Source organism: Sciurus carolinensis, chromosome 4, assembly GCF_902686445.1.
Source record: "Sciurus carolinensis chromosome 4, mSciCar1.2, whole genome shotgun sequence".
NCBI lineage: Eukaryota > Metazoa > Chordata > Mammalia > Rodentia > Sciuridae > Sciurus > Sciurus carolinensis.
Window position 1 is genome coordinate 63,713,971 of NC_062216.1, and position 72,089 is coordinate 63,786,059.

The 72,089-nt window shown below is 40.6% G+C and overlaps 4 pseudogenes; 3 read left to right on the forward strand and 1 right to left on the reverse strand.

The window, feature by feature from the left end:
• Positions 1 to 2,675: 2,675 nt before the first annotated feature.
• LOC124983287 (tubulin alpha-8 chain-like) lies at positions 2,676 to 7,689 on the reverse strand (annotated as a pseudogene).
• A 21,896-nt stretch (positions 7,690 to 29,585) lies between these two features.
• LOC124983839 (NADH dehydrogenase [ubiquinone] flavoprotein 2, mitochondrial-like) lies at positions 29,586 to 30,328 on the forward strand (annotated as a pseudogene).
• Positions 30,329 to 38,260: 7,932 nt separating this feature from the next.
• Positions 38,261 to 53,308, forward strand: LOC124982723 (protein O-GlcNAcase-like; annotated as a pseudogene).
• Positions 53,309 to 54,895: 1,587 nt separating this feature from the next.
• The window catches only part of LOC124982724 (histone-lysine N-methyltransferase SETMAR-like), a 17,697-nt pseudogene continuing 503 nt past the window's right edge, over positions 54,896 to 72,089 (forward strand).

Genomic DNA, 72,089 nt, shown 5'->3' on the forward strand with positions numbered 1-72,089 from the left:
ATCATGGAAGGATTTTATTTCATCGTCATATCTGAAAGTAAGTTTTGCTGGGTATAAGATTCTTGGTTGGCATCCATTTTCTTTCAGGGCTTGGTAAATGTTGTTCCAGGCCCTTCTAGCTTTTAGGGTCTGGATTGAAAAATCTGCTAATATTCTTATTGGTTTCCGCTGAATGTAATTTGATTCTTTTCTCTCACAGCTTTTAAAATTCTGTCTTTATTTTTATGTTAGGTATTTTCATAATAATGTGCCTTGGTGTGGGTCCATTGTAATTTTGTATATTTGGAGTCCTATAAGCCTCTTGTACCTGGTTTTCCATTTCATTCTTCAGATCTGGGAAATTTTCTGATATTATTTCATTGAATAGATTGTTCATTCCTTTGGTTTGTTTCTCTAAGCCTTCCTCAATCCCAATAATTCTTAAATTTGGCCTTTTCATGATATCCCATAATTCTTTTAGATTCTGTTCATGATTTCTTACCATCTTCTCTGTTTGGTCAATTTTGTTTTCAAGATTAAATATTTTGTCTTCAGTCTGAGATTCTGTCTTCCAGGTGTTCTATCCTATTGGTTATGCTTCCTATGGAGTTTTTAACTTGGTTTATTGTTTCCTTCATTTCAAGGATTTCTGTTTGTGGGTTTTTTTTTTTTTTTTTTTCAGTCTCTCTTTATTGAAATGTTCTCTTGCTTCCCATATTTGGTCTTTTAACTGTTGATTGGTGCGATCATTTAATGCCTGCATTTGCTCTTTCATCTCCTCCTTCAATGCCTGTATTTGCTCTTTCATCTCCCTGTTTGCTTCTCTGATTGTTTTAATTATGTACATTCTGAATGCCCTTTCTGACATTTCTTCTGCTGTGCTGTCATTGGGTTTTATTGATATAGTATCTAGGTTTGTTTGGGACATTTTCTTCCCTTGTTTTCTCATATTGGTCAGATATCAGTGGGACTCTGAGATATTGCAGATTTCCTCTATTGGCTTATAGTGTCCCTGTAGATTTCCAGTATATCACCTCCCAGCCTTCAGTAGCCTGAAGTCTTGGAGGAACTTGATAATGCAGTGCTTCTGAAGAAAGCTGCCCCTAGCCCACAATGTTTCCAGGTTTTGGGGTTGGTTCTGCGTGGAAATTCTCTCACTGGGAGATCCTGCTCCTAGAAGCTGGCTATAGACAGAGCCTGCCCCCACCTGAGGGAGCCAGGCTGCTCAGGGAAAGCCTCTCCCTGACTTGCCTTGGTGTCAGAAGCCCGCCTGCAGGCCGGGGCCCACCACTGGGTTCAGAGCTTGGGGTTGGCTATGTGCAGAAAAGTTCTCACTGGGCAGGCCTATTCCAAGAAGCTGGCTGTGGGCCCCGCCTGCCGCCGGAGGGAGCAGGGCTTCTTGGGGAAGTCTCTCGCTGCCCTTCCCTGGTCCCAGAAGCTGCGTGGGGTCCAGGGCTTGGGGCAGCTCTGTGCAAAAAGCTCTCACTGGGCAGGCCCACTCCTAGAAGCTGGCTGTGGATCAAGCCTGCCGCCGGAGAGAACAGGGCCGCTTGGAGAAGAGTCTAGCTGCCCTGCCCTGCTCCGAGAAGCTGCCCCTGTGGGGGACTGCCACGCAGCCGAGCTTCACCCGGTGGGAGAGACTCACCACACGGCTCTATGTTGGTCCGAGTCTCTCATTACCTCCCCTTATTGAATCCTGAGTTCTGGAGTGTTGGGACTGCAGTCACTCTCTGGTCCAACATGTTGGATCTCCCATGCTATGATATTTTTAGAGATCAATTCACATGACTGTGTGGGTGTGTGTGTGTTGCTGCAGAATGAACCCAGAGCTCCACACATGCTAAGTACACATTGTACCACTAATTTCTATCCCCAGTCCCTCATGTAACTTTGATTACTGTATTTTGTTGCAATTGTTCTGCTTCACTAGTAGTAGTATTCTTTTACTGTGCCTAATTTATAAATCAAACTCTATCATAGGTATGTATGCATAGGAATAATCATATTAACTATAGAGTTTGGTACTCTGAATAGTGTCAGGTATCCAGTGGGGTGCCTTGGAATGTGGACCCTGTGGATAAGGGAGATGACTGTACTCAAATATTTGATGAATGAACGAGTTAATGTGTGGGGAGTTCAGATGATGCCTGGGGATGCTGAAGATCTCTGGTGGATTCCTGTTCCCTCTCTCCCTGGAATCTTCCCAGTGCCCAGATCTTTCCTTTCTCTATCAGCAGGAAATTCCAAGGGGCCCAATTGTGTACTTTGTCTTACTTGTCCTAAGAGCTAGAGTTAGTGATAAACAAGACACCCATTTCCTGCCTTCATAAGTACCTATAAATGAATGAGATCAGGTCAGATGGTGTTAAGTGGGGTGGACCCAGCCTAATCTAGAATTTAAAAACCTGATTAGGCCTCCTCACATGTGTAACTTGGCTTCACCTTCACCCAGAGATAGTAACCTTCATTTTCTTTAGTGACAAAGTTACTCTTGGCTCAAACGAATGTCCGATAGAATTCAGCATCTACTTTTGGCCAGTCACATCGCCCATGAATACTGGAATCTGGTGCCCTCCTCCTATGTAAGACATGAATCACTCTGGGGTTGGGAGAATGGTCTATTATTCTCAACTAGTTAAATGTGCTTCAAGTGGAGCAGCATAAATAAAGAGACCCAGCCACGGGAAGATGTATATTTAAAATTCCTCCCCTTCATTTTCTTCTTCAAATGAATTGGTCCCCACTTCTTCATAATCCTTCTCCAGGGCAGCCAGGTCCTCCCTGGCCTCAGAAAATTCTCCTTCTTCCATTCCTTCTCCAACATACCAATGCACAAAGGCCTGCTTGGCGTACATTAGGTCAAACTTATGGTCAAGTCGGGCCCAGGCCTCCGCAATTGCTGTGGTGTAGCTCAGCATGCTGACAGCCCGCTGGACTTTGGCCAGATCCCCTCCTGGTACCACAGTGGGTGGCTGGTAATTGATGCCTACCTGGGGAACAAAGGAGGAAGACACAGCAGAATATGCAAGTCAGCAAAAAGATAACTCAAGAGGGCATGTCTTGTAACAAGGTGTGTTAGCAAGTCATGGTCATGTGTGTGGGGATGGGACTGCAAGGTGGTGTGCAAGAGGGAGGAATCAGGAGGTTGGGAGAGTGGGCAGGTAGAAAGAAGTGAGCACTGGAGAGAAAAGCACATGGGATTGGTCCAAAAAAATTCAAAAGCAAGGACTAGAGGATTTAAAGTCTGGAAAAGAAGATAGGGCTGGTACTAGGAAGAAATGTTAGTTGAAAATAGCAGAGACAAAGGAAAACAATGAATAAAATTATTATTACATGGGAGATACCCAGTATATGTTTATGTCTAAAAGGGAAATACTTTCCCCTTTTAGAGGCAAATCCGATACTGAAATGAAATTTTTGTGATGGTTATTCTTCCCTAATGATCTCTGAAATTCCTCTTAAGTTAGGTTGCAAGTAAGTTTGTGAAAGTTTCTCTGCCAAGGGTGAAGAGATTATAAGAAGACATAGGGATATTTCCAGAACAATAAATTTAAAAATCCAAAAGGTCCTTGGAGATATCGTTAATACAAACCAGGACTTGTATTTCTGGAAAACAGGAATTCTTGAAAGAAAAGTAAGAGCTCCAAAGACAGTTAAAGTTCTTGCCTGAATAAGACAACTTCCCAAGTTCTGGAGGCGAGTCAGGGTCCTCCCAGCTAACCCAGTCTGATCTTATGGTGCAGCAGCCATCCTAGAAATCTCTCTCCTCCCCACACATATATTCCAAACTAATGCCAATACCAAGAATTGGTAAGAAACTGGAAAAAGTCTAAGGTGACAAATTGTGAAATTTGGGGGACACTGAAAACCAGAACTGTCCAAACTCTTGCTCCTGCCCAGGCTACCATGCCTAAATTGACAATTAAATTCATTGCTTTTAAAGATATATCTTCTTGATTGTAGGGGGTGGAAGTGGTAACAGGAAATAGTAAAGATAGGTAGCCAACCAAATGAATTCACCATGTTTTTCATTCTTCTTAAACTCAAGTGGCATCTTGGTGGTGGAGGGCAAACTAAGATGAGGTAAGGGACCAAAAAGTGAGTAGGAGAAAGATGATGAATATAAACCTTGCTGTATCAAATATTTTGCCACATCTGCTCCTGACCAGCATGACTTGTACCTGGAGCCAACTCTCCCCTTTTCTGAACAGTACCACCCCTTGACCTGAGTCAGGTGGGGACAAATACCCTTGTGAAGAATGTCAGAGGATGAAGTTTAGCTACATTCACTCTCCTGGCATGTGCTTTTCTGTAAACCCGTTATTAGAGTTGTTAATATACCTTATTGATCTCTGTGGATATGAGCTCAAAACATCTGTTTAAAATAAATGAGAGAGAATGAGAGGGCATCTCCTTTATTGTTCATTTTCCCCACCATCCCCACATCTCTGTATTTTCTCTATTTCCCCCTGTATTCTGCTACTAGCTTCTGTTTATTTCCACTTGAAAAAAGGAAAAAGAACACTGTTTTTGAAAGACCTTGGCTATTTTTGCAACAATGACCAGAACTGCCAATAAAAATAGGTATAATCTTGGGGGAGGAAGATGAGAAATGCAGCCAGGAGAAGAGTAGTGAGAAGGAATGCTACATTCCCTTGCTCTGCCAGAGTACGCTTACATGGTTGACAGGAATAGGAAATGTCAGGGCTTTATGACATAAATGATTCATGTAATAAAAAACTGTCCCACTGTTTCTCCAAGTTGATTAAGCCTTACAGGGAAGGTATTTAATTTTTCAAAATAAATTGCAGGAACACATTTTTTGTTAGAAAATTGAACTGTACCTCTCTAGCAACATGAATAATTTATTTTAAAATTAAAATATACCTAGAAGTGTAAAATGTCCATTAAAATTAATTTCATGTAAATTGAACTGAATCATGAACTCCAAAAGCATCATGATTTAGGTCCATTCCAAAATCATTACTTGTTCCTTAGCTCGCAAAAAAAAAGGGGGGGAGGATTTTTTTTTTAATTTAAAATATTCTCAATTAATGTTTTCTAAAAATTTCTTTCTGCATTTTGTTTGTTTGTTTGTTTCTGATAAGGGATTTAACCCAGGGACACTACCACTGAGTTACATCCCCAGCCCTTTTTAAAATTTTATTTTGAGGCATCTTGTTCAATTGCCCATGTTTGCCTCACATATATGATCTTCCATCTTCAGCCACTCAAGTCATTGGGATTACAGGCATGGACCACCATGCCTGACTCTAAAATGGCTTCAGCAGACAAGATATCAACAGCCTTTGTCTCAAACAAAGCTGAATGAAATTAATGTTGCATTTGGTGTAAGTTCCTCTCGCCACATCAACACATACAACCTGAAGCTCCCAAGATTTCACTCTACCATCTTTTGTCATCTGTCTCTGCTTCTCCAGTTATTTATCCCCTCTCTAATTTATCAGCTCTCACCTCGAAACCTGTTGGACACCAGCCGACAAACTGGATAGTCCTGCTGGTCTTAATGGCAGCAATAGCAACAGTCACATCCTTGGGCACCACATCTCCCCGGAACAGCATGCAGCAAGTCACGCCTTGAGTCACATTTTACCATCTGGCTGCTGGGCTCAAAGCAGGAGCTGGTTATCTCAGCCACACACAGCTATTCATGGTAGGCTTTCTCAGAAGACATGATGGGTAACCAGGTGACCAGTGGGGAGGTGAATGTGGGGACAAGGCACCAGGTTAGTCTGGAACTTAGTGAGGTCCACAGTGAGGGTCCTGTCAAAGCAGAGAGAAACTGTGATTGAGGACACAGTCTGGCTGATGAGGCAGCTGAGGTTGGTACAGGTGGGATGCTTGATGTCTAGGTTCCTGCAGCAGATGTCATAGATGACTTCATTATCTACCATGAAAGCATAATCTGAGTGTTCCAGTGTGGTATGGGTTGTCAGGATGGAGTTGTAAGGCTCCACTAGTGCAGTGAGACCTGGGGTGTTGGGTAGATAGCAAACTCTAGCTTGGACTTCTTGCCATAATCAAGGGACAGGTATCCCATCTTCAGAGAAGTGAAGCCAGAGCCAGTGCATTCAGCAAGACTGAATGAAAATTTCAGAACCACAATGAACAGTGACTTTGCCCTTTCAGAATCCCAACATTGCCCACCACCCCTGTCTCTGTCATATGATTTTTTGGAACTATTAACCAATACTTCTCAATCCAACCTTGGAAGGGAGCTCAGAGTACCAATTTAAGAAAGGGAGTTAAGGAACCTGATTCCTTATTTTTTTATTCTATACTGAATATTTATAGCTGTGTATATTTATGGATATGGCAATTTTTATATACATTGTAGATTGACCAAATCAATCCAACCAACCCGTCCATGTGCTTCCCCAGTTGTAAAAACTTGACCAAGTTATTTAACCTCTCCAAACTTCTGTTTGTTCTTGGTTAAAGTGGAAACAATAGAAATATCCTCATCTTGGGACTATTAGAGAAGGGAAAGGGGGAGAGGAAAGGAGAGAGAAAAGGGAGGACAACAGAATAGAAGGGAGGGTGGATGAGATCAAAGCATGATATATGTACATATGGAAATACAGTGAAACCTACTAATTTGTACAATTAATATGTGGTAATGATTTTTAAAATGAATATGATTTCCTGCACCCAAACCTTATCTTACAAGGTTATTGTGATCGCTAAATGAGATAGCACAATGCTGTGAGCAAGAATTGGATACTTATTAAGCATTCAACATTAGCTCCTATCAGAATGAAGAGGAGTCATACAGGCAAGAAGTTTTCCATTGAATTTGATGTATCAAATAATCCAATGGTTCTGAACTTTGGGGCTCTACAGATGGCTTAGAGACTAATGACCCCTATGTGAACCCTCTAAACAGAAAAAAGTAAACATACAAAAATTCATATCCTAAGCACCCAGGTTAAAAAAAGTAAAGATCCCTGGCACCACAAAAAAGAAAAAAAAAAAAAAAGAAAAAACTTTCATCACAGTCATCCTTTTCCATCATACAGATAAGGAAATGGGAACTTAAACAAAGTGACTTTGTTCACAACTCAGAGCTTTGTAGTCAAATCAACCTGATTCAAATCCTAGCTCTGCCAACTTTCTAGCTGTGTAACCCAGGTCAAGTTATTTAACCAACCTAGCCCTAAATTTCTTTATCTGTGAAGTACAGGGGAAAGACCTCTTTTGTATGATTATTAAGAAATAAATGAAGAAATGTACTTGCAAGTCCTCAAATGTATAACAATCTCTTCTTCTCAACTTAATGCTTTGTTAAACTATATTTCCAATAAGCAAAGACATTAGCCTTCCTTACGCTTGGAATCTTTCCCAGATACCAACATAGAGTATTGATAGGTACCCTCAGGCATCAGCCTGTAGGGTAGTCCACAATATCCAGGTAGGGGAAGGGCATCATCCTTGGGAATGTTTTTCACAAAACGTAAAGCCAAGATATAGCTCCATGGTAGAGTGTGCTTAGCATGCCTGAGACCCTGAGTTCAATCCCTAGCACTGGAATACAAACAAACACATTTCCAAACACCCCTAGAACTTCTCAAACATTAATTAGGTGCTCTACCCTGTAGCCAAGATTTCATGTACCTCTACCTAGTCTAATCCAAGAGGCATTAATCCAAGCCTGTTCACTCTAACCTGACTCATCAATCCTCTGCCCTAGATGCTTACCAGCTTTCGTATGCAGTCCAGTAGTAAATTGATGCTCTCCTTGCCCACTGTGTAGTGACCCCAGGCATAATTGTTAGCTGCATCCTCCTTTCCTGGGATCAGCTGCTCTGGATGGAAGAGCTGGCGGTAGGTTCCTGCCCAAAACTCATCTACCAAAAGAGGGGGACCATTAGGTCTTACCACCTGGGTTCCAAAGGAGAAGCCTGCCTCCCTCCCCATTAGACTATCACGTGACACCATTCTGGCTCTGGTGTTGGGGATTAAGCCCAAGGGCCTCATGCATGCTAAGCACACACTCTACCACTGAGCCACACCCCCAGTCCAAGACATGTTTTACAATGACTTTTAAGTAAAATTGTGCTCCAGGTCCTAGAAGAGCAGGAGCCTTTGAGAGGCTTCCAAGGGGGCTCTGCTTACCTCCAAGGGTCCACACAGATTGGGCACAAGGCAGACTAAGATTCATTAGCCCCACCTACATCACCTCTTCTCTGGGATTCCTCTATTCCCCTTTAGGAAAATCATTCAAGTGAGCAGTCACCTGGGAAGGTGACCCCCCGCTTTTCGCATTCATACAAAACATGCAGCAATCCGTCAGGTGGGACCAAATACACACTGGTGGCCTGGTATTTAAATTTGAATGCCATTCTCTCCATCTACATCTCACTTAAAATTTTTAAAAAGTAACGAGCTTTTTAAAAAGAAACTAAAAACACCATCTACAGTTCATCGCCATTTCTCTGCTTTAACCCATTTTGTGTAAACCATAAATTAAATAACACTAACATTAAAAGAACATAAATGTGATTTGTATTCTTGGAAATTCTTTCTCTGCGTTCAGACTCCAGAGAAAAAATAGCCAATATATAGGACTGGCCTATGCCCCCTAATAGGATGAGGTACATAGGCCACGCCTGGGGGAGGGGCTGAAAGACCCCTTCTTCCCAACAAACCTTTATGAAAGAGCTAGATGATGCCACCTTATGCCAGGCTGAGATGCCAGAAACCTGCAACTGGCCTCCTCATCCGGCTTTCTCTTAAAATCACGCAATCACCAGTTCTGTGCAGGGTTCCTCAAGGTGATTTTTAAACCAGGAATTTCCAGTGTGCACTGGAGTCTTTGTGTTAGGTCGGAATTTGGGAGACTATATGATGGAGAGTGGAGCAACTGAGGCAAAGAGCAGCATGCCACACAGCGACCAATCAAACAGGTAGGAAAACTCCACTGACCCTTACCTTCACCTGTCACTCAGCAGGACTCCCGCCCATTCTGGCCTATAAAGACCCTGGGCAGCCGGGGTCATGTGCGATTTTCTCCGACTCCCTACCCTCACCTGTGTGTGTGTGTGGGGGGGGGGGGGGGGGGCGGGATTTCAACTGAGAGTCAAAGTCCAATAAAGTTTAGTTAGGCTGCTTTCTGTCAGATTTTATTTGGCCGCTAGCCAGGCCAAGCTTACACTTTCAATACTGTTAACTACTTTCTAAGGCAGTTAAGGAAAGAGGGCAGCCCTTAAATAAGAGGCCCCAGTGGCTGTCATCAACCCATTCAAGCAATGACCTGAATCCACACAGTTCATGCCAGGCTCCACATCAGGTATAACCAGAGAGGATTTACCCCCTGGAGGCTGGGAAACTTCTCAGAAGCCACAGGGAGATAAGCAGTCCCTTCCCAAACCTCTGGACCCTGCTTAAGATGAATGATCTTTATCCCCACAACCCCTTGCCAAAAGTCTCCCGACACACATCAAATCCAAACCACTCTCCAAAACTCCCGCAACAAGCAGGAAATCTCCCATGTCTTCCCCCAGTGCCCGCCTAACCCAGAACTGTGCGACCTGCACCGCCGAACTTGACCTAACATCCGACTCCTGGAGGTCAAGGGCAGGGGCCGCGAAGGACAGGACCTGTGAAGAGGGTGTTTCCTCGCAACCGCTGCCACCCCGTGAGTAAAAGGGCTGGAAGGGGACGCCAGAAGGAGGCGCCAAGAGCCACCGCGGGGCTGCAACCCTAAGGGCGGCCCAGGTGGAAGGTCTTCAGCCACATGTCGGGTCTCGGCAGTCACTCGCGCCAGAGCAGCCCCACGCGGTGGGCCCCGGGCCCCACAAACCTGAGCTCGGAGCTCGGAGCGCGGGTGGGATACAGCTCCCTGGGACCTTGAAGCCGGTGGTGGAGGACTCAAAGCCGTCCTTACCTCCCTCTCATGCTACTGTGCCACCCCACCTCCCTGCGCCAGCGTCCTCGTGGCCGGCTGACCGGCTGAGAGGCCCAGCCCTGTTGCGACTGGCAGCCCTGCAGCCCAGAGCGCCAGGTGGCAGCGTCTAGCGTGGGCAGCAAAGTAAGCGGCAGGAGCAGTGGCACGCTGCCCTGTGACTAGGCAGGCACAAAGGAGGGCGGGGGATGCAGCCCTCCGGTCCCAACCAAGGGACTTAAGCCCTGGGGGCGACTGTGCTCAGTGAGTTTCTGCAGGTGCCCCGGGATCCAGACCTCTTGCCTCTGTGGGTATCTCCAAGTTCAGGATTTATCAGTCTCGTGGATTTTATACAAAAGGTAAAGGAGTGGAGCTGTTGCTACTCCCTTACTCCTGATTCCTCCCCCACCTCCATGGTCCAAATGGAACATTCCTCAAAGGCCTGCTGAAAGGGAGAGAGGGAAGAGTTGATTGGGAATCTTGGAAGGTGAGAAGCCACACAAAATGGTCAATGGAGAAACAAGAAGGTCATGTGGAGGCCTGCCAGATGGAGAGAGGAGAGGATTTGTTTATGTATGTATTTATTTTTTATTCGTTCATTCATTCAGTCATTCATTTCTGAGAGTGAAGCCAGAATTAAGGACAGGTAGGTAGTGTAGAAATAGGGGATGGGGTCAAATCGAGGAAATGAAGCCATGAAGCCATCTGCCTCTTGAAGTTGGAGACTGCCCTTGGAAGAAAGGAATGTCCAGGATCTCCAGAGCCCATTGATTACCAAATTTACCTGCCTTTATCAAGGACTGCAAGCAAGGAGCTGCTAATTAATGCCCCCTGGGCCCTTACCTGCCTGAATCACCTTGGCCATCCCCCTGCCCATGGCTTTTCACTTAATGCAAAACCAGGCCTAGTCCCTAGGCAGGAAGGAGAGATAAGGGGGGAGAGAACTGGAGAACAAAAGAGACTTTAACCTACAAAAGATGTAGGGTGTGCTCACTTCTTGGGACTTTAGAACATCAGCCATGGCCCCCTTCTTCCTCCCTGGAGAAGTCTGTATTATTACCTTTAAATAAAACCTACTTAATATGCTTGCCTCAGCATGCTTCTCTAGTGTTCAATCTTCAACTTTAGAAGGAGCAGAACTCATCACCGTTAAACGGCGGTGTCAAGAGTACATGATAGGATTGTTTGTTACTAGGCCAAAAATAATAATATAAAGTTTAAATATAATCACAACAGAGCTAATGTTAGAAGGCTTGATGCCCATATCGCTGAATAACAATGATTCATTCCCTTCCTTCCTCCCTTCCCTCCCTTTTATTGTTGTTTTTATATTTTGGTGTTTGTTGTCATTTTTCTGTTTTGTTCTGTTTTGTTTTTTTGGTGCTGGGAATTGAACCTAAGGCTACCACAGGGCTACATCTCCATCCCCAGTGCTTTACCTTGTTTATTCTGAAACTAAGTTGTTAGGGTCTTGCTAAGTTGCCGAGACGGGCCTGGAACATGTGGTCCTCCTGCCTCAGTCTCCCAAATTGTTGGGATTACAAGCATGTGCTCCCATGCCTGGCTTCTCTAATTCTTCCTTAGTCTCATGCATAGTCCAGCTGTGCCAGAGCTGTAGGAAAGCCAAAGAAAGTGCCCAGAGACAACATGGGAGACATGATTTATTGTGGGAAGCTTACAGATTAAAGACTGCTCCAAGAAGAGTTCAGTCATGATAGGCTGACAGAGGGAACCTGTAAGAACCCAGAAACCACTCTGGATACGGGAACTCACATAAAAGAGTTTATTAAGCAAATAGGCAGAGTGTCTCCCTGCAGGGTAAGAGAGAAAATGAGAGGAAAAAAGAGAGAGAGAGTGCGCGCGCAAGAGAGAGTGAAAGCCAGGAGGAGAGAGCATGAAAGTGAGGAGAGGAGAGTGAGAGAGAAAATGGTGGGGGGGAACCATTCTTAAACAGTGGAATTCCACGGGCTAACAAGGGACCAATAACTGAGAAGGATACTTGCAAGCTGACTAATGAACCAATAGCTAGCTACGATGTTCACAGACTGAGAAGCTAAGATGTAGGTTGGGAGGCGGGGAAATAACTGCAGCATAAAGGGTGGGGGAGCAGTTTTATATTATATTATATTCCCCCGTTTTTGTTTTTATAAGAAGATCTTTTGTTCTCCAGTTCTCTCCCCCCTTATCTCTCCTTCCTTCCTAGTGACTAGGCCTGGTTTTGCAGGCGAGATGTAAAAAGTAAGAAGTGGATGGGGCAGGGGGAGAGCTTAATTAATCACCTAGGCAAGGGCCCAGGGGGCATTAATTAGCAAGTTCTTGCTTGCAGTCCTTGATAAGGGCAGGGAAATTTGGTAACCAATGGTCTCTGATGATCCTTGACATTCCATTCTCCCAGGGGCAGTCTCCAACTTCCAGACTTCCAGAGGCAGATGGCTTTCATGGACTTCATTTCTTTGATTTAACTGATCCCCTGTTTCTACACTAACTGCCTGTCCCCAATTCTGGCTTCATTCCCCCCTCTAGTTTTAGGAACTCCTTACAGCTGTAGGGAAAGGGGGCAATGACCTCTCTGGCTGCTTCGAGCAGAAAGGGGCAGCATGGGGTAAGCAGTTTGGAGTTCCCTTTTTAAAAATTGCATCAATCGAGGGGTCCATGGTAAAAGTCTGGGTGGGGAAGAGCAGGTTGTAAAGGCATTTGGCGGTGGGTGCTTCTATGAGACAAGAACAAAAAGATATGAGTACTGAAATGAGATTAATACAAAATAAATGTTGCAGAATCTGGAACATATCAATGAGTATCATGATGATGACTGAATTCAGTAATCCCTCACCAGGTGGTGGAAGAACTGAGAAATTGTTCCCACAACAAGGCCTAACAAAGGCTGGAGAGGATAAGGCCTTTATTTGGGAACTTTAACATTGTCCAGGTTATCAGGAATGGAAAGACAACATTTAACTCTTAATGTCATTGATGTCCCCAGAAAATATAGTGAAGCTACTTAATGTCATCTGATTTTTGTAAAATATCCTTTTATTGGTATAACCTGTGTTTAGTATAGATCTCTATATTTCTGTTACTTAAGGCTAGATAATCTTACTAGTAAACATAGATTAAGCCTACCTGTGTAGCTTAGGAAGGTCTGTAGGCCTTAAATTGACTAAAAATTTCTGACTCTGGCAGTTTCTCTTGATAGTTATCAGGCACATTTGCCTAAGAATCTCTCTTTGTAGCTTCCAGTCTTTATTCTAGTGGGCTAGCACAAGTGTATATTTTAAGTTACATTAAATGCCCAAGAATGGCTATATTATGGTTTTAACTGTTTTGTTAGGTGTCTAATATCAAGCTGGTCAACATGACCTGTTCCTATCTTGTTAAAGAGTCAGCTGAGTTCCTGTAGGAGTCACTCATGGGGATCTTCAAAGCAGCTTCTTAGCTCCTTAGTGCCATTCCCTAGGTAGGGTCTCCTTGGTGAAGTAGCTTCCCTTGGAAGCATCAGGGATGTCTCCCTTTTTCAATGACCCTCCTCCACAGCAGGTGCACTGATTGGCTTTTTATTCTCTAGTGGTCTCATCAACTTCCCTGATCTGGAGGTCGAGTGACCCAGAGTTGCAAAGCTGCATAGAGAAATCCTCTTGTTCCCTGGGTTCAGGCTGACACTGAGAGCAAGATCCAAATACTGGCTTTTCTTGGCCTCTGTATTTAATTTCAATCTCTAAGTTTGATCTTAACCATCCAGCAAGCCAGTCTCACCAGTCATAAAGTAAGAGGACTGGGCTTTAACTTCAATGTCTATAACTTTACACTTATTTACCCTTTTATTTTACTGGAGTCTGTATTAGTACCGGAAGTTACCATTATACACTATCTGTTCTGTAGGTGATGGCTTATTATCACAAGTGACCTAGGTTCTGTGTTCTTGAAGCAGTACCTCTGCAAAACAGGTAACAGTTTTACAAAATGAATTAGCAAGAGTAAAAATATATTCAGCTTGTGTAATAGCTATCTTGAATTTTTGGCCGAGCTCTACATTATATCCCATTTGAGATCACAGTAGTTTTACAACAAGAACCAATCTTTTGAGTATAAGTTTAAAGAAGCTGGAGTCTGGCTTATTTTGGAGTCACTCTAACATGCAGTCAGGTGGGAGGGGAGGCAGAGCCTTATCTCAGGTAAGGCATGGCTCTTTACAAATCTTAAGTGAAGGGTTCTAATTCTGATGTTGATCTTTACTTCTTTCTTAAATGTCATTTTAAAAAGTTTACATATGTTGATTCCTAAGTCTATATGAACATGAGTTAACACAATTTAACTTTATATCTAAAACATGCATTAAAGAAAGGCTGAGAGAGCTTTTAACTTTCCTTTTGTGTGGCAAAGTGGCAAAATGCTTTCATGTTTCACATTATTAACCTTTAAACAAATCAGGCTCTCACTAACTTTTAGAAATACATTTACATTTAAATTTTTTATCTCAGTGTAAAAAGTAACAAATTTTATATATACCCTATTGATAACAGGTCCTAAAATAGAACATTAAGTGATAGGAATAAATCTCCAATAAAATTTACCCTTTATAAATTCAAAATTACCATTATAGACAAGTTTAATTTGGAGAATAGCTGTTTGATAAATTTTCTGCTTTAAAGGCTTGTATACCTGGAAAATATGAACACATTTAATAATACACATTTAATTTAACACATTTAAGTGTGAAATGACCACTCCACAATTACCTTGATTCTTTTATATTACCAAATTCAGTTTTAAAGAAAAATTTAGACTCTGTAGCGTAGTACAATACTCTAAATGTTATTGTTTAACCATAATGGTATAAACCCCAATTTTTAAGACTAATTGTTAAAAAGAAACAAGATAGCAGACAAGTGTACCTACAGTATTTGCCATCTCTTTCCTGTTGAAGAAAAGTCCTAGAAAGTAATTGATGTTAGACATTTTATAAACATCAATATTTTATTAGTTTGACCACCTAGAGACTTGTGGGTTAATTTTAAAGACATTTTACTTTTATTAGTTTACCCAATTTAAGTTGAGCCTTTTTAAATCACGTAAATTAAAAGTATTTGGAATTAGAAGTATGTGAGCTCAAAAAATATAGCATTTTTTAAATTTTAATTTTATGTGCACTTATATTTAGTGGCACACACACAGACAACACATAACACAAAAGCAAAGGCCTTGTAATGTTTATCTCCATTGCAATATAACAGATGTTCAAAAATAACTCTAGAGTTGGATAAAAAGAACTGATCAAAAATCATTAACCTAGGTATGTAGGATTAAAATTGTGAGCTCAAAATATACAGCATTTAAGAAAAACAAGAGTCCTAGAAGAAAAGTGATAATGGCCATTAATTATAGCATGAGAGAGTGAGAAAGAGAAGGGCAGAGAGGGAGAGAGAGAATGTTCTATGTTGCAGCCCAGGAGAAATTTAAAATGGACACTTTTTTTTTCTTCAATCTCAGGTTGGTCCCTTGCTGAGCCAGCTGCAGTGTACATTCCAATGTAGACTCCAGCAAGGCTAGGCTGGGGGAATTGCCTAGGGGTTTTAAACTTTTTTGCCTGGTTGGAATCAGGTCAGGTTTGGATGCAGAAAATTAGGAAACCTGATCTCCCGCTACTTTTGAGGAATGGGGTTGCTGTATCATACTCCTTATTGCGACATACCACTGACTATTGGGCTGGTTAGGGTTACTTCCTCCACACCAGCCACCTCCCATGGGGGGCTAGAATATGTGCGTGGGACCTTGTGGCAGGAAGACTGGGTGGGCTGGACAGGAGAACAGAAGCAGAAACAGAATGGGGCAAAGGAGATGGGGAAGCAGTGGCCGGAGGGGCCTCTGCCACAGCAGACCAGTATGGGGGTGGTTTGTTAGCTGAGTCAAAGTTGGCAAAGGAGGAGGGAATAACAGGGGGAGAAGTAGCCAAAAGGAGGCATTCAAGTTTTCAGGAAGAGCAAAGAAGCACAAGAAAGAAAAGACTTGAAGATAAGGATTCCCTTTCCGTCTGCCTGCTCGCTCACAGAAGCTGTGTGCCATTACGTGGCCATTTTGGATTGATTACCTAGGCCAGGGTCAGATAAAGGGGTTTAAGATTGTCTAGTAGACACCCCAGGGGTGAATATGCCAGAATTGAGAACCCAGATCCCATGTGGAGACTGATATAGCCGAGTCAGTGTCCAGGGCATCCCGAGGTCAGAGTAGTCGGCTGGAGACAAGAAGGCAGTACAGTGATGGGGTCGTCACACAAGCATCAATGTGGGCCAGGCAAAAGCCGAGAGAGTTGAGGACCTGACATCAGGATTTTCGAGAACGAGAGCGAGGGCGAACAGGAGCCTCAACCCTGAGAGAGAATCTCCATCATAAAGATCAGGGCCCCACCGTCAGATAAGGTCAACTAAGAGGGCCAGGTGTAACTGCTAAAGTCGTGGATGGGGGAGTCCCCATTCCTCAACCACCTTGAGGGTACTGGACCATCAGTGATTGCATCTCAGGTCAGCAGAGGAGTGTTTAAGCTGACCTAGGGGAAAACTCACCAATCTGAAGGTCGGTGGTAGATGTGGAGAGCGTCCAGGTGAATGGAAGATGAGACCAGCGTCTGGGGGTCTGGGGCAATGGATGGGATTCCACCCACCTAAGCGGTGGTAGAAGAGCCCATATGAGTCACGGCACCAATGTAAGAACCCAGAAACCACTATGGATGCAGGAACTCACCTAAGAGAGTTTATTAAGAAACAGGCAGAGTGTCTCTCTGCAGGGTAAGAGAGAGAAAATGAAAGGAAAAGAGAGAGAGAGAGACAGAGAGAGAGAGACAGAGAGAGAGAATGCAAGACAGAGTGAAAGCCAGGAGAGAGCATGAAAGTGAGGAGAGGAGAGAGAGAGAGAGAAAATGACAGGGGAGCCATTCTTAAACAGTGGAATTCCACAGGCTAATAAGGGACCGATAATGGAGAAGGATACTTGAAAGCTGACTGATGAAACAGTAGCTAGCTAGGATGTTCACACTGACAAGTTAGGTTGTAGGTTGGGAGGTGGGGAAATAACTGCAGTGTAAAGGGTGGGGGAGCAGCTTTATATTTTATTATAGCACCTCCATCCCCTCCGGTGCTTTGCCAAGTAGCACCTAAGTCCCTCCTGGGGCAGTATTCAGTGGCAGCTGAGTAGACTAACCACTGGTATGTACCCTTCAAAGGTACCCTCAGTTCCCTGCCCATCACCACTCAAAGAGAGCCTTATACCTTTGGATGCAGAAGCAATGACATCTTCAGCATTAGGTTGACTAATTTGCATATGTGGCCAGCTCCCCAAGGGTCAACCGGCTTGGCATACATATAAGAAAATAGCTTGTGACAGCTGACTGTAACTTGCTTCAGACCCGGTGTGAATAAGAGAAAGCCAGTGTCATTCAGGATAATATGCATCTGGATTTTCTGGCCTAGACCTGTTCTTACCTTGGCTAGGTCATTGGGAACATAAAGGGGGAATTCAGGGATATTGTGTTTTATTATCCCACTTGTCTTTAGGGAAGATCCACTCTACACCCCATGTGCCTGAACACCCTTAAAATCTTTTCCTACCCCTCTGCAATATCCCTCAGACAGCACATTAGAATGCACATGGTAACCAAATCCCACAAAAGTAATTCAAAGAGCAGCAGAATGTGATAAGCCTTACTATGAGAGAAGGAAGACTGAACATATCTCCAGATAGCAGTGGAGATTGTAAGCAAGCAGAAAAGGAACCAATATCCAGGTTACCAATAGTCCTAATATGGGCTCACTTATGTAGAGTCAAATACACTTAATGCTAATTATCAGAGACATATACACAGCATATGCCTTAATGAGGGCACAGGTGCTCCCATGCAACAGTGAGCATATTTAGCATTATTCGACTCTGAAGTTCCACTTTCCACATTTAGAGTTTCTTCATTAATCAAAGTCTTGGTTTGGATTATTGGATGCAGCAGCAGGATGTTTAAACACTCATGGAATTCTTTGTCAATCCTTGCTGACTGAGAGAAAAGCATAACAAGTAGGTAAGACACCAGGCAATTCAAGTTACTATGTGCCTAGCTTTTGCCAGGTCGCCAATAGTAGGTGTTGGAGACATAGTGGGGAAGGTGCAGGCACACCTAAGTACTTTGCCAACACATCGGCCACCTCCACAGATACTGTAGTCATTTCATGCTAAATAGGCATGTCTGTGGGAACAGTGGTTAAGTCACAGTGATTGTCAGGGGTCCGGCCAGAGGGTAGAGTGGCGTTAGTGTCATTGTTTCTTTCTATTCAGGGAGGAAATTTCCTTCTCATTTCTTCCAGTGTTGCACCCAGCCACCCCAAGCTGTCAAACAATGTGTACCTCATAGTCATTCATTTCCACATCCAGTGGAAGTCATGATTTTTGGTGTCTTTACATCCAAGTCCATAGAGCACTTGTCCATGGGCAGCAGGTTTTGCTCTAGTTTTAAGATTTGCTTCTTTGCACCAAGATGACTGAATTAAGATGCCACAGATGAGTGATGGAGATCAGAGGCAACTCACTGCATAACCAGGAGAATAGTTTATTCTGCATCTCTGTGAGAGTACTTGTCCATTATGTAAATGCATTACCTCTAAGGGTAAAATGTAATAGAAATTGTTACATGCAAATTTGATTATTAATCCTGATTATTCTGAGCATGAATACTACCAGCCTGTGTCCCATTCCCAGATTTACAATAAGGTATTTCTTGTCTCATGGTCCCTGTGCACTTGGCAAAGAAAAATATGACAACAGTGATGCTGTCACAGACCACAATGAAATGAGACATTCTCACTGAGAGATGGTAAGTCCTGTGTTGGTAAGTTTTTCTATTTTTATGTCTTGGTTTAGTCCCTTTGCACAGGACCTGGGAAAACACACCATTGAGACCATTTTGCCATTCCCATAGCCAATAGTCTCTATGTGTCCACTACGCCAGGTCCTGGAGCAGTGAGTACTGCTTCAGGTTTGGTTCATGAGGTCAGAGCTGCTGACACCATCCCATAATATGTGGTTGGGCTATATAAATAGCCTTGTAAAGAATTAAGTGCTTCTTGACCTTCCCACATAAAAGCACATTGTCCTTGCTTCTCCTCATTGGACCTCTTCTTTTATTGCCTCTGGCACCTTCTAAGATATATTCTGAATACCTCAATTCCTAATCTTTTCAGTTCATACCATACAGCCACATTCTGTGTGGACTGAGAAACAGGAAGTCCAACTTAAGGGCTGAGGATTGGCCTCAGACTTGCATCAAACTGCCCCATAACCAATTGGAGAATGGTCCTTCATTTCTACTATGAATGGTTCATTATCAGGACCAGTGTAGAATGTAGCATGAATGATCTGCTTCCTTCCTTCCCCTAGGGGTCTTGCAGTTCTTCTATGCATTGTCATCATGGGGGTTCCATTGTTGACTCCCCAATATTATGCCAAGCATTGCTACAGGGAGCTATCAGTCAGGAAAATTGTGAGATAGCAGAGCTCATTCACAGCTGAATATAAACATTGCTGTAGGGTAGGGTGTGCAGTGACTGACGTGATCTTACTTATTTCACTCCCTAAGAAGAGTACATCTTCTGCACCAGAGTCCCAAATCGTAATAGCTATTGTATTACACTCCCCATAGTTTTCTGCCTAAACTTATTCCCCAGTTCTTCTGAACAGCACATTTTCATGTGCTGGCAGGGAGGAGGCAGATCCTCAAACTTACTCCCATTGACCTTGGCAAAGCTGTCTTTACCTTTTAAATCATGACCCATCTGGCACTAAATTGGTCCATCCAGTCTGTTTCCACATCTTCAGGGGTTCCAGATTCACAGGATTCCATTCATGGGGGTTGAGTTTTGAACATGTAGCCTCGGCTATGGAGTCTATGACACCTGGTCACCTCCCTTTTCCTTGTCTAAAGAAAAAAGAGGCAAGGGTCCAAGAATAGCTAGAGGAATGACGGTGGGTGAGGAGCAGGAAGAGAGCCAGAGAGAGAGACAGATGAGCAGACAAGCAGTAAAGAGGTGCTGCTAGCTGTAGCAAAGTGGGACCACCCAAGCCTCTGGAGACCCAGGGAGACCTAATCACCATGGAACCAAGTCCTGAGAATTGGGAATGAAATACCTTGCGAGAGAGGACCCAGGCACATTTCATGAACTTCTCTGCTGATGGTCAAGCTGTCCCTAGCTGGCACAGTCCTGATGCAGTGGGTTGACACTGACTCAGGCTGATGCATAGGCAGCAGTGCTCCCTGAGCCAACCCTAGGCTGCTACATGGTGCCATAAAAGTGAACCAAGAAAGGGCTAGAGAGAGAAAATCTTCCCAGTTCTCCAGACTCCCAGGAGTAGGAGAGGAGGTGCAGGGTGAAAATCTTTCTTCTGTCCCACAGGAGAGTTCTCGTTCAGCTCTAGCTACAAGAGGGATACCCACAAAGAGAAAGACGCTCATTCCAATGGAACTACTTTTGCTGCTGTGGCATGCATGAAGGAGAGTTGCAACCACCTCCTAAGCATTGTCTTATTTCTCTGGAGGAAGACTTAGGCACCCTGCAGAAGAACATTCTGGCTCAGAAGTAGAGCAGTGCCTTGGAGGGTAAAACAGAATTGCACCGGCCTACACAACCACTCAGCCTTCCCATTTCCCTCCACACCAGGAGCCCCTTAAGGGACAGCAGACTCACTGACCCTACACACTGACACCTCCTCCCAGGTCACAGCTATTTCTGCTACCACCCAGTTGGTGGACCAGACTGCTGAGTCACTGATTCTGTTTGCCCCTCCAGGAGTGATGAGACAAGTGGGAGGGGGGTTAGGGTAATCCCTTAGATTTTCCCCTGTCTTCTCCTACTTGCCCTCTTCCACCCTTGAGGTTCAATCCCAATGTGGATGTTCTCGCAAGCTAGTATCAATACCCTACTCATTTGGAAAGAGATGCAGCACACCATTTCCCATCCTCTCACACCTCCTATCCCAGATCTTTTCCCCTCCAAGCCTATAACCTTCAGAATAGAATGCCAAATCCCCAAGGGAGAATATTTTCCTCCTCCTTCCCCTTTCCTCTATCCCTAGCCCTCCTCTGGTCACTTCCACCAGCTATTCTGTTAGCATTGGTCAGCCCTTTACTCCCAGAAGGTTCTCTTCCACCACTAGAGCAAATCATCTCCACAACTGACCAGAAAACCAAATGTGCAGCTGATGGCACTGCAGTGGACACTCCTCCCCCTTTTGAGGCTGTGATATTCCAATCCCCCAGGGGTCAAACAGCAGCAACTGCTAATTCTCCCATTCCAGGACCCTAGGCAGCACAGGCAGCCTTCAAAAGGACCAGTCTACACTACCTCCTCACCCCCACCTTGGGTCTCCCACTCCAACCACAATCTGAACCATCACTTAGTCTCACAAACCACTCCTCAGTCAGCATCTGGAGACTTCATGGGCAACAATGGAGAGTCTCTCTTTATAATAACCCCCTGCTTATCATGCTCCTAGTCATGGACTGCACGCTGGTCTGCTCCTTTCAGGCAGAACCTCTGCACCATCATCATCCAAGCTTGCCATATCAATACCACCTATCAATACCACCCCTCCTTCCAAGGCTGTCCTCTTCCAGTATTCTTCTGCTTCACAGAACAAATCTAACCCATGCTACAGAGTACATCATGGGTCTGAGTATCCCCCACCCAGTGCCTCCATTGACTCTACCCTTGTTCTGTTTGTGGTGGGCACAACAGGTGCACAGACCAAGAGCAACTCTCTAGCATCTCAGCAATTCAGCAGGTACCTCCAGCCTGCCAGTAGGGAAACTTGTGGGCAACAACAGCAGAACTCTTTCTCCTTGGGCAACCTGATAACCCTGGTACTATCTATGTGCTTTAACATCCCCACAGCTCAAGTGTTGAGTGACAGCACAATGCATCCAGGATTTGCAGGCATTACTTCATCCCATATCCCATTAGGTACACCACCCAACAGCTGGCCAGCCTTTCCCACAAATCCAGGTGCTGTACATATGGGTGCCTTAGGGTTGCCTTGGGTCTTGCCACCAGGCTGACTATCTCCAGGGACAACTCTTCACTGTTGTCAGCACAATTCCTGACCCTGTACTGCTTCTGGGACCTGTGAATCCTAGGAATAGAGAAAATTTGGGTTTAATAAGCACACCTCAAGCTCAGGTCCATGTCTGGATCCCAGTTTCGTCCATGCTGAATCTGAGGCACCCAGTGTGGAGTGAAGGAGACTTTTATGAATACTCAGCTTGATGGCTAGCCTGGCCAATCCAAGCTCTGAATCATTTTCCCTGGTCTTGAACCTTGTTGTGGGGTCCAGTGCTAGTTGCAGGGCCTTCCTTTCCCCTCACTTCTTTGCCTCAATGACCTTTCTCTTCCCCCATTGATATCCTGTTGTCTCTAGGTCGTCTGTTTTGGTTTGCATGCCTTCCTAACTTTTTGACCAGATGGTGGGAGAACAAATGGCATGTGTGCATGGGGATATGTGGAGTCCAAGCTTACACAAATTCTCTGGGTCTCAGGAAGAAGGTCCCAGGAAAACTGTGATGAAGTAGCCACCTTTAAAACAGCCTAAAGGCTGTAATTCCTACTATCTCCAGGGTCTGTCAGTTATTAAGATAAGATTCTTTGCTACCTATAATTACCATCACATAATTTTGAAAAAAATTACTGAAAAACTGGAAGGATAACACAAATAACTTTCCACCTAGACTGATTGAAAATAGTTGCCAATGTGTTGTTCCATCAATCCCAAATACTTCAACATGGGTCCCTAAAAAAAAAGGATATTCTCCAGGATTGAGACAACACCACCATAAAAGTCAGGAAATAACATTGATGCATTACTACATCATTCAGTCCTCACAATCTAGTTTCTCTAGTGTCTCAGTCATGTCCTTTGTAGAAAAAAGATTTGGTTCTGAATCACCACTTGCATATAGCAGCCATGCACCTTTAACAGTTGCTTTGTGTTTTCTTGACTCTTATGACCCCTCATTTTAAAGAATCCTAGGCAAGTTATTTTGTAGACTATCCCTCAATTTGGATTAGCTATCCCTCATTGGATTCAGGTTGTGCACCTTTGGCAGGGATAACATTAAAGCTATGCTTGTTCTTATTCGTGCATACTTTTAGCCCATTACTAATGATGTTCACTTTGACCACTTGATTATTTTGTGTGTTCCAGGTTTACAATTACTCTTTTCTCCTTTGTAATAAATAAGCATTTTGTGAAATGATATAAATATCTTGATCTATATCTTACTGAAATGTTTTCACCTGCCCCTTTCTGTTCCCTGCCTTCTATCTTTCTCCATGGTACCAACATTATGCATGGTATCAACATCCTTGGCAGGTGCCAATCTGATCAATGTCAGTGAAGGGGAGTACTTCTTTTTCCGAGACATGTAACGTCTTTGACTCCTTTGACCAAGAATAATGATTTTGGGAAGAAACCATGATTTTATGTGTGTCTGCAGCACATTTCTTTCTTCCTTTCTTTTTTTTTTTTTTTTTTTTTTTTTTTTTGCTGATTGTATTCTGTTGTATGGGTGTATCACTGTGAGTTGTTTATCAGGCAGTTGGTTGATCAAAATTTGTTCTAAATAAGCTGATGTGAATATTCTTGTGAAAGACTTCAACTGAACCTAAAAGGAAGAGAATGGTGGTACCCTGTTAGCTGTAGGTTTATCTTTTAAGTGACTATATTTTCTGCTTTCTAAAGGGATGACACCACTAACAGTGCAGAGGAGTTTTAGTTCCTAATTTCCCTTAATGATGAGAGAGTGGAAATACAGTCTGTGACTGGGGTTTTAACAGGATCTCTCTTGATAGTGATTAGTGACTCTGACTTGTGCTACAAGGAAGGCCAAGAATTGGTTCAAAGAAGTGGTGTATTAAAGATGCAACTTCTGCTGCTTGCAGATACACAGCAGAAATAAGCAAGAGAATGGATGTGGTAAAAACATTCAGAACATTGAGAATGTCTTCCCAGTATCTAGAGTGAAACATCTTGGTGGAAGTAGGTCCAGGTGACAGCAAATATGAATGTGTAGCTTCAAGCAGATCCTCCACAGACAAAGCCATTTGCATTGAGCTATTAAAAAATAGAGTCTGGCTTTTCAAATGGTTAGTCACAATTCACATTCTCACTTGAACAATGTACAAAATAACTGTCAGTAGAAGCTGAGGTAGCAAGGAATACATTAATGCAAAACACTTTGTGGTACTGCCTGTAAATATTTCAATTGTTTCTGTCCCATTTGTTCTCTAATCAACCATATTATCTTAGAAGAATCACCTATCACTACTGAAAATTGTTTTACCTTGAAAGAAGAAGTAGGAGAATATCAGATCACAAAAACCATTGTGCCCATCATTTCTCATGTGACAAAAAAGAATCCCCACAGTTGAATTTCTTGGGGATACTCTAACCCAAATTCCCCTAGAGTGTCCTGAAGGAACAACATTTGGAATAGCCCATTTTCATTCTTTTTTAAAATAATGACAATTGTCATGGTAATAGAAGAAGTAGAAATCCTGGAAATAACACAACTCTAATGTATTGTTTTCAAAGAAATATAACATTCAATCATATTTTATAAAGACCCTTAGGAAATGTTTGTCCTCAATTCATGCCAGCTTATGTCCATTCAAAGAAACAAAACAATAAAAATGGTTCCTTATTGAAATCTCTTTGAATGATATCAAGGAACTATGGTTAAAACAAGTACTCAGGCCCCAGGTGTGATGTGGGACCTGGCTGCAGTACCAACAGTCCACACACCTTTGAGGAATGCAGGAGTCCCCAGGAGCTAAGAAGCACAACCCAGCAGTGGACAGTGCACCACACCCTTTGCACTGGGGGCCTTCTATTGACCAACCCAGCTTCCCCATGAGTGCCCTGTGTGCCCTCTCTACTTCACATCTTCCAGACCAACGTCACTACGTTGAACTCCACCGTGGGCATTAGCCTAATGGAAGTTGCCAGTGTCCAAGCCGTGTCCTGCCAGTCTCTTCTTCCTCTCCTTTGGACCCACACCACATGCTCTGAATGTGCAGTCTCCTCAGCATGGGCAGCTGGGGACTCTGTCTGCCAATCGTCTGCCCATTGGCTTGACCTGACATGCTGCAGTAAGTGGTTGGGGATCACCCTGCTGCCCCAGCATCTGCCATCAACCCTATCTGCAGACATTTCCACCATGGTCCCCTTTTCGTGTACATTGCTCAGCTGACTGCTACAGAGGCCATCTCCTGCATGAGGCACACTCCTCTCTGGGGATCCTCCCACGGCTGTTGTGGAGTCACCAAAGGAACAAACCCATGCTCTCCACTAGCAACTCAGGGAGATTCAAACCTTCCAGGACCTATGGATGCCTCCTCCCCAATCTAGACCAAAACTCCAGACCTCACCACTAAAGCAGGTCCTCCAAGCTGGAGACCATAGCACCTGGTTCCTTTTCCTTGGAAAAGCAAACAGAGGTGAGGATCCAAGAGCAGCCACAGGAACTGATGGCAGCAGCAGAGACAGCCATTCTTCTGGGAAAGGAGGCAGAGGTGGAAGAGGAGGAGGATAAAGAGGGTAGCAAAGAGAGATAGAGTGCTATCAGGAAAGGTGTGCTGCTAGTGATGGGGGAAAGCACCCTCAAGCCTCTAGAGATACAGGAAGATCTCACCATGGTGAAGCCCACTTCTTGGCCTCAGGAGGGAAACACCATGCAACAGAAGGACCAGGTGTCACCAGTGAACTTCTCTGCTGGCAGCCATGCTGTCCCCAAGTGGGAAAGTCCTGCTGCAGGTGTGCTGACTTTGGTGCAGCCTAATGCAGACACGTCAGTGCTCTCCAGCCCCAGGGTGCTCCATGGTGCCAGTCAAGTGGGTAAAGCAGGGGTTGGATGAAGGTCATCTGCCCAGTTCTTCACATTCTCAGCAGTTGGGAGATCCAGTGCAGGAGGAAATACTTTCAACTAATGCATCGGGGAACTATCCTCCATCCGTAGCTGCTAGCCAGAGACCCAACAACAGAAAGAGGCTCACGCCAAAGGTAGCCAGTGGATACCTTTGCCACTGCCAATATCATTGAGGTGAGCTGCCTCAGCTTCTAAAAATCCTCATTTCTATGGAGGAAGACTTGGGCACCCAGTGAAGAAGGTTCTGGCTGTGAAGAAGAGTAGTATCACGGAGGATTACATGGAGGCCTTGGAAGGTAAAACAAACAATATAGCACCCTGCAATATTTCACTTTGTTCACTTTGTCTACCCCTTCTTTCTCCCCACCTGTGACTGCAGACCAATGAGTCCATCTGCAGTTACCTTCTCAGATCTCATTTACTCTTGACATCACCCTATTGGCATATCAGGCTGCTTGTCCCTGATCCTGTCTTTTCCTGTATTTTCCCGGACACCAGTTATTGAGCAGGGAATCCTAGTTGTCTTCCCCCCACTAGCCCTCTTCCTTCCTTGAGACCCAGATCCAATGTGGGTATTCTTGCTAGCGAGAATCAATACTCTACCTTCTTGGCAAGAGCTGCACTTCCCAATTCCTGCCTCCCAACACCTCCTATCCTGGAGCCTTTTCCTTCAAGCCTGTCCCCTGCAGAATGGAATCTCCAACCCTCAAGTGTGTGGGTTTTCCTCCTCTTCCTCTTCTTTCTTGCACCAGCTCTCCTTTGGTCCCCAAAGCAACCCTGTTATCATTGGTCCACCCATAACTCTGACAAGGGCCTCTTCTCACCACTAGAGCCAATGCATCTAACCTGGCAGCCAACTGTCCAGCTGAGTTCACTGCCATGGACACTACTTCCTCTTCTATGGCAATGATTTCTGCACACCATGTCACACTCTGCCAGTCCTTCCCAAGATCCCAGGAGCTATACACGTGGGTGTATCCACAAGGTTTCACTTGGGACTTGCCAACAGGATGACCAGACCCTTGGATAGCACTTCAAGCACTCCTACCACCACTTCTGGTCCAGTGGTATTCGTGGGACTTGGGGCTCCTAAGAGTGTAGGGAACTTTGGATTTGGTATACCAAACAAGAGTCTGGAGCCCACTTTCAACCGGGATGGATCTAAGGCAAACCAGTGTGCAGCACAGAGGAGAACTGGCTTGTCAGTTACCCTGGCTGGTTGAAACTCTGAGCCATTTTTCCTGACCTTGTACCTGAGTAATGTGTCAGTTACTCAGACACATTATAGGGCTCCCTTTCCCCTTGGTCTTTGCCTCAGTGGTTTTCTTTCCCAGTGATGCTCATAAAATCCTGTTTTTTCTACTTCATCCGTCACTGTTCATGCATCTTTCCAGTTTTTTGACTACACAGTGGAGAAAGAAGTGTCACGTGTGTGGAGAGATGTGTGGAGGTTGATGTTGCACAGGAGTCTGGGTGCCTGGACAAAGTATGTGTTTCAGTCACCTTTATGACAGCCTGTGGAAAGATATCAAAATATTTTTTTTCTAATAGTTGGGCTTATATATGTTTTTCTTATAGAAAGAAGTCCTTTCTGGGTATGATTCGCAAACATTTTCTACAAGTCTTCATCCTGCTCCTTCATTCTCATGCCAAAATCTCTTGTTTATCTCAGTTGTCATTGTTGCTCCTTTCTTGTTCTTGCTATGACCTTGTCTATAGGTAATCTTCATCTCGCCCAAGGGCAAAAAGACTTTGTCACCTGTCCAAGGCCATAGAAATTTCATAAGTGTACATTTTCCATTTTGGTCCTTGATCTATTTTTATTTCATCTTTACGTACTCTGAAATAGGAGACAAAGTTCCAAGTTTGTGTGTATGATTCTCTACACACCATACCCATAACTTTCATGTATCCAGAACCATTTTCCAAAATGTCTCCCCTACCTCCACTAATCTGCCTTTGTACCTTTCTTGAAAATCAATTGTCCCTATATGTGTAACTCTGGAATTCTCTATTCTGTTCTATGGATCTGGTATGTCTGATCCTTAATTATAATGAATCCTCTCCCTGACTGCTGTTCTGTTACTCATGCAAAATTGGCATGATATATAACTAGATATATCTGAAATGCATCCTATAAAACCATGCAACATGGGTCTAACTGGGATTACTTCCAAACGATACTTTATATATGAACTCCTAAAAGTTGCATATACACAGCCTAATAAGCTCAAATTCACAACAATGTGTCAAAAAAAAATCTGTTTGGTATAGAGAGGGCAGGTGCAGTGTTGGTCAGAAGTAACATATAGAAATGCATTTGAAAACCCCAACAACAGAGTACATCAAGCAGAACAAATAAATATCAGATCTTAAAGGCAGAACTCTTGAGACAAAAATAAAAGAAACAAAATAAGAGAACATGCAGGGAGCATTTATGACCCTTTGGGCACCTTTCAATGCACAAATGTCCACATTGTCAGAACACCTGAATGTGAGGAGAAGACAGTTGAGAACATAGAAAGCCCATTCACTGAAGTAAAAGTTAAAAACGTACCTATTCTTGGGAAAGATGTGGACATCCATGTACAGGAAGCTTATGAGATCCATCAAATAAACATTTCCTGAAGAGATATTCATCATGGTATATGATCCTTAAAGGGTCAAAATATAAGCCAGAGAAAGAAATCCAAAATCTGCAAGAGAAAAGTATCCAGTTGAAGTCAAGTCCTTGTCCTGGAGTAGTGGTTCATTTAAGGGAAGTTCAATTTCCCTAAATTACTGAAAATATCAAATTTCATTAATGAAGTTTTGAAAAGATCTCAAAAAACAGTAGTTTAAGAACACACTGACCTTAGTTTCTGTTTCACTCATCATCTCCATGTAGGTTCTTCATTCAGCTAACTGTTGTTGTATTAGGCTAAGACTGGTTGAATATTTGTTGATACTTGCCCTCAAAGAACTTGGAATTAAGCATAAAATATACATGAGCAGCTATCTCTGACTGAGGGCAAGATGAAAGCACCCAACAGAGATGACAATGAACCAAACGTACTTTCCCCGAAGTGTCTTTCTGACTCTAAATGATTTTTATTTTCCTTCTCATTACCTGGCCCTACCTCCTTTGCCTTACGAATGAACTTACCACCTAGATGGGCCAATCAAATAACTCAGTTTCCCAAGGTAACAAAGGGTTCAAAGTGGAGACATGCTCCATATACAGACTATTCAAGTCCTATTGTAGCTGACTGCTGCAAAAGAAAATTTCTCCCCTTCTGAGATCAAGAACTTAACACACTGTGAAACCTGGGGTTCCTGAGAACTGCTTTCCCACCATGCTTGTGTGGAGGGTTTCCTTGAGACTGAATCAACATGGAGGAAGTCAGAGCCAAGACATCAAATGAGAGAGAGATCCTTAAGGACATTTGTCCCAGCACTGTGTTCAAGCAGCTCAAGTACTGAGTTTTCAGTTACATGAGCTAATTTTTTTTAATTTAAAAAATTCTCATTTTAATAATAAGGTAACCCCAGTTTACTATAACATGTTTACTTTGAAAGTTTTTAAACTTTTGATTCTATTAGAATAACCCTTAGCTTAAAACATAAATACATATACAGTTGTAAAAAATCATTTTTTCATTATACCCTTATTTTGATAGTTTTATTAAATGTTTTATTTTATATTGATTCTTAATTTTGAAAAATCTCTGTTAAAAAACAAGAAAAAACAGGGAAAGGCAAATTATTTAGTCCACCATGTTCTTATTGGTGTTCCTGGCCCAGGCAGCAGGTCTCAGCACCCCATGGGGAAGACTTATAAGAAATTTGCATAAGACAGCTGTGCAGAATGGTGCTGGAGGAGTCTTGTTTTTGTACAGGGATACTCCTGAGAATAACCCATATATACCATTTGATTTCACACCAGAAAACTATAAGAGGATAAAGGCAATTATAACAATCCAGAAAGGCATAAAGCAGCAGCTGTACTTCCAGTCCTGGATTTGGTCCAAAGGCAGAATGGGTGGTTGCCCATCTCTGCTATGAACAAGGTTTCAGAACCTGTACAATTACCTCCAATGAGAGTATATGAAGTAGCAACTTTTTATACAATGTATAATTGAAAGCCAGTTGGAAAGTATCACTTTCAGGTTTGCACTACCACACCTTGAATGCTTCGAAACTCTGACAGCATACTGGAGGCCATTCAGAATAAGCTTGGAATAAAGTTGGTGAAACTACACCTGACAAACTTTTCACCCTTAGAGAGGTGGAATGTTTAGGGACCTGTATGAATGCACCAATGGTTCAAATAAATGACAACTACTATGAAGATCTGACACCAGAGAATATTGAAGAAATTATTGATGAGCTCAAAGTGGGGAATTGTTCCAAAACCTGGGCCAAGAATGGATGTTTCTGTTGTGAGCCAGCTGAAAGGTCTTACTGCTTTGACTGAACCACTCAAAGGATATGGCTTTCGTGTGCAAGCAGGCCTTTAATTTATAACTGTAAATATGTTATTGCAGAAATAAAATATTATCACCCTCCCAACCCCACACCGAGGTCGGATGCCATTGTGGAGCCTGCCTGCCTGCCCCCCTACTGCTGAGGGACACTGCACTTGCCTCTGTGCTGACTCAGTGTACCCTTGCTGGGGCTCCCCAGATTCTTTGGAGGCTGGTGCAGGCATTTGGGATTGTTCCTGAGGGCATGGCCATCATCATCAGAAGGGCGGCTCCCTTCCTGAGACACCTACAGAAGACTGGAGGCCCTTTGACAGGACTCAGGATTCAAGAAGAGGAGGTATTGAGTAGGGACCAACTCAGAGCTGCTGGGTGAGTCTCACCCACTGGGCAAGGCTCCCTGGATGGGACAGTAGTCCTGGAATGCAGGGAACCTTGTGGAGTAGAGTTGCCCAGTGAGATTTTCCCGCTGGAGCTGTGAACCCAGAAAACCAGGAGCATTGTAGAAGAGGGCCACCCAACAAAAGGCTTCAGCGCAGGGCAAGGGTACGAGGCCCAGGCAGTAGGTCAGATCCCCAGGGAATGTTGCAGAGGAGGGCTGCCCAGCAAGAGACTCCCTCACAGGGCAAGGCTCCCTAGCCCAGGAGGTAGGTCTGGACCCCTGGAACATCGCAGAGGGCTGCCCAGCCCAAGCAGTAGATCTGGACCAAAGAGAACTTCTCAGAGGAGAGCTGCCCAGCAAGACATCCCTACCGGGTGAGTCTTCCCTGCTGGATGAGGTTTCCCCACCAGAGCACAAATCATATCTCAATAATAATCTTGAATGTTAATGGCCTGAACTCATCAATAAAAAGACATAGATTGGCAGATTGGATTAAAAAGAAAGATCCAACAATATGTTGCCTGCAAGAGACTCACCTCATAGAAAGAGATACCCACAGACTAAAGGTGAAAGGATGGGGAAAAACATGCCATGAACATAGACTCAGCAAAAAAGTCAGAGTATCCATCCTCATATCAGATAATGTGAACTTCACATTATCTGTGAAGTTAGAAGGGATAAGAAGGACATTCCATACTGCTTAAGGGAAGCATAAAACAGCAAGACATAACAATCATACATATCCATGCCCCAAACAGTGGCTCATCCATGTACATCAAACAAATCCTTCTCAATTCCAGAAATCAAATAGGCCACAACACAATAATACTAGATGACTTTAATACACCTCTCTCACCACTGGACAGATCTTCCAAACAAAAATTGAACAAAGAAACCATAGAACTCAATAACACAATCGATAATTTAGACTTAACAGACATTTATAGAATATACCATCCAACAAAGAGAGAATACACTTTCTTCTCAGCAGCACATGGATCCTTCTCTAAAATATACCATATTTTATGCCACAAAGCTAATGTTAGCAAACACAAGAAGATAGAGATACTACCTTGTATTCTATCAGATCATAATGGATTGAAACTAGAAATAAATGACAGAATAAAAAACAGAAACTACTCCAACACCTGGAGACTAAATAGTACGCTATTGTATGATGAATGGATAACAGAAGACATCAGGGGGGAAATAAAAAAATTCTTAGAAGTAAATGAGAGCAAAGATATATCATACCAAAATCTCTGGGACACTATGAAAGGAGTACTTAGAGAAATTTTTATTTCATGGAGCACATTCAATAAAAGAAGAAAAAAATCAACAAATAAATGGCCTTACACCACAGCTCAAAGCCTAGAAAAAGAAGAACAGACCAACACCAAAAGTAGTAGAAGACAGGAAATAGTTAAAATCAGAGCTGAAATCAATGAAATTGAAACAAAAGAAACAATCAAAAAATTGGCAAAATAAAAAGTTGGTTCTTTGAAAAAATAAACAAAATTGATAAACCCTTAGTCACACTAACAAAGAGAAAGAGAGAAAACTCAAATTACTAAAATTCAGAATGAACAAGGAAATATCACGACAGACGTGATTGATATACAAAACATAATTAGAAACTATTTTGAAAATCTATATTCCAACAAAATAGAAAATCTCAAAGACGTCAACAGGTTTCTAAAGACATATGAATTACCAACTGAACCAGGAGGACATACACAATTTAAAAGATCAATTTCAAGTAATGAAATAGAAGAAGTCATCAAAAGTCTACCAACAAAGAAAAGTCCGGGACCAGATGGGTTCTCAGCCAAGTTCTACAAAACCTTTGAAGAAGAGCTCATTCCAATATTTCTCAAAGTATTCCATGAAATAGAAGAGGAGAGAACCCTCCCAAACTCGTTCTATGGAGCCAATATCATCCTGATACCTAAACCAGACAGAGACACATCAAGGAAAGAAAATTTCAGACCAATATCCTTAATGAACATCGATGCAAAAATTCTCAACAAAATTTTAGCAAATTGCATACAAAAATATATTAAAAAGATAGTGCACCACGATCAACTGGGTTTTATCCCAGGGATGAAAGGTTGGATCAACATTTGGAAATCAAAAAATGTCATTCACCATATCAACAGACTTAGTCAAGAATCACATGATTCTTTTGATAGATGCAGAAAAAGCATTTGATAAAATACAGCACCCCTTCATGCTCAAAACACTAGAAAAAATAGGGATAGTGGGAACATTCCTTAACATTGTAAAGGCTATCTATGCTAAGCCCATGGCTAATATCATTCTAAATGGTGAAAAATTGAAAGCATTCCCCCTAAAAACTGGAATAAGGCAGGGATGCCCTCTTTCACCACTTCTATTCAATATCGTCCTTGAAACTCTAGCCAGAGCAATTAAGCAGACCTAAGAAATTAAAGGGATATGAATAGGAAAAAAGAACTCAAACTACCCGTATTTGCTGATGACATGATTATATATTAAGAGGAACTGGGAAATTTCACTAGAAAACTTTTAGAACTCATAAGTGAATTCAGTAAAGTAGCAGGATATAAGATCAATGCTCATAAATTCAATGCATTTTTATACATAAGTGATGAATCTTCAGAAAGAGAATTTAGGAAAACTACCCCATTCACAATAGCTTTGAAAAAAATAAAATATTTGGAAATCAATCTAATAAAAGAGGTAAAAGACCTCTACAATGAGAACTACAGAACACTAAAGAAATTAAAGAAAACCTTGGAAAATGGAAAGATCTCCCATGTTCTTGGATAGGAAGAATTAATATTGTCAAAATGGCCATACTACCAAAAGTGCTATACAGATTCAATGCAATTCCATTTAAAATCCCAATGATGTACCTCACAGAAATAGAGCAAGCAATCATGAAGAAACCCAGAATAGCTAAAACAATCCTTAGCAGGAAGAGTGAAGCAGGGGGTATCGCAATACAAGACCTTCAACTATACTACAAAGCAATAGTAACAAAAACAGCATGGTATTGGCACCAATTGGACAAGGTAGATCAATGGTACAGAATAGAGGACACGGACACAAATGCAAATAAATACAGTTTTCTCATACTAGACAAAGTTGCCAAAAACATGCAATGGAGATAAGATAGCCTCTTCAACAAATGGTGCTGGGAAAACTGGAAATCCATATGCAACAGAATTAAACTAAACTATCTCTCACCCTGCACAAAAATCAACTCGAAATGAATCAAGGACCTTGGAATCAGACCAGAGACCCTGCATCTTATAGAAGAAAAAGTAGGTCCAAATCTTCAACTTGTCAGCTTAGGATTAGACTTCCTTAGCAGAACTCCCATAGAACAAGAAATAAAGGCAAGAATCAATAATTTGGATAGAGTCAAACTAAAAACTTTTCCCAGCAAAGGAAACTATCAGCAATGTGAACCAAGAGCCTACAGAATGGGAGAAAATTTTTGCCACTCATACTTCAGATAGATCACTAATATCCAGAATATATAAAGAACTCAAAAAACTCTACACCAAGAATACAAATAACCCAATCAACAAATGGGCTAAGGAAATGAACAGACACTTCACAGAAGAAGATCTACAAGCAATCAACAAACATATGGAAAAATGTTCAACATCTTTAGTAATAAGAGAAATGCAAATCAAAACTACCCTAAGATTCCATCTCACCCCAATTAGAATGGCAATTATCAAGAACACAAGCAACAACAGGTGTTGGCGAGGATGTGGGGAGAAAGGTACACTCATACATTGCTGGTGGGGCTGCAAATTAGTGCAGCCACTCTGGAAAGCAGTATGGAGATTCCTTAGAAAACTTGGAATGGAACCACTATTTGACCCAGCTATCCCATTCCTTGGCCTCTACCCAAAGGGCTTAAAATCAGCATACTACAGTGATGCAGCCACATCAATGTTCACAGCTGCTCAATTCACAATAGCCAGATTGTGGAACCAACCTAGATGTCCTTCAATTGATGAATGGATAAAGAAACTGTGGTATATATATATATATATATATATATATATATATATATACATATATATATATATACACAATGGAATATTACTCAGTCATAAAGAAGAATAAAATTATGGCATTTGTGGGCAAATGGATGAAATTGAAGAATATCATGCTAAGTGAGATAAGCCAATCTCAAAAAAACCAAAGGACAAATGATCTCGCTGATAAGCAGATGATGATACAAAATGTGGGGTGGGAGGGAGGCAAGGATGGAGGAAGGAGGGACTGTATAGAGAGAAAAGAGGGGTGGGAGGGGTAAGGGGGAGGAAAAAAATAGCAGAATGAATCAAACACCATTACCCTATGTTAATGTATGATTACACAAATGGTATGCTTCTACTTCACGTACAGAGAAACAAGGTGTACCCCACTTGTTTAAAATTTTAAAAAGCCAATTCATAGGATACCAGGAACTTGTGAAGTATGTGAGAGAAATAAATTTTCTAAAAAAGCATCAACAAAAAACCTATATACATGTATGATTACAGTACCAGTGTGACTCTGCACCATGTACAGTCAGAAGAATGAGAAGTTATGCTCCATTTGTGTAAATGTGTCAAAATATATTCTACTGTCATGCATAATCAATTAGAAGAGATAAAAATTATTTTAAATGTATTTTTTTCCTTAATCCAGTTGGAAGGATAGGGAATTAACACCACTGAGATGGAATATTGTATGATTGTCAGCATGTGCCAGCAGGAAAATTTAGTGACCACAATTTGGACACACTTCAGGTGACATCCTGCGTCTTTCTCCCTGGACATGACAAGTGGCTATATGGGTGATTGATTTGAGGTGTACTTGGACAAGTCTCCACACTTCGGTTTTCTAAGAGCCCCCTGGGCCCAGATCAGTGGGGATTATAGCTGAACATGAATAACTAGCAAACAAGATAAAGGCCCTGACTCCTCAAGACCTGCACCAGACCTTAATCCTCCTATAAGATACCCACACCTAAAGCACTGTCATCTTTTCTGCCCTTTGTCTGTCTGTCCAACTTCCTACCCAGTTGTACTGTACTCAGTGCAGATCTTCACAGAGAACATTCCAGGGTAATGGACAGATGCTAATGTCTACATCACCATCTAGGGAGATCTAGACACTGGGGAGTAGTACCTGGGCAAATCAGAGAATAGCACCAAAAGCTTGAGACAGGACTTATATGCAGGGCATGCTGAGTTCACCCCACTTCCCTTCTCTTCCCCAACTCAGTTATCTGGATGCTGGCTCTCTTTCATCCCCAGGGATGTTCAGGATTTTTGTTGGGTGTTGTGAACCCTCATTTGGGCTTTTGCCCTTGCCCTTCCCCCTAGAAGTGCAGGTCATTCCCCTCTCCCTGCAGATGCACCTGCTCTGGATCCCACATAAGGTTGGGTAGGGCAGAAGATGGGGCTTGAGCTTCAGGTTTTTGGCTACAGGGGAGTGTCTTAGCTTCACCCGTGAGTGGATCATGCACATGGAGGTGAAAGCTGCAGAATGGCAGGGGCTGGGCTAGCACAGGTTTGACGTGGGGGTTTGGATGCATGGTTTTGCCATCAACTAAAAGTATGATTTAATATAGGGAATTATTATGGTATAGATATGGTTCATCCCCACAAATTTCATGTGCTTTGCAATATCATGATTTGTAATATCAAACTGATTTACTATGGAATGGCAATATCTCCACTGCCAACAGAGTATATGCACAATGACTAAAAATTTATTTTTTAATAAAATCATTTCCATAAAAAAAGAAATAAAATATTATCTACATAAAAAATAAGAAAAAAACACACTTGAGCCAATAAATATTTCTTTTATTTACCCTAATTTGTTTGCCTTATTGAATCTTAAATTACCTCTAACATCGACATGAGCCCTGAATGGATTTGAATTGGAGGGTTAACCTTTTCCATCTCTCATATATGAATTTTCTCCATTTGAAGGACAGAGGAAAGTATAATTACCTTTATCTGGGAACACATCCAAGGTGTCATGAAGGGAACTGAGTTTGTACTGTGCTAGGGTTTCCAAACCTGAACAAGAACAGAGACAAATGTGATAGTATCTGGTGCATCCCTACAACCCACTGGTACAGAAATACAATACACATGGATTGTGGAGAAGAAGCTGAGGCTGGAAGATATTTGGGAGGGATTGTTGGAAAAGCTTGAAAGTTTGCAAGGTGGCCTAAAGTATTATAGAAGGAAATTTTAATCATCAAAGATTTTGTAAGAAAAAAGTCAAGATTTCTCATTTAGTTTTTAGATAATCCTGTTAACGGCCTAAAGAAATAATTAAATTAGGAAAGATGGGGATAGAAAATAATGTAGGATCTTATTGTAGACCTGGTGAAAAGTGTTTACAATGTAAATACAATAAGAGCTTCTGAGAAGGGATAAAACCTCTGATACCCAATTTGGAAATCAGGATAGATTCTTCACTCCCCATTTGAATAATAACACCCGAGAAATGTCAAGGAAAGCTATCATAGTCACCCTTTTTGTTGTTGTGATTAAAAGTCCTAACAAACAATTTTAGAGGAGGGAAAGTTTATTTAGGGTCTCACAGGTTCAGAGGTCTCAGTCCATAGGCAGCTGCTTCCATTTCCCAGGGTTCCAGGTGAGGCAGATCATCATGGCAGAAGAGTATGGCAGAGGGAAGCAGCTCACATGATGATCAGAAAGCAGAGAGACACTCCATTTGCCAGATACCAAATATATACCCCAAAGGCACACCCCCAATGTCCCACCTCCTCCATCAGACCCTGCCCACCTTCACTTACTACTCAGTCAAGGGATTCACTGTTTGGGTTAAGGCTCTTATCACCCCATCATGTCTGTTTTAAACCTTCTTTTATTGTCTCACACATGATTTGGGGGGATACCTCATGTCCAAATCATAACAAAAGCATAGAAAACAAGTTTTTTTTTAAAAAAAGAAAGAGAACAGAGGTGGCAGACTTATCCAGAGGGAAGTAGGAGCCCAGACTGAGTGCCCATGAAGATGGTATGTCTTACTTTTTCATAGATCCCAGATTTCCTCTTGCTCCCCACCTTCTTTTTCTTCCATGTGTACAGGCTAATGTCAGGAAGGAGCAGCCCAGAGGGTAATCCCTTGTGTTGGAAAGTGCACATCTGGGAGGTGTTAGCAACTGGTTGAGTGGGGAAGTGCAATTGGAGCAGCCCATTTCTTTTTCTTTTATAATCAACCCTCATCCTTCACACCTGATCATTTACTCTCTGACTGTCTTTTGCTCCTGTCTCTTTCCCCCTCTGTTAAGGGAGCCCTTACTGCTGTAAGATGAAATGGGCAATGACTGCTCTGGCTGCTTCAGGATGAATGGGGTGACATGGGACAAGCACTTTGGGTTTCTGTTTTACAAATGTTTTGGGTGGGTTGAGGGGTCTGAGGTATAAGTCTGATTTGGAAAAACAGGTTGTAAAGTCACCTGGGAGGAGGGTGCTCAATGAGATAAAAAAGAAAACATGAGTAGTGGAAGGAGGTTAATACAACAATAAATGTTGCAGCAGCCGAACATGTCAGTGAATATGATGATGAGGAGGAGGAGGAGGATAATGATAGAGACCAGCATATTTTTTCACCAGGAGATGCCAGATAACCAAGATCTAAGAAGTTGTTACCATGACAAGGCTGGTGAGGACATTGCCTCTATTGGGAATGTAAATCTTTAAGTATATTAGTTACATTGCCAGACTTGTCAGGAATGTAAACACAACATTTATTTTTTATAGTGTCACACATGCCCCCATAAGATGTAATTAAGATATCTAATACCACCTGATTTTTGTAAAAATACCTTTTTATTGGCATAACCTCTGTGTTTAATAGAGATTCCTTTATTTCTGTCACTTAGGGCTAGATAATCATATTAGCCAACACAGATCAAGCCTGCCAATGTAGGAGGTTAGGAAGATAAATAGGTCTCAAATTCCCTTACTGTCATGTGTATCTAAGAGGAACAAATAAAAATTGAAATTTAATTTTAAAAAGGCTTAGGTAAGAAGTAGTGGAATGCAAATGGCAGGCCTCCACCAGAGCAGTTTCAAAATTAATTCACAAAGGGATTTTACTGAGTTTACTCAGATAGAAAAGTTCACTTTCTATCTAGGAAATTATTAGGCATATTGCACAACAGGTCTGCATATCTGTTTTAGGAAAACAACTAGAAGAACACAGGTGAAATGGTACCAGTAGCAAGGTTCCAAATGCATGATCAACCTGAATTCATGATTGTCTTTTGGAGACATCCCTTGATGAACAACCATCTTGCCATAAGTCCCTTTGACCCTTCAGGCCAACATCTCAGATTTTAAACCAATGTGCAATTTGGAAAATACTTTTTGTTGGAGATGGGAAATGGTAAATGTATGTATGTTGCAGAGGTAATTTCATACATAATTCTCAATGATCTTTTTTAATATTTATTTTAGTTGTAGATGGACACAATGTCTTTATTTTATTTATTTGCTTTTATGTGGTGCTGAGGACCAAACCCAGGTGCCTCACACATGCTAGGCAAGTTCTCCACCACTGAACCACAACCCCAGCCCTCAATGGTCTTTTATGAATTGAATTTTATCACTTCATCAGGTTCATGTTCTTCCTAATGACAATGTGGGGCCTGTACTCAATACAGCCAAATATTTACAGATTGAAGATGTCTTAGAGGTACCAGAGTGATATGCAGTGGCAGGCAGCTACCTGATGTGGTTTCAAACTTCCTTCACAAAAGGATCTTACTAAATTGATTCCTTTGAAAGATCAGGTTCCCTTTCTTCCTATGGGCTTCTTAGGTATAGTGCTCAATAGGACTGAATATCTGCTTTATGAGAACAGCAGAAGTGAAATGGTACTGAACAACAGTTCCACATGCACTATCAAACTGAATTCTCAATTCTGTTACTGGGATTCATCTCTTGATGAACTATAACATTCCCACACCTCACTTGGACCTGTTAAGTCAATGTCTCCAATTTGAAGACTATGTGTAATTTGGAAACCCCTTTGTGCAGAAAATAGGAAATGATAGTTTTTGTTGCTTCCAGAGATAAGTTCATACATAATTTTCAACAGAGCTTTGTGGTATTGAATTTCACATCAGCACCAGGTTCACATTCATCATAAGATCACCTCAGTGTATGTTCTCAATGGAGAAGAATATGTGCATATTAAATTGGTTTACAGGAGCAGGAATAAAATTCAATTTACAGTCAGGTTCCAGAAGCACTTTCAAAGTTAATTCACAAGGATGTCTTACCGACTTGACTTCTGCTTCCAACTCATTTCTACTTTGTTCCTAGGAATTTCTCATTAGGAAAAGTGTACAATTGGGTTGAGTACATGCTTTAGGAGAATGGCTAGCAATAGCCATAAGTGAGATGGTACTAGTAGAAAAGTTTTACATTCAGGATCAAACAGTAGGAAATTATGTCCTTGGAAGTCATCCCTTGATGAACTATTATATACCCTTACCTCACTTTAGCCATTTAGGCCATTGTCCCATATTTAAAGTCTACATGCATTTTCTAAACTGCTCTAATGAGAGATGGAAAACAATTATTGTTTGGTGGTCTCAGAGGGAATTTTTTATGTGATCCTCAATGGAACCTTAGGGGATTGAATTTCATTGCAGCCCTGGTTTCACATCCATCCTGAGTGTATCATAGGGCCTACTTAATACAGCCAAGTATATACATATTGAGAACAACTTATAGGAGTTGGAGTGAAATAAAAATGGGATACAACAATCAGAAGTAGGTTAAATTTAATCAACAAAGAGATTTTCCTGAAATGACTCCTCTTTCAACCCCAGGAGCATTATTCCTCAGGTCTTATTAGGTATAATGTACAACAGAGACAAGTATCTGCTTTAGGAAAACTTGTATAAAGAGGGGAAGTGAAATGGCATTACAAAATGTCTACATGCACGGTCAAACTGAACTCTCAATTCTCTTATTGGGAGAGATCTCTTGAAACCTGATAATATTCCCATACCTCACTGGCTCAGGACTCAGAGGTGAAGCCTATGTGCAGTTTGTAAACTGCTTTTTGAAGGGAATATAAAATGGAAGTCGTACAGTGGTTTCAGGATTAATGTCAAACATGAATTTCCATGTGACCCTAGTGAATTCAGTTTTATTGCAGCAACAGTGGTTTCAGGATTAATGTCAAACATGAATTTCCATGTGACCCTAGTGAATTCAGTTTTATTGCAGCAACAGTGTCCTATTTGTCCTAAGGGGACCTTAGGGCCTGTACTCCACACAAGAGAATGTGTGCTTACAGGAGCAGGAAAGAAATGCGAGTGGAAGGCAGCCTCCAGGAGCAGTTTCTAACTAATTTAATAAAGGTTCCTATTGATTTAAGTATTGCTTCAACTCCAGGTTCACTTTCTACCTAGGGGCTTATTGGGTGTAGTACACAGCAGGACTGATAGAAGTGAAATGATGCTAGTAGAAAGATTTCACATACAAGATCAAAATGAATTCTCAATTCTATTATTGGGAGTTATCCCTTGGTAGTATATAATTTTCCCTGTTTTTTTTTTTTTCAGCTCTTTTTCCAATGTGACCAAAAGATTGGACAAGAACAATTAGAGGAAAATTTTATTTGTGGGCTTATAAAACATAAAAGGTCTCAGTTCATTGACAGCCAGCTCCATTCCTTGGAGCCTGAGATGAGGGAGAACATCATGGCAGAAGTGTGTGGTGGAGAAAAGTGCCTCAGGACATGATGATCAGGAAGCAGAGACTGAGATCAGATCAAATGTACACCCCAAAGACATGCCCCCAATGACCTACCTCCTCCAGCCACACCCTGCCTGACTTCAGTTACCATTCAATTAATCCCTACCAGGGTGTTAATTCACTGATTGGGTTAAGGCCCTCATAACCCAATCATTTCACCTCTAAACCTTCTCGCTTTGTCTCACACATGAGCTTTTGAGGGACAATTAATATCTAAGCTGCAACTGTTCCAAATATCACTTGTGCCCTTTAGTCCAAGGTCACAATTTTAAAGTCCATGTGCAATTTGGAAACTGCTTTTGTAAGAGATAGGAAATGGTAATTGTATGGCAGGTACACAGGTCATTTCATACATATTTCTCAATGGGACTTTAAGGAATTGAATTTCCCTGCAGTACAAGGTTCACATTTACCCTAAGGGCACCATAGAGCCTATACTCAATACAGTCAAATATATGCATATGACTTACAAACCAACCTAGGTGCCCATCAACAGATGAATGAAAAAAGAAGATGTGGTTTATATATACAATGGAACATTACTCAACCATAAAGAATGACTTTATGACATTTGCCAGAAAATGGATGGACCTGGAGACTATCATGCTAAGTGAAATAAGCTAATCCCCAAAATACCAAAGGTCAAATGTCCTCTCTATATATGGATGCTAACACACAACTGGGAGCGGGAGCAAAGAGAATAGAAGATCAGTGGATTAGACAAAGAGGAAGGAAGGGAAGGGAGAGGAGCAGGGATAGGAAAGACAGTGGAATGAGTCTGACATAAATTTCCCATGTGCATACCACAGTAAATCTCACTCAACATCATATGCATCCACAAGTCTGGGATCCTAAAAATCTTCCTAGTTTGTATAAAAATGTCAAAATAGAAAACACTGTCATGTATAATAATAACACATAAAACATTTTAAAAACAAAATAGATGACTTGTAGAAGTAGAAGTAAAATGTAAATCCCAGCTAGCTTCCAGGGACAGATTCAAACAATTCACAAAGGGATTTTACTGAATTGACTCCTGCTTCAAATACAGATACACGTACTTCCTAGGGTCTTATTATGTGTAGTGCACAACAGGACCAAGTGTCTGCTTTAGGAAATATCTGGAAGAGCAGAGGTGAAACAGCATTAATCAAAAGGATCAAACTATATTCTCAATTCTCTCATTGTAAGTCATCCCTTTATGAACTGTAAGTTCCCATACTTCCCTAAAAACCTTTTGATCCAGGTCTCAGATTGGAAGACTATCTGAATTTTGGAAACTGCTTTTTGTAGGAGTTGGAAATGGTAGTTGTAAAATGCTTCCAGAGATAATTTCATAAATAATTCTCAATAGAACTTAAAGGAATAGAATTTCATTGCAGCAGCAGGTTCACATTCATCCTAAGTGCACCAGAGGGATTGTACTCAGTGCTGCCAAACACACGAATATTGAAAACTGCTTGGGAATAGTGTGTTGGAGCAGAGTAGAAATAAAAGTGTTAGGGACGAAAATAGACCATAAGTTATGCCACAAAGCAGCCCTTAGGAAATGCAAAAAAACAGATACTGCCTTGTGTTCTATCAGATCATAATGGAATAAGAGTAGAAATCAATGACAATATAATAAACAGAAATTACTCCAACACCTGGAGACTAAATAATATGCTATTGAATGAAACATGGATAACAGAAAACATCAGGGAAGAAATTTAAAAAATTCTTAGAGGTCAATGAGAATGACAATACAACATATCAAAATATCTGGGACACTATGAAAGCAGTGCTAAGAGGAAAATTAATTGCATGGAGCACATTCAAGAAAAGAATGAAAACTCAACAACTAAATGACCTACCATTACAGCTCAAAGCCCTAGAAAAAGAAGAACAGAACAACACCAAAAGTAGTAGAAGACAGGAAATAATTAAAATCAGAGCTGAAATCAATGAAATTGAAACAGAAGAAACTATTCAAAAAATTGACAAAACAAAAAGTTGGTTCTTTGAAAAAGTAAACAAAATAGACAAACCCTTAGCCACACTAACAAAGAGAAGAGAGAAAACTGAAATTACTAAAATTCATGATGAAAAAGGAAATATCACGACACACACCAATTAGATACATAACATAATGAGAAGCTACTTTGAAAATCTGTATTCCAACAAAATAGAAACTGCCGAAGACATTGACAAATGTCTAGAGACATATTCTCCTCCCAAACTGAACCAGGAGGACATACACAATTTATACAGATCAATACCAAGCAATGAAATACAAGAAGACATTAAAAACCTACCATCCAAGAAAAGCCCAGGACCAGACAGATTCTCAGCTGAGGTCTACAAGACCTTCAAAGAACTCATTCCAATACTTCTCAAAGTATTCCAGGGAATAGAAAAGGAGGGTACCCTACCAAACTCATTCTATGAAGCTAATACCACCCTCATACCCAAACCAGGCAAAGACACATCAAGGAAAGAAAATTTTAGACCAATATCCTTGATGAAAATAGATGCAAAGATCCTTAACAAAATACTGGCAAACTGTATCCAAAACATATTAAGAAAATTGTGCACCACAATCAAGTGGGGTTCATCCCTGGAATACAAGGATGGTTTCACATCCATATATCAATAAACATAATCCATCATGTCAATAGACTTAAGGATAAGAATCATATGGTTATTTCAATTGACACAGAAAAAGCGTTCGACAAAATACAACACCCCTTCATGCTCAACACACTAGAAAAAATAGGAATAGTAGGAACATACCTGAACATTGTAAAGGCTATTTATGCTAAGCCCATGGCCAACATCATTCTTAATGGAGAAAAATTGAAAGCATTACCTTTAAAAATGGGAACAAGACAGGGATGTCCTCTTTCACCACTTCTATTCAACATCCTTCTTGAAATACTAGCCAGAGCAATTAGACAGACTAAAGAAATTAAAGGGATACAAATAGGAAAAGAGGAACTTAAGCTGTCACTATTTGCTGATGACATGATTCTATATTTAGAGGATCCAAAAAACTCCTCCAGAAAACTTCTAGACCTCATCAATGAATTTCAGCAAAATAGCAGGTTATAAAATCAACATGCATAAATCTAAGCATTTTTATACACAAGCGATGAAACATCTGAAAGGGAAATGAGGAAAACAACTCCATTTGCAATAGCCTCAAAAAAAAAATGCTTGGTAATCAATCTAACAAAAGAGGTAAAAGATCTCTACAACAAAAAATACAAAACTTTGAAGAAAGAAATTGAAGAAGACCTTAGAAGTTGGAAAGATCTCCCATGTTCTTGGATAGGCAGAATTAATATTGTCAAAATGGCCATTCTACCAAAAGTGCTATACAGATTCAATGCAATTCCAATTAAAATCCCAATGACGTACCTTACAGAAATAGAGCTAGAAATCATGAAATTCATCTGGAAGATTAAGAAACCCAGAATAGCTAAAGCAATCCTTAGCAAGAAGAGTGAAGCAACTTGTATCGCAATACCAGAACTTCAACTATTCTACAAAGCAATAGTAACAAAAACAGCATGGTATTGGTACCAAAATAGACAGGTAGATCAATGGTATAGAATAGATGACACGGACACACCCAACTAAATACAATTTTCTCATACTAGACAAAGGTGTCAAAAACATGCAATGGAGAAAAAATAGCCTCTTCAACAAACAGTGCTGGGAAAACTGGAAATCCATATGCAATAGAATGAAACTAAACCCCTATCTCTCACCCTTCACAAAAAAAAAAAAAACTCACAATGGATTAAGGACCTCGGAATCAGACCAGAGACCCTGCATCTTATAGAAGAAAAAGTAGGTCCAAATCTTCAACTTGTAGCCTTACGATCAGACTTCCTTACCAGGATTCCCATAGCACAAGAAATAAAAGCAAGAATCAATAATTGGGATACACACACACACAATGGAATATTACTCAGCTATAAAGAATAATAAAATTATGGCATTTGCAGGCAAATGGATGAAATTGGAGAATATCATGCTAAGTGAGATAAGCCAATCTCAAATAACCAAAGGATGAATGATCTTGAGATAAGCGGATGATGACACATAATGGGGGATGGGAGGTGGGCAAGAATGGAGGAAGGAGGGACTGTATAGAGGGAAAAGAGGGGTGGGAGGGGTGGGGGTAAGGAAAAATAACATAAAGAATCAAACACCATTACCCTATGTAAATGTATGATTACGCAAATGGTATGCTGTTACTCCATGTACAAACAGAAACAACAAGTATCCCATTTGTTTACAATAAAAATAAATTTTAAAAAAATGGATCAAGGACCTTGGAATCAGACCAGAGACCCCGCATCTTATAGAAGAAAAAGTAGGTCCAAATCTTCATGTCAGCTTAGGATCAGACTTCCTTAACGGGACTCCCATAGCACAAGAAATAAAAGCAAGAATCAATAATTGGGATAGATTCAAACTAAAAAGCTTTCTCTCAGCAAAGGATACTATCAGCAATGTGAAGAGAGAACCTACAGAGTGGGAGAAAATCTTTGCCACTCATACTTCAGATAGAGCACTAATTTCCAGAATGTATAAAGAACTCAAAAAACTCTACGCCAAGAATACAAATAATCCAATCAATAAATGGGCTAAGGAAATGAACTGACACTTCACAGAAGATCTACAAGCAATCAACAGATATATGAAAAAATGTTCAACATCTCTAGTAATAAGAGAAATGCAAATTAAAATTACCCTAAGATTCCATCTCACCCCAATTAGAATGGCGATTATCAAGAATACAAGAAACAACAGGTGTTGGCGAGGATGTGGGGGAAAAGGTACACTCATACATTGCTGGTGGGGCTGCAAATTAGTGCAGTCACTCTGGAAAGCAGTGTGGAGATTGCTCAGAAAGCTTGGAATGGAACCATCATTTGACCCAGCTATCCCATTCCTTGGCCTATACCCAAAGGACTTAAAATCAGCATACTACAGAGATTCAGCCACATCAATGTTCTTAGCTGTTTCATTCACAATAGCCAGATAGATGTCCTTCAATTGATGAATGGATAAAGAAACTGTGGTATATATATACAATGGAATATTACTCTGCCATAAAGAATGATAAAATTATGGCATTTGCAGGCAAATGGATGAAATTGGAGAATATCATGCTAAGTGAGATAAGCCAATCTCAAAAAAACAAAGGATGAATGATCTCGCTGATAAGTGGATGATGACACATAATAGGGGGTATGAGGGGGGCAAGAATGGAGGAAGGAGGGACTGTATAGAGGGAAAAGAGGAGTGGGAGTGGTGTCGGGGAAGGAAAAAATAACAGAATGAATCAAAAACTATTACTCTATGTAAATGTATGATTACACAAATGGTATGCCTTTACTTCATGTACAGAAACAACATGTATCCCATTTGTTTACAACAAAAATAAATATAAAAAAAAATTTTTAAAGCCAAACCCAAAAAATCAAAAGGTGAATGTTTTCTCTGATAAGTGGATACTAATCCATAATTAGGGGGTGGGAATGAAGCAATTTTGGATTATGCAGAGGTAAGTGAAGGGAGGGATGTGAGGATGGAAAGGACAGTGGAATGAGATGTACATTATTACCCTATATACATGTATGATTACACTTCTGGTGTGACCCTACATCATGTTCGGCCAAAGGAAGAAGTTGTGCTCCACTTGTGCACAATGTGACAAAATGCACTCTACTCTCATGTATAACTAATTAAAACAAATTAAAAAATAAAATAAAAAATTTTTAAATGATCACATTCTTAGGGCCAGTGACCGACAAGACCAAATACATGCTTATTGGAAAAGGATTATTGCAACAGCAAAAAAAAAAAAATGTAGAGGGAGGGAGATTCCAGAGTCAGATTCAAACTTATTTTACAAGGGGCTCTTACAGAATTGATTCCTGCTGCCATACCAGATTCACTTTCTTCCTAGGGGCATATTAGGTACAGTGATCAACAGTCCCAAATATTTGCATTTGGAAAACAGCTAGAAAAAGCTAGAATGAAATGTTACAGCCACATCATTTCCATATGCAGGATCAAACTGCAATCTCGATTCTTTCATTAGGAGTCATCTCTTAATTAACCATAAAGATTCCATTTTTTACTTTTCCTTTTTAGGCTTGTTCTCAGATTAGAAGACTATGTGCAATCAGTAAACGGCTTTTCCTAGGACATGGGAAATGGTAGTTGCAAGGAGGTCGGAGAGGATATTTCACAGAAATCTTGGTTGGAGGATCCCATGGTCCCCAAATTCCAGCATAGTATAATCCTGCAGCACCACATGTTGCCATCTCACACAGTAGCCAAGCCTTTAGGGACACTGGATTCTGCATTCTCTGAGTGCCTAGGCAGCTAAGTGGGGTAAAACAACTTCTAAGGCCCCCCATATAAGTGAGGTGCCCCAGTGCCTATTCTCGAAGGGATTTTTTTTTTCTTTTACACTCTTGAGCCTGAGATGGATGTGGTCTTGCTAATTCTTGAAATGCCCTCAAGTCACTTCTCCTATTGTCTCTGGGTAAAATCTCAAGCATTTCTTTAGTGGCTACAATGTATTTAACAACCACACATTCCTTAACCCCAGTTTTACTCTGCTCTCTGCTCCTGATTATCACAATAAAGTTGGTTAAAAGCTGCCAGCAATATCCATGACAGCAGCTGAATAGTATGTGGCCTAGAAATTTCTTCCACCAGATTAGTAAGTCCATCATATTTAAATTCGGCCTAACATAAGTCTCAGGACATGGGCAAAATGTAGATAACTTCTTAACCATAACATAAATGATCTCGAGTCCAATTTCCAATAGAGTTCTCCTGCTCAGAGAACTTATAAGCCCCGTCTTCATTTTTCACAGTACTATTGGCATTCTTATCTTCTGAACTACTATCAGAATTACCCATTAAGTTCCACTTACAACATTCTAAAGTTTTTCCAGCTTGCATCACTAAACTTTCTAAAATTCCTCCCACAAATTCCAAAAAGCTCCAAAAGCATCTGAACCACAAAGTCAGATTAGTCACAACAACAACTCTATCAGTACGTAACTCAAGAACAATTGGAAAGAAAGTCTATAGACAGTCTATTGGCTATAACCAGTCTGGTTAACTATTTGGACCACTTCTATGGAGACAGTTCATTCACTCATCATTAAAATTTGGGTTTTTTATTTTTTATTTTTTTCATTCCGTGTGTATGAGTGTGTGTGCACTCACATGCACGCATGCATGTGAATTCTGGCTGTGCTGCTAGGTTCAGAAACATAAATACACACACTTATTTGTTTATTTTTCTCTCGCTTTCAACCTTTTTAAACATAGTTATTTTTTCATTGCATTGTCTTTTGAGGAGTTAGGTTTTTTGGATTGTATATTTTGGTTTGACTTTGTATTAATTTCATTTGTTTATTTCTCCTGTTTATTTTTCTCTCTTCTCTTCTCTTTCTAATGGACAAATTCTATGGTTCTCAATCCCCCTCTCCCAATATTTTGCTTATTCTGTATAAAAATTATCTGGCACATCTCTTCTGCATTCTCTCTGGCTGTCTTTTGAAATTTTAAACTTTTCTAAGTTCCTAACACATTTTTTTGTCACCTAAATAACTGTATTTTCACCATCTTTCAGAACTAATTGACTCTTTCCAACAACATTAAGGCTGATAGAATTATTACTACTGTGGATGATATAGTTGAAACCTCCTGTTTGTTTTAAAGCTAGATGTAGTTCGTGGTTATTGTTTTTACTGTTGAAAATTGCTGAACCTACCAATCCTGTTTTTGGTGGTAATTAATGTTGAAGATGTCATAGTAGGAAATTGCTATTTACTTTAATGCTGTGTATTGTTTGCAATATTGTTACTATTGTTTATTTCACCCCATTCTGTGAGGTCCTGAAAAACTACAGGGATACTACAAGTTCACAGATTAGAGACTCTGCTACTTAACTAAACCCAACCAAAGGACAGTATACTTTCCTCCACACATAAATTAATATCACTCGATATTCACCTATATTTTAATAAAAGAATAGAAGAGACAAAAAGCAAAACTAGCAATTAGACTATGTAATTCCTACCCCATTCAAATTGGGGTAATCATTAATACACTAGACAATATAGTAGACCCCTGCAGTTGAATTTATAATCCAGTTAACATTTTTTTATTGTTAGAACTTTTGTTAAATGCTGACCCCACCATTCCTATATAGATGGCAAATAGTATTACAGATAACAAAATAGACACTGGACATTTAACATAAAGCTATACCTTTGTTTCTGACACTAGAGCCACTCCTGGCTCCCCACTCCCTTTAAGAGTAGCCAGAAAGAGCTTGGGACACTTTAAGATCAAAGAGTACATATCCTGCAGCTGAAAACACATCTCAACCAAGCAACTATGAATCTCGCTTCAACATAATCTATTCCACCTGAGCCCTGACATTATTCTGAACCAAAGAAGTAAGGAGGCAAAAGTCCTAGACCAACAACAAGGACTCATGGAGGAACAATCATAGAGGGACCTCATGTCCCACCCCTTGTCATCTATTCACATATCAAAAACAGAGAGAAGTCATAGAACAAATAAGATATTTACACACAAAAGAACAAGTGCAAAAAAAGAAGTAGGGGTATCCACCTCAATTGATGTACAAGTCCCAAACCTCTGAAAACATGAGGAAATAGCAAGCAAATTTCCCTGCAAAATCCAACAGTGGATCCCACTGATACTGAGATAGAAGAAAGCTCACAGGAAGATTATTTTTAAAAAAACAATTTATTAAGATGTTCAATGAACTAAAAAAATTCTAAAGACAAAATTAGAGAGCAATCACAGATGAAAGACCACTTTAATAAAGAAATAGAAATAGTGAAAAGAAAGCAAGCAGAACTCCTAGAAATGAAAGTCATAATCAATTAAATGTAAAAATCACTTGAAGGCATGGCTTACAGACTAGAATGCATGGAAAATAGAAACTCAGCCCCCTGAAGACAGAAATTGATCTTCAGTGTACAGAATGCAATAAAAGGGGAAAATTGTAGAATATGATGAGAATATATAAGAACTCTGGGACAACATTAAAATCAAACCGAAGAATCATTTGAAAGAGAACATGGAGAAACAAATTAGGCATAAAGAATATTTTCAATAAGATAGTTACAGAAAAATTTTCCCACATAAGAAATGAGGTAAACATCCACACACAGAAGACCCATAGAACCCAAAATAGACACGTTCAAGTGAGAGGCTTGCTAAGACATATCATAATCAAAATGCCTAACATAGAAAATAAGGAAAGAATAATAAAAGCTGCAAATGAGAAATATCAGGTCACATCTAGAAGCAAATCAATAAGGCTCACTCCTGATTTCTCAGTTGAGACCCTAAAATTAAGGAGCACCTGGAATGGTATATTCCAAGCTCTAAAAGAAAACAACTGCTAACAAAGGTATAGTAACCTACAAAGCTCAGTTTCAAATTTGAGGGGAAAATAAAAACTTTCCACGACAAGAATAAACCAAAAGAATTAATGAGCACCAAACCAGCATTAAAAGGACACTCAAATATGAATTTCACACAAAGGAACTAAAACATAATTCCCAAAGCTCTCAAACAGAGGAAGTTCCATGGAAGACTAATTCACTAAATAAGAATCAAGACATGATAAAATATAGCAAAAAAACAAAAAAACTCTCTACTGCCACATATATCTAAACAGAATGAATAAAAATAATAATTTTTTAAAAAACAAAATGGCAGGAAACCACAAACACATATTCATACTAATGCCCTGAATATTAATGTTCTCAACTGCACAATTAAAAGACACAGATTATTCAAATGGGACCGAAAAAAACAAGATCTAACTATATGCTGTTTACAAGAGACTCAGGCAAAGACATCAACAGGCTGAAGGGAAAAGGATGGCAAAAATATGTCCCATGCATATAGACCATGAAAACAAGCAGAAGTAACTATTCTCATATTTGACAAAGCAGATTTCAGGAAAAATCAATCAGAGAGACAAAGGCCACCAGGTCCTAGTAAAGGGGAAAACCCAACAAGAAGGTATAATGATAGTAAACATTTATTCTCCAAATGTCAGTGTACCCAATTACATGAGAAAAAATACTCCATGATATTAAATTCCACATAGACCCAAACACAATAATTTTTGGGTGATTTCAATACATCTTTATTGCCAATAGTTCATGAAAACATAAAAATCAATAAAGATATCACTAACCAAAACAACACAATAGATCAAATGGTCCTAGCAGGCATCTACAGGATAGTCCACCCCATAGGGCTGAATTTACCTCTTCTCAGCTACGCACAGAACTTTTTCAAAACTTGATCATATTTGAGGTCACAAGGTGAATCTTATAAAATGCAAAAAAAATTATATAATCCCATGTATCCTATCAGATCTTAGTGAAATGAGCTACAAATCAATAGCAAGAATAATAGAAACCTTATAAATACATGTAGTATGACAATCAAATACTAACTGAAATCATTGAAGCTAAAATGGCAGAGGAATTGAAACCAATAGACACCGATAAAGAAAGCATAGCTGAATCAAAATCCCCAGAGATGTCTATGCAAGAAGACTGTATTAGTGATATTGCTCCTATGCAGATGGATGAACAGACAAATAAGGAGCAATTTGTGCCAGGTCCAAATGAAAAGCCTTTGTACACTGCAGAACCAGTGACTCTAGAAGATTTGCAGTTACTTGCTGATCTGTTCTACCTACCTTATGAGCATGGACCCAAAGGAGCACAAATGTTACAGGAATCCCAGTGGCTTTGAGCAAATAGCAGTGTAGTCAGTGTCAATTGCAAAGGCGAAGACTCTGAAAAAATCAATTAATGGCGGTCTCAAGCAGCCAAGTTTGAAGAGCTGTGCAGACTAGTGATGGGAATGTTTACTTGGCTTTCCAATTGTGCCAGCAGGACAATCCTTTGTGACATGTAGGATATCAAGAGTATAATGTCTATGGTGAAGTCTTTTGTACAGTGGTTAGGGTGTCGTAGTCATTCTACACCCTTAATTGGAGACCAAGAACCCTGGGCCTTTAGAGGTGGTCTAGCAGGAGAGTTCCAGCGTTTGCTGCCAACTGATGGGGCAAATGATCTATTTTTCCAACCACCCCCACTAACTCCTACCTCCAAAGTTTATACTATCAGACCATATTTTCCTAAAGATGAGGCTTTCGTGTACAAGATTTGCAGAGAAATGTGTGACGATGGAGTGGGTTTACCTTTTCAAAGTCAACCTGACCTTATTGAAAACAAGTTAGTAGGAGGGCTACTTTCCCTCAGCCTGGATTACTGTTTTGTCCTAGAAGATGAAGATGGTATATGTGGTTATGCCTTAGGCACTGTCGATGTGACCCCCTTCATTAAAAAATGTAAAATTTCCTGGATTCCCTTCATGCAGGAGAAGTACACAAAGCCAAATGGTGACAAAGAACTCTCAGAGGCTGAGAAAATAATTTTGAGTTTCCATGAAGAACAGGAAGTGTTGCCAGAAACTTTCCTCGCCAACTTCCCTTCTCTGATAAATATGGATATTCACAAAAAGGTAACTGACCCAAGTGTAGCCAAGAGTGTGATGGCTTGCCTCCGGTCTTCACTGAAGGCTAATGGCTCCCAGGAGGCTTTCTGTGAAGTAAGACCAGATGATAAAAGAATTCTGGAATTTTACAGCAAGTTAGGCTGTTTCGAAGTTGCAAAAATGGGAGGATTTCCAAAGGATGTGGTTATACTTGGTCAGAGCCTGTGACACTGTTGGCACCGTGAACTGTCCAAAAGTCTCTTAACTCCACCTTGTGGTTGGTGGTTGGGGCCTTCATACAGTTCTGCATCTGGAGCAGCAACATATCAGTCAATTTGAATTGAAAACAAAGACGACTTTGTAAAATTCACCCATCACAGTTTCAGACTCCTTACTGGTTGGAAGAAGATAGTATACTGCTACAAATTCTGTATGAAACAGATGTGGGGCCCCTCATCTGGGTCTTGTGTCTTGGGTTAGGTGCCAAGACCTCTTAGGTGTGCTTATAGGGAGGGTCTTCAATAAATGTAGTCAGCACTATTTTTCTGTATCTGGTGTTGCATTTCTCACCTAAGAGTAATGAAAATCACTTCTGGCATCCTCCTTGGTTTATTGAATGAAATGTCTCATTCTTTGGAGACATGCAGAATTGAGAAAGATTTTAGTGGGTTTCAGAGGCTTCAGGGTTGATTTCCGGGTGGGATGGTTGTGGTGTTAGTTTAAGATGAATAAATGATTTCAATTTTGGGCAATTTTTCTGCTTTTTGTAAAGCTATGGCCAATTGTCTCCTATAGTAACCATTGGTTCAGGCATGTTGTACTTTGTAGGGACATATGTGCAGTTGTTTGTGGTAAAAGCCTAAAATTGCAAACTTGTAAATTTCTTTGTATATAAACTAGGTGTAACTTGACTATCCTTTTTGTTTACTGTCTTGGTAATTTTTGTTTTCTTTTTCAAAATGAAAAGGTGTTGCAGGATGGCACTTTGAATTAGCAAATCAACAGAAGGTGGATTTTCCTTTTTGTCCTTTTTTTTACCATAATAAGTTTTAAAGTGCCTCCCACCTAGGGCTAGGTCATAACCTTTCTGGGTATGAGAGCCTAACTTTTTAGATTTGTTGCAAAATGCAGTCACTTCTGGAAATTAACCTCAATAACAGATCATCATGTGAAATGTTAGTTTTGACATCTGTCAAATAGGATAAGGAAATTGAATGGTTTTTTCCCTTAGATCAGTTGTCCTTTAATCTGAAGACCTGTTACTATTGATTTAAATCAGTCTTTAATTCTTGCATGATTTTATCTAATTTTAAAAGAAAAGAATGAGCACATTTTAACCAATGATTTATGGCTACCCCTGTTTTTCCTTTAATCACAGGTTCTGAAAACTTATTTGGAATTGGTGTTTTTAAGGGTTCTGTGCATGAGGCTGTCAGGTAATCTCTGCAGGATTCATTTTTTTCATCATGGCTAGCTGACTTCTCCATAGATTCATAACAGTATTTTGTTATCTTGCTTCCCTGCAGTTCTGCATCAGCTATTGAACTTTGAGCTGAATGAGGGGAGAGGGACAAAGAAGGAAACTTGAAACAGATTTGCCTTCATAGATTTCCACTAGTGTGGGCTTTGAATGAGTCTTAAAGCATTATATGTAGTGGTATCTAGTGACTTCCAGTGGAGGCCCAAGTGTGTGCCCAGTGGGTGAGAAGGAAGGAAGGAGGCCTCTTTCTTCTTAGGGTAGAACTCTTCTTAACTGATAAAATGTTGCCAAGCTGAAAACAAGTTTGCATTTTTGAGGACTGAGGTGAAGTTAAGATGTTGAGGGCCATCTTGGACAAGATGGCACCTGGCAGTGAGTCAAAGGGCGCTGGCTACCAAAATAAGGAGGTACCTAAAAAGCTGGTTTGCTGTTACTAGTTCCTTGGAGACTTATGACGTGTTAATGCCAGGCTCAAGGATTGGCTATCTAATATCATGCCACGTGTGGACAGCTCGTGATTTATATAGTGTTATGCTGGCATTCCTCTGCATGCTCTCCTGCGTGAAAGAAAGCTTTGCTATAATTGGCTGATAAGCTAGGAGCCTGGGGGAGAAGAGAGGGAGAGAGAAGAAGAAGGAAGATAGAGTGAGAACAAAGAAGACAGAGAAACAGGGAGGATACAATAAATCTCATCAAACTAAAAATCAGTGATGTCTCCTTTCTCCACACTGGTTCTGCTGGACAGAACATTAAGATCCCTATCCTTACTAGATATTAAGACAGTTGAATGTTTGTCTTTCTTTGACAACTCAAGCACTAGTGAACAATTAACAGCATTATACCTGGAGGATTTTGGACTCATCCTCATGTGGAATCACGATTTCAAAACAAGTGCTTTTGGATTTATCTTGGTTTTTATTTTTTTTTTATTTTAAACAAATGGGATACATGTTGTTTCTCTATTTGTACATGGAGTCAAGGCATACCATTTGTGTAATCATAAATTTACATAGAGCAATGTTGTTTGATTCATTCTGTTATTTTTCTTCATTCCCCCCACCCCTCCCACCCCTCCCACCCCTCTTTTACCTCTATACAGTCCTTCCTTCCTCCATTCTTACCACCGTCCTTATCCCTAACCCTAAACCTAACCCTAACCCTAACACTAACCCCTCCCACACCCCATTATATGTCCTCATCCGCTTATCAGTGAGATCAATCGTCCTTTAGTTTTTTGAGATTGACTTATCTCACTTAGCATGATATTCTCCAATTTCATCCATTTGCCTGCAAATGCCATAATTTTATCATTCTTCACAGCAGAGTAATATTCCATTGTATATATATGCCACAGTTTCTTTATCCATTCATCAATTGAGGGGCATCTAGGCTGGTTGAACAATCTGGCTATTGTGAATTGAGCAGCAATGAACATTGATGTGCCTGTATCTCTGTAGTATGCTGATTTTAAGTCTTTTGGATATAGGCTAAGGAGTGGGATAGCTGGGTCAAATGGTGGTACCATTCCAAGCTTTCTAAGGAATCTCCATACTGCTTTCCAGAGTGGCTGCACTAATTTGTAACCGGACCAGCAATGTATGACTGTACCTTTTTCCCCACATCCTCACCAACACATATTGTTGCTTGTGTTCTTGATAATCGTCATTCTAATTGGGGTGAGATGGAATCTTAGGGTAGTTTTGATTTGCATTTCTCTTATTACTAGAGATGTTGAACATTTTTTCATATATCTGTTGATTGCTTGTAGATCTTCTTCTGTGAAGTGTCTGTTCATTTCCTTAGCCCATTTGTTGATTGGGTTATTTGTATTCTTGGTGTAGAGTTTTTGAGTTCTTTATAGATTCTGGAAATTAGCGCTCTATCTGAAGTATGAGTGGCAAAGATATTCTCCCACTCTATAGGCTCTTTCTTCGCATTGCTGATAGTTTCCTTTGCTGAGAGAAAGCTTTTTAGTTTGAATCTATCCCAGTTGTTGATTCTTGCTTTTATTTCTTGTGCTTATGGGAGTCCTGGTAAGGAAGTTTGATCCTAAGCCGACAAGTTGAAGATTTGGACCTACTTTTTCTTCTATAAGATGCAGGGTCTCTGGTCTGATTCTGAGGTCCTTGATCCATTTTGACTTGAGTTTTGTGCAGGGTGAGAGATAGGGGTTTAATTTCATTCTGTTGCATATGATTTTCAGTTTTCCCAGCACCATTTGTTGAAGAGGCTATCTTTTCTCCATTGCATATTTTGGCACCTTTGTCTAGTATGAGAAAATTGTACTTATTTGGGTTTCTGTACATGTCCTCTATTCTGTACCATTGATCTACCTGCCTATTTTGAAACCAATACCATGCCGTTTCTCTTACTATTGCTTTGTAGTAGAGTTGAAGATCTGGTATTGCAATACCCCCTGCTTCACTCTTTCTACTGAGGATTGCTTTAGCTATTCTGGGTTTTTTATTCTTCCACATGAATTTCATAATTGCTTGCTCTATTTCTGTAAGGTACATCATTGGGATTTTAATTGGAATCGCATTGAATCTGTATAGCACTTTTGGTAGTATGGCCATTTTGACAATATTAATTCTGCCTATCCAAGAACATGGGAGATCTTTCAATCTTCCAAGGTTTTCTTTAATTTCTTTCTTTAGTGTCTAAAGTTCTCATTGTAGAGGTCTTTCACCTCTTTTGTGAGATTGATTCCCAAGTATTTTATTTTTTTCGATGCTATTGTGAATGGGGTAGTTTTCCTAATTTCTCTTTCTGAAGATCCATCACTTATGTATAAAAATGCATTGGATTTATGGGCATTGATCTTATAACCTGCTACTTTGCTGAATTCACTTATGAGTACTAAAAGTTTTCTGGTGGTATTTCCAGGTTCCTCTAAATATATAATCATGTCATCAGCGAACAGGGATAGTTTGAGTTCTTCTTTTCCTATTCGTATCCCTTTAATTTCTTTGGTTTGTTTAATTGCTCTGGCTAGAGTCTCAAGGACAATGTTGAATAGAAGGGGTGAAAGAGGGCATCCTACCTTGTTCCAGTTTTTAGGGGGAATGCTTTCAGTTTTTCACCATTTAGAACGATTTTAGCCATGGGCTTAGCATAGATGGCCTTTATAATGTTAAGGAATGTTCCCACTACCCCAATTTTTTCTAGTGTTTTGAGCATGAAGGGATGCTCTATTTTATCGAATGCTTTTTCTGCATCTATTGAAATAATCATGTGATTCTTAACTTTAAGTCTATTGATACAGTGAATGACATATATTGCTTTCCAGATGTTGAACCAACCTTGCATCCCTGGGATAAAACCCACTTAATCATGGTGCACTATCTTTTTAATATATTTTTATATGCGATTTGCTAAAATTTTGTTGAGAATTTTTGCATTGATGTTCATTAAGGATATTTGTCTGAAATTTTCTTTCCTCGATGTGTCTCTGTCTGGTTTAGGTATCAGGGTGATATTGGCTTCATAGAACGAGTTTGGGAGGGTTCCCTCCTCTTCTATTTCATGGAATACTTTGAGGAGTATTAGAATGAGCTCTTCTTTAAAGGTTTTGTAGAACTCAGCTGAGAAGCCATCTGGTCCCGGACTTTTCTTTGTTGGTAGGCTTTTGATGACCTCTTCTATTTCATTGCTTGAAATTGATTTATTTAAGTTGTGTATGTCCTCCTCGTTCAGTTTAGGCAGTTCATATGTCTCTAGAAACTTGTTGATGTCTTTGAGGTTTCTGTTTTGTAGGAGTATAGATTTTCAAAATAGCTTCTAATTATGTTTTGTATTTCACTCGTTTCTGTTGTGATATTTCCTTGTTCATTCCAAATTTTAGTAATTTGAGTTTTCTCCCTCTTTCTCTTTGTTAGTGTGGCTAAGGGTTTATCAATTTTGTTTATTTTTTCAAAGAACCAACTATTTATTTTGTTAATTTTTCCGATTGTTTCTTTTGTTTCCATTTCGTTGATTTCTGCTCTGATTTTAACTATTTCCTATCTTCTACTACTTTTGGTGTTGGTCTACCTTCTTTTTCTAGGGCTTTCAGCTATAGTGTTAAGTCGTTTATTTGTTGATTTCTACTTCTTTTGTTGAAAGCACCCCATGAAATAAATCTTCCTCTAAGTACTTCTTTCATAGTGTCCCAGAGATTCTGATATGATGTGTCTTTGTTCTCATTTACTTCTAAGAATTTTTTTATTTCCCTCCTGAGGTCTTCTGTTATCCATTCATCATATAATAGTGTATTATTTATCTCCAGGTATTGGAGAAGTTTCCGTTTTTTATTCTGTCATTTATTTCTAATTTCTTTTTTTCTTATTGTAAACAAATGGGATACATGTTGTTTCTCTGTACATGGCATAAAGGCATACCATTTGTGTAATCATAAATTTACATAGGGTAATGTGGTTTTATTCATTCTGTTATTTTTTCCCTTCCACTCCACCACTCCCACCCCTCTTTTCACTCTATACAGTCCTTCCTTACTCCATTCTTGCCTGCCTCCCTAACCCTAACTCTAACCCTAACACTAACCTCTCCCAACCCCATTAAGTGTCATCATCCACTTATTAGCGATATCATTCATCCTTTGGTTTTTTGAGATTGACTTATCTCACTTAGCATGATATTCTCCAAATTCATCCACTTGCCTGCAAATACCATAATTTTATCATTCTTTATGGCTGAGTAATATTCCATTGTATATATATATACCACGGTTTCTTTATCCATTCATCAATTGAAGGACATCTAGGTTGGTTCCACAATCTGGCTATTGTGAACTGAGCAGCTATGAACATGGATGTGGCTGTATTTCAGTAGTATGCTGATTTTAAGTCCTTAGGGTATAGGCCAAGGAGTGGGTGAGTTGGGTCAAATGGTGGTTCCATTCCAAACTTTCTAAGAAGTCTCCACACTGCTTTCCAGAGTGGCTGCACTAATTTGCAGCCCCACCAGCAATGTATGAGCGTACCTTTCTCCCCACATCCTCACCAACACCTGTTGTTGCTTGTATTCTTGATAATTGCCATTCTAATTGGGGTGAGATGGAATCTTAGGGTGGTTTTGATTTACATTTCACTTATTACTAGAGATGTTGAACATTTTTCTCTATGTTTGTTGATTGCTTGTAGATCTTCTTCTGTGAAGTGTCTATTCATTTCCTTAGCCCATTTGTCGGTTGGATTATTTGCATTCTTGGTGTAGAGTTTTTTGAGTTCTTTATAGATTCTGGAGATTAGTGCTCTATCTGAAGTATGATTGGCAAAGATTTTCTCCCACTCTGTAGGCTCTTTCTTCGCATTGCTGATAGTTTCCTTTGCTGAGAGAAAGCTTTTTAGTTTGAATCTATCCCAGTTATTAATTCTTGCTTTTATTTCTTGTGCTATGGGAGTCCTGTTGAGGAAGTCTGGTCCTAAGCCGACATGTTGAAGCTCTGGACCTACTTTTTCTTTTATAAGATGCAAGGTCTCTGGTGTGATTCTGAGATCCTTAATCCATTTTGAGTTTAGTTTCGTGCATGGTGAGAGATATGGGTTTAGTTTCATTATGTTGCATATGGATATCCAATTCTCTCAGCACCATTTGTCAAAGAGGCTATCTTTTCTCCATTACATATTTTTGGCCCCTTTGTCTAGTATGAGAAAATTGTATTTATTTGGGTTTGTGTCTGTGTCCTCTATTCTGTACCATTGATCCACCTTTCTATTTTGGTACCAATACCATGCCGTTTTTGTTACTATTGCTTTGTAGTAGAGTTGAAGATCAGGTATTGCGATACCCCCTGCTTCACTCTTTCTGCCAAGGATTGCTTTAGCTATTATGGGTTTTTTATTCTTCCACATGAATTTCATAATTGCTTGCTCTATTTCTGTAAGGTACATCATTGGGATTTTCATTGGAATTGCATTGAATCTGTATAGCACTTTTGGTAGTATGGCCATTTTGACAATATTAATTCTTCCTATCCAAGAACATGGGAGATCTTTCCATCTTCTAAGGTTTTCTTGAATTTGTTTCTTTAGTGTCTGAAGTTCTCATTGTAGAGGTCTTTCACCTCTTTTGTGAGATTGATTCCCAAGTATTTTATTTTTTTCGAAGCTATTGTGAAAGGGGTAGTTTTCCTAATTTCTCTTTTTGAAGATTCATCGCTTATATATAAAAATGCCTTAGATTTATGTGCATTGATCTTATATCCCGCTACTTTACTGAATTCACTTATGAGATCTAAAAGTTGTCTGGTGGAATTTCCTGGTTCCTCTAAGTATACCATCATATCATCAGCAAATAGGGATAGTTTGAGTTCTTCTTTGCCTATTCGTATCCCTTTAATTTCTTTGGTCTGTCTAATTGCTCTGGCAAGAGTTTCAAGGACGATATTGAATAGAAGTGGTGAAAGAGGGCATCCCTGCCTTGTTCCAGTTTTTAGAGGGAATGCTTTCAGTTTTTCACCATTTAGAATGATATTAGCCCTGGGTTTAGCGTAGATGGCCTTTACAATGTTAAGAAATGTTCCCACTATCCCTATTTTTTCTAGTGTTTTGAGCATGAAGGGGTGCTGTATTTTATCAAATGCTTTTTCTGCATCTATCGAAATAATCATGTGATTCTTGACTTTAAGTCTATTGATATGGTGAATTACATTTATTGATTTCCTGATGTTGAACCAACCTTGCATCCTTGGAATGAAACCCACTTGATCATGGGGCACTATATTTTTAATATGTTTCTGTATGCGATTTGCTAAAATTTTGTTGAGAATTTTTGCGTCGATGTTCATTAAGGATATTGGTCTGAAATTTTCTTTCCTCGATGTGTTTCTGTCTGATTTAGGTATCAGGGTGATAGTGGCTTCATAGAATGAGTTTGGGAGGGTTCCCTCCTCTTCTATTTTATGGAATACTTTGAGAAGTATTGGAATGAGCTCTTCTTTAAAGGTTCTGTAGAACTCGGCTGAGAACCCAACTGGTCCTGGACTTTTCTTTCTTGGTAGGCTTTTGATGACTTCTTCTATTTCATTACTTGAAATTGGTCTATTTAAATTGTGTATGTCCTCCTCGTTCAGTTTAGGCAATTCATATGTCTCTAGAAACCTGTTGATGTCTTCGAAATTTTCTATTTTGTTGGAGTATAGATTTTCAAAATAACTTCTAATTATGTTTTGTATTTCAGTCGTGTATGTTGTGATATTTCCTTGTTCATTCCGAATTTTAGTGATTTGGGTTTTCTCTCATCTTCTCTTTGTTAGTGTGGCTAAAGGTTTATCAATTTTGTTTATTTTTTCGAAGAACCAACTATTTATTTTGTCAATTTTTTGTATTGTTTCTTTTGTTTCAATTTCACTGATTTCAGCTCTGAGTTTAACTATTTCCTGTCTTCTACTACTTTTGGTGTTGGTCTGTTCTTCTTTTTCTAGGGCTTTCAGCTGTAGTGTTAGGTCGTTTATTTGTTGAGTTTTACTTCTTTTATTAAATGTGTTCCATGAAATAAATCTTCCTCTAAGTACTGCTTTCATAGTGTCCCAGAGATTTTGATATGATGTTTCTTTGTTCTCATTTACCTCTAAGAATTTTTAAACTTCCTTCCTAATATCTTCTGTTATCCATTCATCATATAATAGCATATTGTTTAATCTCCAGGTGCTGGAGTAGTTTCTGTTTTTTACTCTTTCATTTATTTCTAACTTCAATCCATTATGATCTGATAGAATACAAGGTAGTGTCTCTATCTTCTTGTATTTTCTGACATTAGCTTTATGGCATAATATATGGTCTATTTTAGAGAAGGATCCATGTGCTGCTGAGAAGAAAGTGTATTCGCTCTTGGTTGGCTGGTATATTCTATAAATGTCTGTTAAGTCTAAATTATTGATTGTGTTATTGAGATCTATGGTTTCTTTGTTCAAATTTTGTTTGGACAATCAGTCCAGTGGTGAGAGAGGCGTGTTAAAATCACCTAGTATTATTGTGTTATGGTCTATTTGGTTTCTAAAATTGAGAAGGATTTGTTTGACATACATGGATGAGCCACTGTTTGGGGCATAGATGTTTATGATTGTTATATCTTGCTGATTTATGCTTCCCTTAAGCAGTATGAAATCTCCTTCTTTATCCCTTCTGACTAACTTTGGCTTGAAGTCCACATTATCTGAAATGAGGATGGATACTCCAGCTTTTTTGCTGAGTCCATGTGCATGGTATGTTTTTTCCCATCCTTTCACCTTTAGTCCATGGGTATCTCTTTCTATGAGGTGATCTCTTGCAGGCAACATATTGTTGGATCTTTGTTTTTAATTCAATCTGCCAGTCTATGTCTTTTGATTGATGAATTCAGGCCATTAATATTCAGGGTTATTATTGAGATATGATTTGTAATCTCAGTCATTTCGTTCATATTTAAAATTTTATTTATTTATTTATTTATTGACACAACTTGGTTCCTCCTTTATTTGACAGTTCCTTTAGGATAATTCCTACCTTTGCTGATTTGCTTCTTTGTTTTTTATCTCTTCCTCATGGAATATTTTGCTGAGAATGTTCTCTAATGCTGGCTTTCTTTTTGTAAATTCTTTTAGCTTTTGTTTATCATGGAATGATTTTATTTCAACATCAAATTTGAAGGTAAGTTTTGCTGGGTATAAGATTCTTGGTTGGCATCCATTTTCTTTCAGAACTTGAAAAATGTTGTTCCAGGTTCTTCTAGCTTTTAGGGTCTGGATTGAAAATCTGCTGATATCCGTATTGGTTTCCCCTTGAATGTAATTTGGTTCTTTTCTCTCACAGCCTTTAAAATTCTCTCTTTATTTTGTATGTTAGGTATTTTCATTATAATGTGCCTTGGTGTGGGTCTGTTGTAATTTTGTGTATTTGGAGTCCTATAAGCCTGTTGAACTTGATTTTCCATTTCATTCTTCAGATTTGGGAAATTTTCTGATATTATTTCATGGAATCGATTGTTCATTCCTTTTGTTTGTTTCTCTAAGCCTTCTTCAATCCCAATAATTCTCAAATTTGGCCTTTTCATGATATCCCATAGTTCTTGCAGATTCTGTTCATGATTTCTTACGATTTTCTCTGTTTGTTCAACTTTGTTTTCAAGGTTAAATATTTTGTCTTCAATATCTGAGGTTTTTGTCTTCCAGGTGTTCTATCCCATTGGTTATGCTTTCTATGGAATTCTTAATTGGGTTTATTGTTTCCTTCATTTCAAGGATTTCTGTTTGGTTTTTTTTTTCAATATTTCTAACTCTTTATTGAAATGATCTTTTGCTTCCTGTATTTGCTCTTTTAACTGTTGATTGGTGCGATCATTCAATGCCTGCATTTGCTCTTTCATCTCATCATTCAATGCCTGCATTTGCTCTTTCTTCTCATCGTTTGCTTCCCTGATCATTTGAATTATGTACATTCTGAACTCCCTTTCTGTCATTTCTTCCGCCATGCTGTCTTTGGATTTTATTGATGTAACATCTAGATATGTTTGGGGCATTTTCTTCCCTTGTTTTCTCATATTGTTCAGGAATCAGTGGATCATTAAGATATTGCAGATTTCCTCTATTGACTTATAATGTCCCTGAAGATTGCTAGTATATCCCCTCTTATCCTTCAGTAGCCTGAAGTCTTGGAGGAAGTTGATAATGCGGTGCTCCACAAGGAAGCTGCCTCTCTAGGGGTGGTAACCCTCAGGTGGGGTATATTCCCTGATAGTGGGCAGAAGTGCCTCCACTTGTTTACCAATGGTCATCCAAAGGGGAACTAGGCTGCGGGCTGAGGCAAGGCCTGTTTGTGCCTGTGTCTCTGGTTTTACCGTCCTGGTGGGAAAACCTCTCCCGGCAGGGAAGACTCACTCGGTGGGGACGTCTCGCTGGTCAGTTCCCTTCCTAGAGTTTCCCCTCAATCTACAATTACCGCCTGGGCTGGGCTGCCTTCCTCTGCAACGTTTCCAGGGGCCCGGACCTACCTCCTGGGCCTGGGAGTCTCACCCTTCGCAGACAAGTCTCCTTAAGCTGCCTCTCCTCAGAGAATCTGCCCGCAGTCCTGGAAACTTCGCTCTGCCCCTAAGCGTGTCTCTGTGCGGCTCTTCCAGCAAGTAGCCACCTAGGTCCTGGGACCCTGATCTGCACCTAATCACCTGGCTATGTGGCCCCTCCTCTGAACCGCCACCTGGAGCCCTGTACAATAGCGCCGAGGCCCAGAGACCCGCCACACACCACTTCCTCCGGACAGCCGCCCAGTGTTCCAATGCAGTCACTTAGAGTCCAAGCAACTCACTTTGGGTCTCCTCCTCCCGCCAATTGCCTGTAGCCCTAGGCAGTCACTCCGAGTCCAAGTGACTTGCCCTGTTCCTCCTCTTCCTCGGGGTAGTCCCCCGGGTGTTCAGGAGCAGTCAATCCAAGACCAAGCGACCCACTGCGCTCCTCCTCCAGGCAGGCCACCGGTGTTCAGGAGCGGTCGCTTTGAGTCCAAACAACTCACCACTCGCCTCCTCCTCTGAGCAGCCACCCGGAGCTCTGATGCAGTCACTCCTAGTCCAAGCAACCCACCGCACTCCTCCTCTTCCTCTGGGCAGCCCCCCGGTGTTCAGAAGCGGTCGCTCTGAGTCTAAACAGCTCGCTGCGCCACTCCTCCTCTGGCTACTGCCTGTAGCTCTGGTGTAGTCCCTCCAGTCCAAGCGACCCGGAAGCCCCCCGGTGTTCAGAAGCGATCGCTCTGAATCCAAACAGCTCGCCACACAGCTCCTCCTTAGGCAGCCGCCCGGAGCCCCAGTCATTGCTCTGACTCCAAGCGCTGTGCTAAGCAGCCACCCCTACGATGTTACCAGTTGTCCGTGTTTACCACTCCACCGGGGGGAGGGGCATCTCGCCAGGCAACTCTACTTCACAAAGTTCCCTGCATTCTGGGACTACCACCCCATCCGGGACGCCTCCCCAACAGGAGAGACTCACCCGGCAGCTTTGAGTTGGTCCCAAGTCTCTCACTATCTCCTCTTTTGAATCCTGCATCCTGGAGCAACATGAAATGCAGCCACCCTCTAGTCCGCCATCTTGAAACCTCCCTATTTCTAATTTCAATCCATTATGATCTGATAGAGTACAAGGTAGTATCTCTATCTTCTTGTATTTGCTAACAGTAGCCTTGTGGCATAAAATATGGTCTATTTTAGAGAAGGATCCATGTGCTGCTGAGAAGAAAGTGTATTCGTTCTTTGTTGGATGGTATATTCTATATATGTCGGTTAAGTCTAAATTGTTGATTGTGTTATTGAGATGTATGGTTTCTTTATTCAATTTTTGTTTGGAAGATCTATCCAATGGTGAGAGAGGTGTGTTAAAATAGCCTAGTATTATTGTGTTGTGGTCTATTTGATTTCTGAAATTGAGAAGGATTTGTTTGACGTACATAGATGAGCCAATGTTTGGGGCATAGATATTTATGATTGTTATGTCTTACTGATTTATGCTTCCCTTATGCAGCATGTAATGTCCTTCTTTATCCCTTCTGACTAGTTTTGGCTTGAAGTCCACATTATCTGAAATGAAGATGGATACTCCAGCTTTTTTGCTGTGTCCACGTGCATGGTATGTTTTTTCCCATCCTTTCACCTTTAGTCTATGGGTATCTCTTTCTATGAGATGAGTCTCTTGCAGTCAACATATTGTTGGATCTTTCTTTTTAATCCAATCTACCAGCCTATGTCTTTTGATTGATGAGTTCAGGCCTTTAACATTCAGGGTTATTCTTGTGATATGATTTGTATTCCCAGTCATTTCACTCATTTTTGTTTTTTGACATGATTTGGTTTCTCCTTTATTTGGCCATTCCTTTAGGCTAGTTCCTCCCATTGCTGATTTGCATCATTATTTTTCATCTCTTCCTCATGTAATATTTTGCTGAGAATGTTCTCTAATGCTGGCTTTCTTTTTGTAAATTCCTTTAGCTTTTGTTTATCATGGAAGGATCTTATTTTGTCGTCAAATCTGAAAGTAAGTTTTGCTTTGTATAAGATTCTTGGTTGGCATCCTTTTTTCTTTCAGGGTTTGGTAAATATTGTTCCAGGCCCTTCTAGCTTTTAGGGTCTGGATTGAAAAATCTGCTGGTATTCTTATTGGTTTCCCCCTGAATGTAATTTGATTCTTTTCTCTTGCGGCCTTTAAAATTCTGTCTTTATTTTGTATGTTAGGTATTTTCATAATAATGTGCCTTGGTGTGGGTCTGTTGTAATTTTGTATATTTGGAGTCATATAAGCCTCTTGTACTTGGTTTTCCATTTCATTCTTCAGATTTGGGAAATTTTCTGATATTATTCCATTGAATAGATTGTTCATTCCTTTGGTTTGTTTCTCTAAGCCTTTCTCAATCCCAATACTTCGTAAATTTGGCCTTTTCATGATATCCCATAATTCTTGTAGATTCTGTTCATGATTTCTTACCATCTTCTCTGTTTGTTCAACTTTGTTTTCAAGATTAAATATTTTGTCTTCAATGTCTGAGGTTCTGTCTTCCAGGTGTTCTATCCTATTGGTTATGCTTTCTATGGAGTTTTTAACTTGGTTTATTGTTTCCTTCATTTCAAGGATTTCTGTTTGTTTGGTTTTTTTCAGTATCTCTAACTCTTTATTGAAATGATATTGTGCTTCCTGTATTTGCTTTTTTAACTACTGATTGGTGTGATCATTTAATGCCTGCATTTACTCTTTCATCTCCTCCTTCAATGCCTGCATTTGCTCTTTCATCTCCTCGTTTGCTTTCCTGATTGTTTTAATTATGTACATTCTGAACTCCCTTTCTGACCTTTCTTCTGCTGTGCTGTCATTGGGTTTTATTGATATAGTATCTAGGTTTGTTTGGGACATTTTCTTCCCTTGTTTTCTCATATTGGTCAGATGTCAGTGGGACTCTGAGATATTGCAGATTTCCTCTATTGGCTTATAGTGTCCCTGTAGATTTCCAGTGTATCACATCCCAGCCTTCAGTAGCCTGAAGTCTTGGAGGAACTTGATAATGCAGTGCTTCCGAAGAAAGCTGCCCCTAGCCCACTTCTGGTTCCAGGGCTTGGAGCTGCCTCTGTGCGGAAAGGCTCTCACTGGGGGGCCTACTCTGAGAAGCTGGCTGTGTGGGAGGAGCCCACCGCCAGAGTGTGCAGGGCTACCTGGGGAAGACTCTAGCTGCCCTGCCTTGCTCTGATAAGCCTCCCCTATCCATGCCTAGGCCGAGCTTCACCCAGTGGGGGAGACTCACCCCATGGCTCTATTTTAGCCCGAGTCTCTCAATGCCTCCCCTTCTTGAATCCTGGGTTCTGGAGTGACTTGAGATGCAGTCACCCTCTAGTCTGCCATCGTGGATCGCCCCGTGGAAAGAACCTGCGGACAGAGGGGGCAGGGCCACCTGGAGAAGTCTCTGGCTGCCCTGCCCTGATCCCAGAGGCTACTTGCGGGTCGGAGCTCTCCGTTGGCTTGGGGACTTGTGGCTGGCTCTGTGTAGAAAGGCTCTCACTGGGCTGTGTGCTCCAAGAAGCTAGCCTTGAAAGGCGCCTCCTGCTGGAGGGGGCTGGGCTGCTTGGGGAAGTCCCTGGCTGCCCTGTCCCGGTCCCTGAAGCTGCTTGCAGGCCAGAGCTCACCTTGCTGGCTCCGGGACTTGGAGCTGGTTCTGTTCAGAAAGGTTCTCACTGGGGGGCTTCCTCCGAGAAGCTGGAAAAGCTGGCCGTGTGGGAGGAGCCCACCGCTGGAGTGAGCAGGGCTACCTGGGGAAGACTCTAGCTGCCCTGCCCTGCTCTGATAAGCCACCCCTATCCACGCCTGCCACCCAGGCCGAGCTTCACCCGGTGGGGGAGACTCACCCGTGGCTCTATTTTAGTCTGAGTCTCTCAATGCCTCCCCTTCTTGAATCCTGGGTTCTGGAGCGACTGGAGATGCAGTCACCCTCTAGTCCACCATCTTGAATCGCCCCGTGGAAAGAGCCTGCTGTCAGAGTGGGCAGGGCCACCTGGAGAAGTCTCTGGCTGCCCTGCCCTGATCCCAGAAGCTGCTTGCGGGTCGGAGCTCTCTGTTGGCTCGGGGACTTGTGGCTGGCTCTGTGTAGAAAGGCTCTCACTGGGCGGTCTGCTCCGAGAAGCTAGCCTTGAAAGGCATCTCCTGCCAGAGGGGGCAGGGCTGCCTGGGGAAGTCCCTGGCTGCCCTGTCTTGGTCCCTGAAGCTGCTTGCGGGCCAGAGCTTACCGCACTGGCTCTGGGACTTGGAGCTGGTTCTGTTCAGAAAGGCCTATCTTGGTTTTTAATAATCCTTTTGGCTGGCCTCTGGTCACAAGTGCTAACTGTGCAACAGATGTCCAAGTCTATACCTTCATCACTATAGGATCATAAAGTGCTATGCTATCTTCCATGGTTTTGAATATTTATTAAGGTTGGAATGACATTTCATTGATCGTTTAGATCACAGCTCAGTTCCTATAGAAAACCGTAAAACTATCAGAAGACCATGCAAGAGGCTAAATAAAACTTGAAGTGAATGTGAAAAAAAAATTAGAGAGATCCCAAATAAATAAACTTATGCTCTACCTCAAGGCCTTAGAAAATAAGAAACTAAAGAAATAATTAAGCTCAGAGACAAAATCAATGAAACTGATAATAAGAAAATAATACACAGATCAACACCATGAAGAGTTGCTTCTTTGAAATGATAAATAAGATTGACAGACCCTCAGCAAACTAACCAAAAGAAAGAGTAAGATGCAAATCAAGAGTATCAGAGATGAAAAGGGAGATATTGCCAAGGGTCCTTCTAAAATCCAGGGAATTATCAGAACATGTTTTGAAAAGTTATACCAATAAACTAGGAAATTTGGAAGACATGGAAAAATTTCTAGACACATTTGACCTGCCCAAATTGAATCAGGAAGATACAGAAAACCTAAACAGACCAATTCCAAGTAATGAAATTGAAACAGCAATTTAAAGCCTTTCAAAAAAGAAAACCCCAGGACCTAATGGATTCTCAGCTGAGTTCTTCCAGACATTTATAGAACTAACACCAGTCTTTCTCAAATTATTCCATGAAATTGAAAAGGAGGGAATATTCCCAAAAACATTTTATGAAGCCAGTATAACCCTGAGGCCAAAACTAGACAAACATGCATCAGGGAAAGAAAACTACAGACTGTGCCCCTGATGAACATAGACACAAAAATCCTTAATAAAATACTAGCAAACCACAACCAAAAACACATCAAAAAGATAATACACCATGATCACGTGGGTTTAATTCCAGGGATGCAAAGTTAGTTCAACATATGCAAATCAATACATCTAATTCACCACTTGAACAGAATTAAGATCAAGAGTGACATGATCCTAGAAAACACCTTTGATAAAACCCAGCACCCATTCATGCTAAAAATGCTAGAGAAGGTAGGAATCAAAGGAACTTACCTCAACATTGTAAAAGTCATTTATGAGAAACCCAAAGTCATTATCATACTGATTGGAGAAAAACTAAAAGCATTTCCACTAAAATCAGGAACAAGGCAAGGCTGTCACCACTACTATTTATTATAGTTCTCAAACATTAGCCAGAGCATTCAGACAAGAAAAGGTGATCAAATGGATACTAATAGGAAAAGAAGTTAACTGTTTGCCAACAATATGATCCTATATCTAGAAGACCCAAAAACTCCACCACAAGAATCTAGAGGAAAGTAAAGTTCAGCAAAGTAGCAGGATACAAGATCAACACTCATAAATCAATAGCTTTCCTATACAACAGTGATTTATTTGAAGAAGAAATCAGAAAAACCATCCCAATCACAATAACATCAAAAAAATTAAATACTTGGGAAATGATTTAACTAAGGAGGTAAAAGAGCTGTACAATGAAAATTATAGAACACTGAAGAAAGAAATTGAAGAAGACCTTAGAAGATGGAATGACATCCCAGGTTCTTGGATAGGCAGAATTAATATTTTCAAAATGGCCACATTGGGCTGGGGATATAGCTCAGTTGGCAGAGGGCTTGCATTGCATGCACAAGACCCTTGGTTCAATCCCCAGCACTGCAAAAAAAATGGCCATACTACCAAAAGCAATATTCGTATTCAATGCAATCCCCATCAAAATTTTTGTTATAAAAATGCTCTTGGCTCTTAGGTCTGGTAGACATATTTCCAGCTGCCTTCTTGTCTTGCTGCTAGTAGCTATAGAATTTGTCCAAGGACCTAATCTTTTTCTATCTAGCATCTAAAAGTTCAATCTATTTATTTTGGAGGAGCCTCAGTCTCTAGAGTTTTGTTTAACACCATAAAAACATACCAATTACATTCTTCACAAAAGTAGAAAAAAGAAACAATCCTTAAATTCATCTGGAAAAATAAGAGACCCAGAATAGCCAGAGCAATACCAAACAAGAAAACCATAATAGGAGCCATCACAATACCTGATCTGAAATTGTACTATAGAGCTCTTAGTAGCAAAAACAGCATGGTATTGCATCAAAATAGACATGAAGACCAGTGGAGCAGAATAGAAGATACAGAGACAAATTCACATACCTATAGCCATCTGTTATTTCACAAAGGTGCCAAAAATATATTTTGGAGAAAAGACAGTCTTTTTATCAAATGGTGCTGGGGAAACTGGATAGCTACATGTAGCAAAAGGAAACTAGACCCCTATCACTCACCCTGCAGAGAATTCAAATGAAAATGGATCAAAGATTTAGGAATTAGACCAGAAACCTTGCAACTACTGAAAGAAAACATAGAAGGGTCAACATACCATCATATATGTGCTAACACCAACTTCCTTAACAAGACCCCCAAAGTGTAAGAAACAAAACCAAGAAGGAATAAGTGGGATACCATCAAACTAAAAAGCTTTTAGTATGGCAAAAGAAATTATTAAGATCATAAAGAAAGTCTACAGAATGGGAGAAAATCTTGGCCTTTGATGATAGGGAATTAATATCCAAAATATATAAAAAACTCAAAAAAACTTAACACCAAAAAAACCCCCACAAAGAACATGATCAATAAATGAGCAAAAGGACTAAACAGAAATTTCTCAAAAGAAGACTCACAGTTAGGGCAGGTGGCACAGCATGAAGTTGCTAAGTGTTCATAGAAGTTGTGGAGAAGAAGAAGCCTTTTGGGGTGGCAGAGCTTGAGGATGAGACTGAGGCCCAAACAGAACAGCTGGATGTAACTCACAACCTAGAGAACTTGCCTGTCAGTGCATGACCCCCAGAGGCAGGGTCAGCAGCCTTCCAGTATACTCCTGGTCATGAAGTCATACCTGGAGCAGACATTGATCCCACTTGAATAAACTTTACTCGATGCATTTGTGTCAAAACTCTCTTCTCTGGCAATTGCTTCTGTCTCTACCATGAGGAGAACTATGATGGTAACTTGGAGAAATGGGATCAGAAGGCAAGTATGCCATGCCTGTTTTTTAATGTAATGTCCTGTGCCAGTGTGGTGACCACTGCAGAAACTGAGTGATACAGAGGGGTCTGCAGTTCCTCTTCCAGGTGTTCA